The sequence below is a fragment of the Adiantum capillus-veneris genome, chromosome 14 (genome assembly GCF_014529385.1).
Source record: "Adiantum capillus-veneris isolate H3 chromosome 14, ASM1452938v2, whole genome shotgun sequence".
NCBI classification, from domain to species: domain Eukaryota; kingdom Viridiplantae; phylum Streptophyta; class Polypodiopsida; order Polypodiales; family Pteridaceae; genus Adiantum; species Adiantum capillus-veneris.
Window position 1 is genome coordinate 11,507,908 of NC_140944.1, and position 66,402 is coordinate 11,574,309.

Here is a 66,402-nt window from a genome sequence, read left to right on the forward strand (position 1 = left end):
GAACACCGAGCTTTGCCTTGTTAATGGCCTCTTGCAAAATCTGCGGCTGGCCACTTAAGCTAAGACTTGAACATGTGAACCCAAATGAAAAAATGGTGATGGGTAGCGAGTTGCAGAGGCAAGGGAGATGATGAAGCCCACAATAGATGATGGAGGCAAAAAAAGGGGCCACGACAAAAGCAAGAGTTGGCCAGCAAGTGGAGTGCTCCTATTGAGCTCAAAAAAATGAAGTTTCATATAGGTTCGCCTCAAGGGCGTGTGTGTGTGTTAGCAGGCATTCCTGCACCACAAGCCAACTTCTCTCCCCTTCCATGCACAATTCTCCCCCCTTGTTCTCCACAACTTGAGATAATTTTTTGCAAAATTTAGTCTTTCATGCAAAGCATGCATGACCTGGATAGAGAGACAGTGTGCTAGAGCCTTGCTCTTTACAACTACGGAAGAGAGATATCACACTAGCTCTGAAACTAATGTGAGAGCACGAGAGAATCAAGCATACCATTAAACCAACCATCGTCTTATGTAACCCTTGGCCCAAGAGACCCCTAGACTGCATGCTTGCCAACCTTCTCTAGGGTTCGTGCCTACGTAGCCAATATGTTGAACCTTGTCCTAAGCATCCGTAGGATCCGTGTCCTGATCGTGTGTGTGTGTTTCTGGGGGGTGGATAGCCTTTGCCCTTTTCTGGTGTGGTTCTTCTCTCCTCTCTCTCTCTCTCTCTCTCTCTCTCTTGTGTGCATGCATATCCTTGTGCATAACGCTCCAGTCTAGGAGACGTGCATGCCACTCTCTTCTCGTCACTCGTTCTTGTCCTCTTGCATCATATGATCTTTGTTGGAGGCATGCATGTTTGGTTATGTTGTTGTACGCATGTTATTTTTGGTATTTTGTAGGCTTGTTATGCTGCAATTATAGCAATGGTATCAGAGCTACAATATGCAGTATGTGTATGACTCAAGGCATGAGCAAAAATTGTATTTTGTAGGCTTGATATGCTTCCGATTGTAGCAATGGTATTAGAGCTACAATATGTAGTATGTGGATAACTCAAGGCATGAGTAAGATTTTGTTTTCATACAATATGTTCATGAGATGTAATTTTAACCTCTATGTTTGACAAGTTATGATGTACAAATTAATAACATAGCAATTGAGGGCATTTTCTTTCTTAATGGAGAAGTATGTAAGTAGTATATATCTATCGTACATTGACGTGTAGTTATCGTATGGTTGAAAATAAAAATTAATCTTTATTGTTATATTGTCTCTCAAGATGTAATGGTGGTTGTCAAATGCTTATGAATAAGGCTCTATTGCTGATCATAGATACCTCTCTGTTTACAATCTCCCCCCCCCTCCCTCCCTCTCTCTCTCTCTCTCTCTCTCTCTCGTTGGAACATTTATTAATCTATTTACATTTTTAACAGCATGTCACATTACATTTTAGCCAGGATGAGCATTGCTCTATCTTGAAATTTTTTATCCTCTAACACCCATATGTCCTCCATCATCTTGGTTCTGATGAAATGGGTGGGAAAAGAGGAACCAAAGAAGTGTTTCCCCTCAAACAAGGTGTGGTTCCTCCTTTCTCAAATAAACCATCTAATCCAATGAATGAAGGAGGGAAAGTAGTAACTCAGAGACTCATTAATTCCATACAAAGTTCCAAAAGTAGCATTGACTCTAGTCGTTTTCATTGCCCAAGATTTCCACCACCATAGTTTGCTTTATCTCCACCATTCTGCAACAGTTTTACAATACCCAAAACTATCGCCAAGGGTCTCTTGTTTCCCACATCTTGCACATTTTCGGTCCCCTATCTTCTTTTTAAGCATGAGCTCTTCAGTCGGAAATGATCCACAAATCACTCTCCAATGGAAAACCTTGTCTTTGAAGGAAGTTCTACTATTCCAGATGCCCTAGTGTTAGCCAAAATTCCATGCTTAGATAGCATCAACCTTTATATCACAAAATTATAAGTATTCTAGCAGTTTAAAGTGTGAGCAAGTAGCACGTAGGTAGTCCCCAAATGTCTTCCAAGATCAAATTGATGGGAATGTTCAGGTTATAGACACAAACATGTAAAATCCCCCAAGCTACCCTCATTCTAAAGTGAAGGGAGTATTGACTCATGCTACAATAAAAGATTTCAAATCCCCATTAGAGTCCATCGCATTACGTATACATCTCACTCCCTTTTTGAAGAAATACAATGCTTTCTTCTTCAATAGCAATGTTGGAGGATTATTAAACATAAAAGACCAAAAAATAGTTTCAGCAACAAAGGAGTTCCCTATTTATCTGATTCTACCCTTCTAAGCGAGTTGGCCACAAACATGTTTCCACGAAGCAACCCGCATTTGGGAGATTGCATAACCAATTTTAATCAGAGCATGGGAGAGTAGCTTATCCCAAGAAAGAAGATCTTAATTGAAGAATCAATCAAAATCCAGAAACATTCAGCCCACAAGGTGTCAGGTTTGATCACAAGGTGTCAGTATACCTCATCATGCTCACATTTGCCTTGAAGAGATTCGAGAACTCACTTTTAATTTTTGTAAACAAAAGAGAGTTAATCTCGGGCATTCAACTACGAGCATCTTGTACAATATTATATCGACCCCTGCAATACCATAACTGAGAACCATACTCTCATCCCACCTAGCCTGCCTTTCGACCCTTCAAATCTATTTGTTGAGGAAGCCACTTAATACTTTCTTGGTCAAATAGGATTTCTAATTGAGCTCCATATAAATAATGTTGCCATGGCTTAAGGGCATACACTATAGCATATAATTCTCATTCATAGGCATAATAATTTTGATGTAGCTTGTGGCTTTCAAAAGAAATAGGTCTTCCATCTTGAATTAAAACTACTCCAATAGCCCTAGCACTGGCATCTGTTTCAACTACAAATGGTTTTGTAGGATTGACAATATCCAAAATAGAAGCTACAACAAGAGTTGTTTTAAGTTTTTCAAAACTGCATTGTTGCTCATCACCCCAATGGAAAGACTTACCTTGGCCTTTCAATTGATCTATCATGGGGACAACAATCTTTGCATAGTCTTTGACAAACTTACAGTAAAAAATTGCTAAATCCAAGAAAATTTGGAGCTCTTCCAAATTAGTCGGATGTGGCCACTTAAGGATAGAGTCCACCTTAGATGTATCCATTTGTATACCCTGAGAGGATATAGTATGGCCAAGATATTTGTTTTTTGTCTTAAGAAAATCACATTTGCTCATCTTAGCATAGAGCTTTTATTCTCAGAGTAAATCAAATACTAATTGAAGGTGTTCAGTAGCATTGTAAATAAGGATCTCATCAAGAAATACAATGACAAATTTACCCAAATAGGGATGTAAGACACTACCATCAATGTCATAAAAGTAGTTGGAGAATTGGTTAATCCAAATGACATGACCAAAAACTCAAAATGCCTAAACTGTGTTCAAAAAGCAGTTTTGGGAATGTCACCAAGTCAAATAAAACTTGCTGATATCCAGAGCGTAGATTTATTTTTGTAAAATAGTGCGCTTCCTTGAGTTGATCAAACAACTTGTCTACACATGGCAATGGGCACTTATTCTTAATAGTAACCAAATTGGGACCACGGTAGTCAATGAACATGTGCATTGAACCATCTGTTTTCTTGACCAAGCAAATCTTCAGGAAATACATCTTTGTATTCCTGTAATAACTCCTAAATATTTAAACGGATATTGTTACTTGATTTAGACTCATTTAGAGTAGGAAGGTAACTAACATTCAGTATATGAGTAAGCAAATGTTCAAAAACTAAGTCTGGATCATCTTTTGAGTATGGTAATTGTGGTATTACGCTAACAATATTCTCACTTTCTTCTTAGCATTGAATGTGCTCGTAGCATTATCACATATACTCTTAGTATTTAATCATGAACAAGCCATAGCAAAAGAAGAGAGAGAAGAATATGGCGTTGAGGAAGTTAATTTGTTGAGAAATATCTTTACACTCATCAAAGCTTGAATTAGACAACAAATGACACAAGGAATAACAAAGAAATACTTCTTCTATTTCATCTTCATGAGAGAGCTGGGAAAGCTTACCAATACATATGAGTGGAGATGGTGGTACATTCTTTTCTCCTAAGAGCAACACATGTGTACCATGGCCATCAAACATGAAAGAATTATTCTCATACCTTCTTTTCAAAGAAATTTCTAACCCATGCAACCACTCCCGACTTAGAACCACATTAGCTGAGTCCATATTTATTAGGTGGAAATTTAATTGCATCATATGCCCGTGTATTTCCAACGAAATGTCATGAACAAAAGTGTCCCAGACTTTGGAATCCTTATCCCGAATCATCTCTACCTTGATGTTGCTATGAGTGCTAGGATATTGTGGGAACTTCAGCTTCTTAACCAACTTGAAAGTTATGGGAGGTGCAATCATCAACCAAGATACGCACATTATGCCCTTAATAGAACCATGCATCCTCACCAATTTGTGTGGATCAAAAGTTGGCTGCCACATATAAGTAGTAAGACAACACTCATGAATCGCCTCAATATGAAAAACATGCACACTAGCATATTGTGAGGACGAGTCGATTGAAAGGAGTTGCACCATGTTTCATTGCCTTGTTCTTTCCCATCCCTAATTGTTTGAGTGTAGGAAAATCGTTCTTAGGATGATTCCCCAAATATTTAAAACAAAGGTTTTTTTTTTTTTTGCACGCTCAAACTCTTCATTTGAGAGTGGTTTCCTTCATTTGAGAGTGGTCCTTGAGGCCCCTTGGGTCTCTTAGATGGTTCATTGTTGCCATTATTAGTATGCACAAGTTTCCTCTTGTTTTGTGATGTGTGTGCTGGAAAAGAAGGTGATCGTTTTTAATGCAAAAGGATGTGAACAATTGGATTGGTTTAGTGTCTTATCATCATCAGCGTCTTTTGGAATTTCAAGATTAAGACCTCGTAGAAAACCATGTAGTTGCAAAAGATCATATAGGCCATCAAGCTTGAGGATTATATCCTGATAGAAATAGAGATATTGGTTTAATGTGCGATGTCTCTACTTACACTTATCCTAGGCTTTCAAATTTCTCTGCTTCTCAATAGAAGGATGAAAAAGCAGCCTCAAACTTTGCCCAATTTTTCGATCAAGTAGGTGTCTTATACGCCATCCACCACTTGTAGGCCTTTGCCTTCAAGGGATAAATTGGTTTGTAAAGCTCTGACTTCATCCTTAACTTGACACATGCAATGAATATCAGCCCAATTACTAAGAAAAGTATTTACCATTACGATCTTTCTCTTTGCCTCAAAAATTTGGCGGTTTCATGCTCTTAAGCTATTCCACAACCTCATTCGACTTGTGAGGACCCGAGACAGGTGTTACCAACCATGGATTAGTTCTAACTATCTCATCAGATGGATCGGCCCTTGGCACAACCTCACCGATAGTAGGTGGTATCCGTGCTACATGCGTATTCATGAAATTCACAAGCAAATCTACGAGTTTAGTCATATTTTCATTTAATTCCTTGTGCTTAATATCTAATGCATCGAAGCGTGGCTTTAGGATATTAAAATTGTACGCATCCACAAAGTCATGATTTTCTACTAACCCTTCATCTCTTGTAACATCCACCATGCGAACATCAATAGTAGGGGCAGGATTGACTGATGGGTTGTAGACAAAAGAACCTTCTTTAAAATCAAAGCAATGATTGACTGATGGGTTGTAGACAAAAGAACCTTCTTTAAAATCAAAGCAATGATTGACTGATGGGTTGTAGACAAAAGAACCTTCTTTAAAATCCCAAGCAATGATTGCTTGGGATTTTTTATGCCATGGTAATAGTGTATGCACTTAAGAAAAAAAATCCATGGGTGTTCATAGGGCAAGTCGACAACAATCCATTTGAGAGAACTGAGATGAACTATAATGAATTGGAGTTGACTTCACTTTTGTGAGAGAAACTTGATTGAGAAGTAAAAAGAGTCACTTTGATTTCGTAAAATTCATCGCCTTCTTAAAAAATTCTAATGAAACCTTAAAGTGCGCTATGAAAATGTTGTAATCCACTGTTTTAGGTGAGCCTTGCTCCCAATCTACAAGTTATTTGACTAATTATGCATTACTCTGGCATGAGAATACCAAGCTATGTGCCTTGAGAACACCGAGCTTTGCCTTGTTAATGGCCTCTTGCAAAATCTGCGGCTGGCCACTTAAGCTAAGACTTGAACATGTGAACCCAAATGAAAAAATGGTGATGGGCAGCGAGTTGCAGAGGCAAGGGAGATGATGAAGCCCACAATAGATGATGGAGGCAAAAAAAGGGGCCACGACAAAAGCAGGAGTTGGCCAGCAAGTGGAGTGCTCCTATTGAGCTCAAAAAAATGAAGTTTCATATAGGTTCGCCTCAAGGGCGTGTGTGTGTGTTAGCAGGCGTTCCTGCACCACAAGCCAACTTCTCTCCCCTTCCATGCACAATTTCCCCCCCTTGTTCTCCACAGCTTGAGATAATTTTTTGCAAAATTTAGTCTTTCATGCAAAGCATGCATGACCTGGATAGAGAGACAGTGTGCTAGAGCCTTGCTCTTTACAACTACGGAAGAGAGATATCACACTAGCTCTGAAACTAATGTGAGAGCACGCGAGAATCAAGCATACCATTAAACCAACCATCGTCTTATGTAACCCTTGGCCCAAGAGACCCCTAGACTGCATGCTTGCCAACCTTCTCTAGGGTTCGTGCCTACGTAGCCAATATGTTGAACCTTGTCCTAAGCATCCGTAGGATCCGTGTCCTGATCGTGTGTGTGTGTTTCTGGGGGGTGGATAGCCTTTGCCCTTTTCTGGTGTGGTTCTTCTCTCCTCTCTCTCTCTCTCTCTCTCTCTTGTGTGCATGCATATCCTTGTGCATAACGCTCCAGTCTAGGAGACGTGCATGCCACTCTCTTCTCGTCACTCGTTCTTGTCCTCTTGCATCATATGATCTTTGTTGGAGGCATGCATGTTTGGTTATGTTGTTGTACGCATGTTATTTTTGGTATTTTGTAGGCTTGTTATGCTGCAATTATAGCAATGGTATCAGAGCTACAATATGCAGTATGTGTATGACTCAAGGCATGAGCAAAAATTGTATTTTGTAGGCTTGATATGCTTCCGATTGTAGCAATGGTATTAGAGCTACAATATGTAGTATGTGGATAACTCAAGGCATGAGTAAGATTTTGTTTTCATACAATATGTTCATGAGATGTAATTTTAACCTCTATGTTTGACAAGTTATGATGTACAAATTAATAACATAGCAATTGAGGGCATTTTCTTTCTTAATGGAGAAGTATGTAAGCAGTATATATCTATCGTACATTGACGTGTAGTTATCGTATGGTTGAAAATAAAAAGTAATCTTTATTGTTATATTGTCTCTCAAGATGTAATGGTGGTTGTCAAATGCTTATGAATAAGGCTCTATTGCTGATCATAGATACCTCTCTGTTTACAATCTCCCCCCCCCTCCCTCCCTCTCTCTCTCTCTCTCTCTCTCTCTCTCTCTCTCTTTCTCTCTCTCGTTGGAACATTTATTTATCTATTTACATTTTTAACAGCATGTCACATTACATTTTAGCCAGGATGAGCATTGCTCTATCTTGAAATTTTTTATCCTCTAACACCCATATGTCCTCCATCATCTTGGTTCTGATGAAATGGGTGGGAAAAGAGGAACCAAAGAAGTGTTTCCCCTCAAACAAGGTGTGGTTCCTCCTTTCTCAAATAAACCATCTAATCCAATGAATGAAGGAGGGAAAGTAGTAACTCAGAGACTCATTAATTCCATACAAAGTTCCAAAAGTAGCATTGACTCTAGTCGTTTTCATTGCCCAAGATTTCCACCACCATAGTTTGCTTTATCTCCACCATTCTGCAACAGTTTTACAATACCCAAAACTATCGCCAAGGGTCTCTTGTTTCCCACATCTTGCGCATTTTCCGTCCCCTATCTTCTTTTTAAGCATGAGCTCTTCAGTCGGAAATGATCCACAAATCACTCTCCAATGGAAAACCTTGTCTTTGAAGGAAGTTCTACTATTCCAGATGCCCTAGTGTTAGCCAAAATTCGATGCTTAGATAGCATCAACCTTTATATCACAAAATTATAAGTATTCTAGCAGTTTAAAGTGTGAGCAAGTAGCACGTAGGTAGTCCCCAATTGTCTTCCAAGATCAAATTGATGGGAATGTTCAGGTTATAGACACAAACATGTAAAATCCCCCAAGCTACCCTCATTCTAAAGTGAAGGGAGTATTGACTCATGCTACAATAAAAGATTTCAAATCCCCATTAGAGTCCATCGCATTACGTATACATCTCACTCCCTTTTTGAAAAAATACAATGCTTTCTTCTTCAATAGCAATAATGGAGGATTATTAAACATAAAAGACCAAAAAATAGTTTCAGCAACAAAGGAGTTCCCTATTTATCTGATTCTACCCTTCTAAGCGAGTTGCCCACAAACATGTTTCCACGAAGCAACCCGCATTTGGGAGATTGCATAACCAATTTTAATCAGAGCATGGGAGAGTAGCTTATCCCAAGAAAGAAGATCTTAATTGAAGAATCAATCAAAATCCAGAAACATTCAGCCCACAAGGTGTCAGGTTTGATCACAAGGTGTCAGTATACCTCATCATGCTCACATTTGTCTTTAAGAGATTCGAGAACTCACTTTTAATTTTTGTAAACAAAAGAGAGTTAATCTCGGGCATTCAACTACGAGCATCTTGTACAATATTATATCGACCCCTGCAATACCATAACTGAGAACCATACTCTCATCCCACCTAGCCTGCCTTTCGACCCTTCAAATCTATTTGTTGAGGAAGCCACTTAATACTTTCTTGGTCAAATAGGATTTCTAATTGAGCTCCATATAAATAATGTTGCCATGGCTTAAGGGCATACACTATAGCATATAATTCTCATTCATAGGCATAATAATTTTGATGTAGCTTGTTGCTTTCAAAAGAAATAGGTCTTCCATCTTGAATTAAAACTACTCCAATAGCCCTAGCACTGGCATCTGTTTCAACTACAAATGGTTTTGTAGGATTGACAATATCCAAAATAGAAGCTACAACAAGAGTTGTTTTAAGTTTTTCAAAACTGCATTGTTGCTCATCACCCCAATGGAAAGACTTACCTTGGCCTTTCAATTGATCTATCATGGGGACAACAATCTTTGCATAGTCTTTGACAAACTTACAGTAAAAAATTGCTGAATCCAAGAAAATTTGGAGCTCTTCCAAATTAGTCGGATGTGGCCACTTAAGGATAGAGTCCACCTTAGATGTATCCATTTGTATACCCTGAGAGGATATAGTATGGCCAAGATATTTGTTTTTTGTCTTAAGAAAATCACATTTGCTCATCTTAGCATAGAGCTTTTATTCTCAGAGTAAATCAAATACGAATTGAAGGTGTTCAGTAGCATTGTAAATAAGGATCTCATCAAGAAATACAATGACAAATTTACCCAAATAGGGATGTAAGACACTATCCATCAATGTCATAAAAGTAGTTGGAGAATTGGTTAATCCAAATGACATGACCAAAAACTCAAAATGCCTAAACTGTGTTCAAAAAGCAGTTTTGGGAATGTCACCAAGTCAAATAAAACTTGCTGATATCCAGAGCGTAGATTTATTTTTGTAAAATAGTGCGCTTCCTTGAGTTGATCAAACAACTTGTCTACACATGGCAATGGGCACTTATTCTTAATAGTAACCAAATTGGGACCACGGTAGTCAATGAACATGTGCATTGAACCATCTGTTTTCTTGACCAAGCAAATCTTCAGGAAATACATCTTTGTATTCCTGTAATAACTCCTAAATATTTAAACGGATATTGTTACTTGATTTAGACTCATTTAGAGTAGGAAGGTAACTAACATTCAGTATATGAGTAAGCAAATGTTCAAAAACTAAGTCTGGATCATCTTTTGAGTATGGTAATTGTGGTATTACGCTAACAATATTCTCACTTTCTTCTTAGCATTGAATGTGCTCGTAGCATTATCACATATACTCTTATTATTTAATCATGAACAAGCCATAGCAAAAGAAGAGAGAGAAGAATATGGCGTTGAGGAAGTTAATTTGTTGAGAAATATCTTTACACTCATCAAAGCTTGAATTAGACAACAAATGACACAAGGAATAACAAAGAAATACTTCTTCTATTTCATCTTCATGAGAGAGCTGGGAAAGCTTACCAATACATATGAGTGGAGATGGTGGTACATTCTTTTCTCCTAAGAGCAACACATGTGTACCATGGCCATCAAACATGAAAGAATTATTCTCATACCTTCTTTTCAAAGAAATTTCTAACCCATGCAACCACTCCCGACTTAGAACCACATCAGCTGAGTCCATATTTATTAGGTGGAAATTTAATTGCATCATATGCCCGTGTATTTCCAATGAAATGTCATGAACAGAAGTGTCCCATACTTTGGAATCCTTATCCCAAATCATCTCTACCTTGATGTTGCTATGAGTGCTAGGATATTGTGGGAACTTCAGCTTCTTAACCAACTTGAAAGTTATGGGAGGTGCAATCATCAACCAAGATATGCACATTATGCCCTTAATAGAACCATGCATCCTCACCAATTTGTGTGGATCAAAAGTTGGCTGCCACATATAAGTAGTATGACAACACTCATGAATCGCCTCAATATGAAAAACATGCACACTAGCATATTGTGAGGACGAGTCGATTGAAAGGAGTTGCACCATGTTTCATTGCCTTGTTCTTTCCCATCCCTAATTGTTTGAGTGTAGGAAAATCGTTCTTAGGATGATTCCCGAAATATTTAAAACAAAGGTTTTTTTTTTTTGCACGCTCAAACTCTTCATTTGAGAGTGGTTTCCTTCATTTGAGAGTGGTCCTTGAGGCCCCTTGGGTCTCTTAGATGGTTCATTGTTGCCATTATTAGTATGCACAAGTTTCCTCTTGTTTTGTGATGTGTGTGCTGGAAAAGAAGGTGATCGTTTTTAATGCAAAAGGATGTGAACAATTGGATTGGTTTAGTGTCTTATCATCATCAGCGTCTTTTGGAATTTCAAGATTAAGACCTCGTAGAAAACCATGTAGTTGCAAAAGATCATATAGGCCATCAAGCTTGAGGATTATATCCTGATAGAAATAGAGATATTGGTTTAATGTGCGATGTCTCTACTTACACTTATCCTAGGCTTTCAAATTTCTCTGCTTCCCAATAGAAGGATGAAAAAGCAGCCTCAAACTTTGCCCAGTTTTTCGATCAAGTAGGTGTCTTATACGCCATCCACCACTTGTAGGCCTTTGCCTTCAAGGGATAAATTGGTTTGTAAAGCTCTGACTTCATCCTTAACTTGACACATGCAATGAATATCAGCCGTAGCCAATATGTTGAACCTTGTCCTAAGCATCCGTAGGATCCGTGTCCTGATCGTGTGTGTGTGTGTGTGTGTGTGTGTTTCTGGGGGGTGGATAGCCTTTGCCCTTTTCTGGTGTGGTTCTTCTCTCCTCTCTCTCTCTCTCTCTCTCTCTCTCTCTCTCTCTCTCTCTCTCTCTCTCTCTCTTGTGTGCATGCATATCCTTGTGCATAACGCTCCAGTCTAGGAGACGTGCATGCCACTCTCTTCTCGTCACTCGTTCTTGTCCTCTTGCATCATATGATCTTTGTTGGAGGCATGCATGTTTGGTTATGTTGTTGTACGCATGTTATTTTTGGTATTTTGTAGGCTTGTTATGCTGCAATTATAGCAATGGTATCAGAGCTACAATATGCAGTATGTGTATGACTCAAGGCATGAGCAAAAATTGTATTTTGTAGGCTTGATATGCTTCCGATTGTAGCAATGGTATTAGAGCTACAATATGTAGTATGTGGATAACTCAAGGCATGAGTAAGATTTTGTTTTCATACAATATGTTCATGAGATGTAATTTTAACCTCTATGTTTGACAAGTTATGATGTACAAATTAATAACATAGCAATTGAGGGCATTTTCTTTCTTAATGGAGAAGTATGTAAGTAGTATATATCTATCGTACATTGACGTGTAGTTATCGTATGGTTGAAAATAAAAAGTAATCTTTATTGTTATATTGTCTCTCAAGATGTAATGGTGGTTGTCAAATGCTTATGAATAAGGCTCTATTGCTGATCATAGATACCTCTCTGTTTACAATCTCCCCCCCCCCCCCTCCCTCTCTCTCTCTCTCTCTCTCTCTCTCTCTCTCTCTCTCTCTCTCTCTCTCTCTCTCTCTCTCTCTCTCTCGCTCGTTGGAACATTTATTAATCTATTTACATTTTTAACAGCATGTCACATTACATTTTAGCCAGGATGAGCATTGCTCTGTCTTGAAATTTTTTATCCTCTAACACCCATATGTCCTCCATCATCTTGGTTCTGATGAAATGGGTGGGAAAAGAGGAACCAAAGAAGTGTTTCCCCTCAAACAAGGTGTGGTTCCTCCTTTCTCAAATAAACCATCTAATCCAATGAATGAAGGAGGGAAAGTAGTAACTCAGAGACTCATTAATTCCATACAAAGTTCCAAAAGTAGCATTGACTCTAGTCGTTTTCATTGCCCAAGATTTCCACCACCATAGTTTGCTTTATCTCCACCATTCTGCAACAGTTTTACAATACCCAAAACTATCGCCAAGGGTCTCTTGTTTCCCACATCTTGCACATTTTCCGTCCCCTATCTTCTTTTTAAGCATGAGCTCTCCAGTCGGAAATGATCCACAAATCACTCTCCAATGGAAAACCTTGTCTTTGAAGGAAGTTCTACTATTCCAGATGCCCTAGTGTTAGCCAAAATTCCATGCTTAGATAGCATCAACCTTTATATCACAAAATTATAAGTATTCCAGCAGTTTAAAGTGTGATCAAGTAGCACGTAGGTAGTCCCCAATTGTCTTCCAAGATCAAATTGATGGGAATGTTCAGGTTATAGACACAAACATGTAAAATCCCCCAAGCTACCCTCATTCTAAAGTGAAGGGAGTATTGACTCATGCTACAATAAAAGATTTCAAATCCCCATTAGAGTCCATCGCATTACGTATACATCTCACTCCCTTTTTGAAAAAATACAATGCTTTCTTCTTCAATAGCAATGTTGGAGGATTATTAAACATAAAAGACCAAAAAATAGTTTCAGCAACAAAGGAGTTCCCTATTTATCTGATTCTACCCTTCTAAGCGAGTTGCCCACAAACATGTTTCCACGAAGCAACCCGCATTTGGGAGATTGCATAACCAATTTTAATCAGAGCATGGGAGAGTAGCTTATCCCAAGAAAGAAGATCTTAATTGAAGAATCAATCAAAATCCAGAAACATTCAGCCCACAAGGTGTCAGGTTTGATCATATGTTTAATAAGAGTTGCCCTTGTAGCATAAGCATGCTTAGCCAAATGAGCACTCCCATCCCACCCTCATCTATGGGTCTTTCCGAAAAATTCCATGCTATTAGCCAATATTCCTCCCCCATAATAATTTAAGCATGGCAGGCCTGAAGGCCTTTAAATTTTTCTCAAACCAATCCAACAGAGGCAACAAAAATTGCAGGTATAGTACAATGATGGCTTGCAAGATCCTAACCCTTACATGGAAAGATTGTCCATTACAATTCCATTTAGCGATATTTTGGTGAACTTTGTCAAGAACCCTTAATTGCAACTGGTTTTGGGAGACCATTACCCCATGATGATATCCTAGGTGTCTGAAGATATGTCGCACAGGTGGGTTTTTCCCTTGCCAGATGAGGGCTTCAAATTTCCCAATAAAGACATCAATAAGTTGGGACTTCATAACATTAATGCTCATTCTAGGAACAAGGTGTAGTCACTTGCCATGGCTAACAACAACACAGATGTGCTCAAGCTAAGGATAAATTGGATGGGGATACAGGTTGTGTTGAGGATGCTGCAAGTTTTGGTGGCAAGACTGTTCCTACTAGAGCTGTTTTGCCTATGACTGAGCGATCTCATTGGGATGTTAGAGATGCACATGCTCATGCATTAATTGAATTATCTGTGAAGCACACTATTACTCCTCACATTCGCTCAGCTAAATCAACAAAATAGGCTTGGGATATTTTCGTTGGTCTTTATGCAAGTCGTAATGAGGCTAAAATGGCGTAAAGAGTTGGAATCAAAGATTATGCATGAGGAAGATTACATGGACACTTTTCTTGTTGGTATCAAGGATATTAATGAGTAACTCATTTCTACAGGCAACATCATTTACAGTTCGCTTGTGCAAACTGTCCTTGATGCACTGCCAGATTCTTACAAGACTTTTGCTAGTACTTGGGGACTTATGACCCAAGGAAGTCCCGATGTTGTCAAGTTTGATGCATTATTGCAACTTGTGCATAGCGATGTTTGTGGGCCTATTAGCTATACTTCGTGACTTTCATTGATGAATACTCCAGGCTTGCATGGGTGTATCCGCTTAAAGCTAAGTCCGAAGTATTCATGTACTTCAAGAACTTTTTGGCTATGGCTGAAAAGTCTCTAATTGTACTATGGGCACCTCTCGTTCATATCGGGGGGAGTATATGTCTCATGGATTTAATGCATTTTTGGCTAGTCGTGGGATACAATGCCAATGTACAGTGCCGTATACACCTTAGTAAAATGGTGTTGTTGGAAAAAAAAACAAGTTGCGTACGGAGATGGCATGATGGATGGTCAAGAGTCAAGCTTTGCCACATCCTTTTGGCTTAAGGCTATCATGTGTGCTACTTATGTACTTAATAGGTGTCCTACAAAATCTCTGTAGTCTTTGACTCTTTAAGAAGCATGGCATGATGAGAAGCCATCTATTTATCACGTGCGTTTTTGGTTGTTTGGCTTATGCTTTGGTGCCACAAACGCAGCGTAAAAAATTGGATGATAAGGCTATTAAATTCATTTTGTTGGTTACAGTATTGAAAGCAAAGGTTTGAAGTTGTACCATCCACAAACAAAACGTATCTTGGTGTTCATGAGATGTTGTGTTTGTGAAGATTCTGTTCAGCCTTTGTTGTCATGTACTAGAGACAATAATGTAAGCTCACATGACATTTTTGAAATTTTGTTGCCTCTATTTGATGGTGGAAACTTGAATGTAAATTTCAATGAGGCAAATGTATAGCCTATGGGGGTTTCTGAAAATGCTACGGATTTGCCTATTACTGATGCAGATATACATGATGTACTTGATGTGGAAAGGGTTGAGAAGGAGTTGGATAGAGGTATGCCAAAATGGCTGGTGTATACTTTGCATGATAATAAATTGAATACACCTATGTTTAGGCATACTCGTTCAAGTTCTTGCCATGCATACTATGCATTAGATTGTTATGCTTTGACTGTTTCTAGTTTATATGATGATGTGGAGGAACCTCTGTCTTTTGATGAAGCATATAATTTAAAAAAATTGGATGGCTTCCATGCAATCAGAATATGATGCACTTATAGAAAATGACACGTGGAATTCATGTGATTTGCCTCCTCAAAAAAAGGCCATTGGTACAAAGTGGGTTTACAAGTTGAAACATAAGCCGGATGGTGAGATTGATCGCTAAAGGCTTGACTTGTTGCAAAAGGTTACACACAATAGAAAGGCATAGATTATGAAGAGATTTTTGCTCACACTTATCGTATGACTACTATGCATTTTCTATGTACATTGACAGCTCATTTTGGATGGGATGTACATCAATCAAACATTGTTACTGCTTTCTTGAATGGTGATACATTTGAGGAAGTTTATGTAATGCAGCCTCATGGTTTTGCCATAAAAGGACAAGAAGATAAAGTGTGAAAATGTAAGAAAGCTTGTATGGGTTGAAGTAGTCTCCTCGTGCTTGGTATGAGAAAGTTGACACTCATTTGGTTAAATGAGGTTTTTATAACAATCTAATAGAAAGCACTTTGTATGTAAAGCATGAGGGTGATGTGCTTCTCATTGAAGTTCTTCATGTTGACGATTTGCTGACCATTGGACCAAATGAGACACATATTGCTAATTTTAAGACTGATTTGAATGCTACTTTCAAGATGAAAGATTTGGGGTTATTGCATCATTATTTGGGCATACAGTTCAAGCAGCATGATGTTGTATTTCCTTGTGTCAAACAAGTGATATAGAGACATAACTATGTAATTTTGAATTGAGGACTGCAAACCTATTGCTACTCCTATGGAAAGGTTTGAAATTGAGTCTTCATGATGTTGGTAATCCTGCCAATGTCACTCTTTATTATGCAATACGAGGCCTGATATTTAGTTTGCAGCCTCATAGGTCAGTAGATTTATGAATAGCCTAGGGTCTAAGCATTGGTAGGCTATCGAGAGGATTTTTTGCTACTTGAGTGGTACTTTACATCTTGGCTTGTTTTATCCCAAGGGGGGATCATTTCCACTAGATTTACATGCTTTTTTGGACTTAGGTTTGACTCATTGTTGTGACATGCAAGTGTCCACAAGAGTTTTTTGTTTCACGCTCAGGAGTTCATGCATATTATGGGTGAGCAAGAAGCAACCTACTCTGACCACTTCCAATTTTGAGGCTGAGTACAAGGCAGTCTTCACAGGCTACGATTGAGTGTGTATGGCTCAAACGCCTTACGGTTGATTTGGGTGTTGGATAGGAAACTTCCAATAGCATCTACACTGACAGTCGGAGCGCATTGGTAGTTGCAAGAAACACAATTTTTCATGCTCGCACAAAGCACATTGAGGTGCATTATCACTATGTCAGAGAGAGAATCTCAACGGAAGACATCAGTCTGGCTTATGTGCTGACACAGGACAACCTTGCAGGTCTGTTCAGAAAGGCATTGCCTCGTGAGAAGTTTGAACCTTTTTGCAAAGCTTTGGGAATGTATCCCTTTGTGGATTGATCATGCACTCAAGGCATGGAACTTCCTTATACACTATGTGTCAGCTCTTGTTCATTGCATCACTCCCAGGGGGATTTATTACCATCTATAAAGTAGTGATGTGTGTGAACACACTTAGGATTGGCCAAGCATTTTTTCCCTCACAGAGAGGGTTTTCCCCCCGTGTGTTGTTGGAATTGGAGTTAATCTCTTCAGACAGCTAATTCCGATGTTAGAATTTAAAGCTACTGGGTATGCTGTCAGTTCAGATAGTGAGACTGGAACAAAGCATTGACTGAACTAAAATAGATAAATAAACTGGAATATGATACTGGAACGAGAGATATAATTGGAAGACTAGAAAGAGTATTTGCCGATTTAGGTTAATAGCTCAAGGTCAACCAGTATAGTGTATAACGGTCCAAGCTTAGATGATTACAGAGTTGATGATTACAAAGTGAAGCTAGAGGCGAAGAGCTCAAAAGTGCTAAGAAAGCTAAAGCCAAATACAACCAATTCTGAACCCGATTACAATGTAGCAGGTCCTATTTATAGCTATCCGAAGTTACCACAATAACTTCTTGTGGTAATTACTGCTAGTCTAATTGCCTCTTGCTGCTCGGTCTGCTAAGAGGCAGTTCTCGCCTGCTAGAACTGTCTTTGCCTTGTACATCCTTTCCTCCTTTCTTGAATTTTGGTATAACTCCAATTTTTTTGAAAAATCCACCGCTTGATTATGATATTGTGTTGCTGAGTTGGCCTATGTTCCTCATGATAGTACTCTTTCGGTATGGATTTATACCATACTTCATGCTTGTTGAGTGCCTGACACCCTTATAATTGTAATTCCAAGAGTGCCCAGCCAAGGAGATCCCAGTGCCTTACTGGAAAAATCCACCGTTTGATTCTGAGATGGAACTACGCAGTATCCTTCCACTAAACCCGCTTCCTCTTGCCCTTCTTTGGTGTTGTAGAACTCCCAGTGCCAACATTGACCTTCTGGATAAGTCTATAAATGGCCTCCTGCTCAAGCTGATCCCGCCTTTCAGTGGACATCTCAAATTCATAAGGCGTGAGAGGATTGTAAGTTTTGGTATCGAGATCATACATAGTGCTCTTCCCCTTTGTCAGACGGGTTCTGGCCAATTTGTGACAGTGCAAGGCAGTGTGGATCCATCCCTATGGAAGAGGCTGATTTGTCTTGATTCTAGCTTCGAAGAGAATCTCAACCATTTCTCTGTATTGTGGTCCCAACCCTGGTTTAGCAGTGATATCCTTTTCAGGGATTTTGGAAGCTTCCACAGTCAGTTGAAGCAATTGATTTGTGATCTTTGTTAAACCTTGGAGATGGATCTTCCACTGTCCCATACAAAGTTTGACCCTCTGCATTTTTCCCTGCAACTCCATGACATCATCCAATTTGAGGGCATCATTGATCAGTGTTTGCCAGGTTTTCCATTCCACAGTGGCCCGCTCATACCAATCTTGAAGGTCATTAGTGATACCAAAGTAGGTGAGCTGGTCCACTGGTTCAGAATGCTGGGGATACAAGGTCGGAAAGAATCTGGGCAATTCAGCTTCTTTAGCAGGTAATGCATACAGGAGTGTGCGCGTATGTCGCACGTGTCAATGCAAGGAACTTGCCGATACACCGTGTGCGAGCCACAAATGGCTCCAAGCACACAACAAGCCTAAACTAGTAAGCTCAAAGAAGGCGATGGTGTGTCACTCACCGCTCTACGCTTGCTTCGTGGAGGATTCCTCGCCGCGAAGAAGAAGGAGACGCCGCTACGCCGTGCTCAACCGCTTCACCGCCGTCGTGCCTTCGTAATGCTCGATCGCCCACACACTCCCTCTCTCTCCCTCTCTCACTCTCTCTCTCACACACAAAGAGATGATGAAGAAGAAGAAGGAGATGGAGCAAGAGCACTCTTCAATTGCACATATGAGAGAATGAGTGAATTTTAGGTTTAGTTGACTTTTATATGAGCTCGCCCCATTCACACTTGGGTGCCCATGCTTAGCCAACTAATCCCTTGAATGTTCCAGTTAGAGTGCGCCTCTCATCGACGATCACTCTTACCCTTTTCCTATTGGACCGACAAGCCCGGTACCTGACTCTACAAGTAAATAATACAATGTCCGCCGTAGGTTACAACGTCCGTCGTAGGTGATAGGGTGTCCGTGAGCCATGAGGGTTAACATGCCCCCCTTCCTGATATAGATTCCTTCCTCGGAAGCTATTGAGTTGAAGCTCGTTGGTGGAAGAGCATTTGAGATGAATGTCCTTAGCCTTCTTCAGTCACTGCAAAATCAAACAACATTGGCCTAGTAATTGCATTCTCATAAGCAATTAAAAAGCATATGCAGTTTGAGGCAGACAAATTGATTGGTAACAGAATTTTAAACAATTTGTCAGCAATAAACATTAAATTGCAATATAATCAAATGCATAAACAGATGTAAAGGTAAAAAATTAAACAAGTCTGGGATCGCTAATTTAACGGTCGAAAGGCACTAGAGATCGACTATTAATACCATGGGTAAGCTTCTTAATTTTCTCTGGTCAATTAAGTTGTTTAATCGCGAGAGCCAAGTATTTCATGTTCGAGGGCTGACTAGAGGCTATACCTAGAAGACCTTGTAATTAAGCTACGATAAAAGGACTTTCTCATGAAATCATCGCCTGACAGATTAACTTTTCTTTGACCCCCCAAAGTCTTTTCACAGTGATTCAATTTTGATGTGTGTGCTTATTTTGTATGCCTTGGGTTTTTTGCTTTTCAAGGAAAAGCGCCCACACTGGGAACCTCTAGGGCTCTAGTACCATAGGCGATACATGTGAGTGAAGTACCCAATCAAGCTGAGATTTCTCTTCTAGCTTAAGATTTTACAATGTGGCACTTTGACTTTTTGTTTGTTCATTTTCAACATTTTAATTTTGTAACTTTGGGGGGTCATATAACACTGATACACCTCCCCAGGCTCATCACACAAGTAAACTCCCTTTATAATACTTAAGCGAAAGGTCAATAGGGTCAAGCCCACTAGAAAGCCCTAGTACATTTCACACAATGCTGCCTAAATCGGATTAAGAACCTAAGTAACCATTTATTATTAGGAAGGCATTTCCCATGGTATTAAGAGAAGATCTCTAACACCTAACTTGGTCAAACTAGCTTAGTCGGACTGCTTGATTTTTAAATCTAGACAAGTGATTATGACAAAAAATTCATTGAATTAAATGTTTGATACTAAGTATATGTGATGGATATTATGCTACCAATCACAATAAAAGCAGACAAACATGGATGCAAAAAAGATAAGAGGCAATGCTAATGGACAAGAAACACCTGTTTGTGTCGATGGTCACGCTTGATTTGAAGAGTGAGTCGAGATAAAGATTCCATGAAGGTCCAAATCCTAACAACAACAACACGCTCCTGTACACACTAGGAAACACAAGGAATACCTCTAGGAGGCACATCAGTGGGAAAAAAGAACTTTGCTAATCACTCAACTCTAAAACAGAAACACTCCTATTGTATTAATCCTACCTACCCTCCATCACTCGAGTGATGGGGATCAAAGGTATTTTATGACATAGGTTTCTGTTTCAATGTACCGGATGTGAATGTGTAGGTCTAAGTCAATGTTTTGACTTTTATTGTGCATACTCGTTTGCTAATTGCTCTTGCTCTTTATTTTTTTTGTGAGTATAAGGCTTTATATATATACATTCCCTAAGATTGGTGATTGAGAGGTCAAGGAAACAAGGTTGAGAGGGGAGTGAGTGAATGATGACTGTCAGCAAACATTCCCCCCTTCCTTGGGTAGATCATATCGTTTGAAATGTGCTCGTCACCCTTTGAAACCAATTGTTCCAGTCGATAATAGGTGAGGATTTTTGCCAGTAGTTTTCTCTTACCTTAGGTGCCTCATCAAGTTGCAAGGGTGGTAAGGTACTCTCCCAGGATCGAACTTGAAGTGGTTCATCAGGTGATTCTTGAACACTGGGAAGTGTGGATTCCTTTGTAGCTTTATGGAGGTCCACTATTGTAGGTGGAGGCTCTGGAGAAGCTTTTACCTCTATGGATGCATTACATAAGGATCTAGAAGCTTCATGGGACTCCCCCCTTCCTGAGCTAGGTGGAACAAATCGTCCTTTCTTTGGTACCCAAACTAGCTCTGGAGCAGGTGTGTAGCATTCCATGATTTTTTTCTTTTTGAGATTGTCAATTTGTTTTGGAGCTACGGGATTGAGCTCACATGGGCCAGGTGATAGGTAAGAACACAATCTACGTTTTGGCACCCAGATTTGATCATTTCCTTCATAGTAGCCTTGGGCTTTCAATAGTTGTTTAGGAATCCAACGCCACGTTTCCTTACATTTCTTGGAGCGAGTGGGACATTTCTTACAAGCCTTCTGTTTTTTAGCACTAGCTATGGTCGCTAAAGAAGCTTTAGGGACCCACTTGTATGTTTTCTTCGTTATATTAGAATGAGTTTTGTCAGAAGCTATATGCATTGCTTGTAGCATATTTAAGGGTACAAGTGGTGGTATTTCATCCCCCTCAGGTGTTACCCAGGTCGTCCCTCTATTTCCCCAAGTGTCTATGGTTGCTGCTAGGTGGACCCAATCCACATTGTCTGACTCAGTCATCCCAGACAGTACATCCATATAAGGAGAATCTTTCCCAACATCAGTGTCCTCTTTACACGTGTAACAATACTGCAATGGGGCCGAGTGAACTGTGGTGTCAGATCGATGATCAATTATAAAATTGTTTCCTAAGGGATGTGCTCGACTAGTAACAAGATCCACTCGAATGACAGAATCTTGGAACTGTAGGTAGACATGGTTTTTGGACCATTCATGCACCATTTTTGCTTCCCTCATGAAAGGATGTCCTAAGATCATCTCCGATGCCATAGTGTGTTTGGAGAAATCCATAACAATGAAGGTAACTCGTATTTTATGTCCAAAGACCTTGATCTTGAGATCTTCTAACATCCCAATAGGTTTAACAATAGACCCATTGGCCATCTTCACTACTATGGTTGTGGTCGCAAGGTGAGGTCTTCCCATAGTTTCCCAGCAATTTTTAGTCACAATGCTAACCCCAGCGCCACCATCAAGGATTCCCTTCACAGTTAATCCCTTAGTAGTGATTGGTATAATTGCATTGGATTCATCACCTTCAAAGTATTGCCCCAACTTGTTAACAGGTATTTCTATAACAAGGTTCTCATCTAGGTTGGGTTGTGGATCTATGTATTCCTCCTCTATTGGCATCTCCCCAGCTCCATCCATCTGCGCAAATTGTGGTAGCCCAAACTTCAGTTCTCCATTGAGGAAGGCTCGAAGAGCTGAGACTAGCTCGGGGTCTTTATATAATTTTGGACATGATGGTGGTTCTAACTTCTGAAGACATGAAATCCATCAATTTGGCAATGTTTAACGTCACCTTTTGGCCTTGAGTCCCTTGACGTGGGGAAGATGGGATCTCCATTTCTTTGATAGGATCAGGTAGTCCCTCTGTAAATATTCTTTCCATCAAGAAGTGAGTACGCCCACTTTCCCATGACTTTAAGTCACTTTCTTCTTGGATGACACTAGGTATGTCCAAGGGTCTATGGACTTGGTGAGTTTGTTGTTGCGTAGGGAACACGGTGTCTGTAATCTGGATCTTCCTAGGTGCTGGTTCTAGATCCCTTTGGGTATCTTCTACCAAACTCCTTAATTGCTTGACTCGCTCAATCTCCTCTGTAGGGTTTGGGTAAGTTCCTATCTTCTTTTTGGATCCTGGCCATTGTGGCTCATGAAGATCTTCCTTGTTGGTTTCTATGTTAGTGGTCGTTTTGGTCTCCATGGTTTCACCTGAATCAGAATCTTCTTCAGCGTCGTTCATATATACGGGGTCGTCACCAGTCCCTATGTTGGTCTTTGAACCGGGGTCTGACTTCGCTACTTTTTGCGATCTCTTTCTTTGTGTTTTCTTCTTTTTTTGAGATTGGGCAATTGATGCCGTGTCTCTTTCCTCAAGAATATAATTTTGTTTTTGGAGCATCGATCGTGTGAGTACGTTCACTGGTACCACGGGTGTACTTGGTGATGGCTCCTCGGTAACTTCAATCAAGTTTAATGGCGTGCTCTTCGGTGCATTTGGATTATTTGGACATTGGGCAATCAAATGATCTATGCCACATCGATTACACATGAGTATCGGAATTGTAGACGTGCTCGCTTGATTGGTTTGCATCCGTGTGGCGTTCTTTTGTAGCCTAATAGGACACTCAGCTACACGATGTGGACCTCCACACTCATAGCATTGAAGAGGTGGTCTCTTAGCGGTGTAATTGATATTTTGGCCTCTTGCCGCAAGAGCAGCTACTTGATATACAGGTTTGACTTGTCCCCAATAGTCCTCCATGTAGTATTGTGGACTTTCTTCAAGCACATCCATCCCATAGGAGATATTAGGATCTATATCTTCCTCATAGCCTTCCAAACAAGAAATAGATGACTCACAACCCACTTGATTCACAGAAGTGATTCTCGGATGTGGTGGTTGCGGTCCTAGCACTGGAGGTGGTAAGGGTGTTGTTTGAACAACATTTTGGGCCCTAGGGACCATGTGTTGTGCTGTTTGTTCAAGAGGTGGGGCCGGCATCAAGGCAGGCACTCGAGGTGTGTCTGTCCATGCTAAGGTTGGTCTATTGGCCATCGCACGCTTAAATACTATGCAATCCTTAGCTTGATGACCATACCTCCCACATGCATTGCAGTTCCCATTGAATTTTACTCTAAAAGTAGGGCATTCACTGGTACTATGCGGTCCATAGCATACTGAGCACCATTGCTGCTCCCTTCTTGGATACATATGATTGTTTTGCGGAGCACGATTGTCTCTAAGACTCTCTTGAATAGCCTTGGTGAGATCTGCTAAAGTCATCTCAGATATCTTTGGCTCCTTAGCAATAGGCTTTAGGGTCATTGGCTGATGCCCCGATGCTTGTGAGCTAATAGATTTAGACTCAACAGACACTCTTTCTCCTTGAATCATTAAATTATCCTCCAATTGGATCGCATTGGTGGTGACTGCTTCCCAAGTGGTGATACCTCTAATGACTAAGCCATTGTAGATATCCTCATGTCGTAATCCCCTAATGAATCTATCAAGAAATTGGTTATTGTTGAAGCGCTCATTTGGATTACAACGAGAATTCAAATGCTTCAAGCAACTTATAAAGTATCTCACCGACTCTCCTTCCTCTCGTTGGGCTTTTGGGAGCTGAGAGGCTACACCCCAAAGCACTCCCTCTCGTATATATTCTTTTAAGAACAATCTCCTAAGAGTAGTGTAAATCGTTTTTTCTTCCACCCTTAGGGTTCTATACCAATCCCCAGCCTTTCCACTTAAGGTTAGGCTTAAAGCATTGCTCTTATGTAGGTCATTGTGTTCTCCTAGAGAATCACATATTTGTTCAAACACTTCGATATGCTTTCTCACATCCCCGTCTCCACTAAATTTTTGTGTGAGCTTGGCTATTTGTACTGCCTTACTTCTAGGCTCTCTATTAGGAGCGTTGCGCATATTCTCAGCAATAGATCGACCTATAGCTTGAGCAAATGTTGCCAAGTCACCTAAGTGAGCAGGTACCGTGGGTGAAGGTGCTCCAGAGACTACATGTGGAGTAGGTATTGGCATTGGGCTTGGTGCATAGGAAGCCCTTGGGTTCCACGTTGGGTATGATGTTGTGCCATGTGGTGGTCCATAGTTCATATGAGTGGCCCTAGGCATAGCAGACATCGGATATGACATGCTAATGCTAGCCGGTATAGTCCCATGGAAATAAGAACTTGTGTATTGTGGTTGTGGAGCATAGGTAGTTGAAACAATGGGAGGGGTAGGGACTACATGAGTACGTGGACCCATAGGTGCATACGATTGGTTCGCACTTGTAGGTACTATTGCAAGCATTGAGCTACCATGTAGCGATGCTTTACTAACAAACGAGGTCCATGGTGTGTTTCTTGGCATGCCTATCATTGGGGTAGGCATGGTATCCGTGGTGTCATCCAGGGAAAGATGAGCTAGACTTGGAAAAGTAAAGCTATCACTTGTGGGCTCAGATTGCATTGAGACCCCTGGTGAAACAACATATGGGGGATCGATGGGACTCACTGGGGGAGTCTCCATTTGTAATAGAGTGGGTTGTTTCCCTTTGCCCGTGTCTAAAAATCGCATAGGACCCGTTGAAGGTATGTTTATTCCTCGATTTTGCCTCTCGGACTGGATAATCCTACGGATGACATTGCACATCATGTGTTGTTGTTCCTCTAGACTAGTGGCACTAGATGTGGATTGTACAACTTCTAACCAACCCACATGATATGTGTAGCCCATGTATAGGTCGGTCAAAGTCTCCGTGTGTAGGTCATATTCCCAATTTTCATTGAGAAATACCCCGTCCAAACTTGGTGTACTAGAGGGTTGCTGTGAGGTGGATGCAATGTTGCTTCCCGTGTTTTGACTTTTAGTCACCGCTACCTTAGAGGCGACTTTGGAAGGTGGTAGCTCCGTAAGGCCCTCATTAAATGAGGTAGGTAGAATGTCCACGTGGACACTCTGAGGGACTGTGGGGTCTACAGGAAATGTGAATGGTGATTCTACTTCCCCACCCCCTTCGTTTACTTCACTAGCCGTAGGTTCAGAGCGCGTAGCTCTACTAAAAGTTTCCATCAAACGGCTAAAAACACTAGTTCCAGGTTGTTGGGCCCAGCTAGGTACGGTTTCATTTGTTCCCCCGGGGCTTTGTGTAAGATGCTCTTCCATAATATCGTAGTCAGAGGAAGAGTCGCTAGCCGCTATATTTGGGTCTTGGGTTGCACTACCTTGGGTCCCCGCCGAGGGCGTAGACCCTAGAGTGGAAGGATAGCGAGTACCCCCGTAAATCGAAGCACTAGCTAGTTGTTCGGACTCTAGCACACGACCAGAGCGTAGATACATGTGCTTTGGGTGCCCTACAAGTGTCGGCAAGTACCCTCAAAGGTTACTTGCTTTGTTTTGTGGGTGTTTTGCACCCCATTTTCTACTTGATTTTTTCTTATTTTTGATGTTTTTTGAATGTTTGATTTTTTTGATTGAAGTGTGTGATAGCTCGAAACGAGCATATCACTTAAAGGGTCGCTGTGTGCTTTACAACACAATTTTCGAGCATCTGACGTTCCGTTGGTCCTCAAAAAATCAATTTTTAGCTACGTGTGAAGCTAATTTTTTTTTTTTTTAAAGGCAACTGAGGCCGAGGCCTGAGCGTGAGCTTGGGCTTAGGTCTGGACTTGGATCTGGGAGATATTCCCGATCCCGGTCCTACCTTTAATTTAATTTTTTAATTTTTTTAATTTTTAATTTTTAAAGGATAAGGCCGCCGCGGCCTGCGCGAGAGCACACACACACTTTCTCTACCTACTTCTAACTAATACACCTACTCTTACACACTAACACACTCTATTAAATCTCACTAATCTACTTCCTACTTACTATACACAGAAAACTAACTACCTTAATACACAGAGAATAAACACAGAACCTTTGAAATCTCTATTAACAAAGAAAACTAACTACCTTAATACACACAGAATAAACACAATACCTTTGAAAACTCCATTAACAAAAAAAACACACAGTATAACACCAAATCCCTCTTCTCAACACACACACACACTCCTTCCTTACCTTTCCTACAATAGAAATTACACCACGGAGAAGCACAGAGTGCTACTCGAGCTTCATGTATGGCATTCCCCGGCAGCGGCGCCAAAAATGTGCGCGTATGTCGCACGTGTCAATGCAAGGAACTTGCCGATACACCGTGTGCGAGCCACAAATGGCTCCAAGCACACAACAAGCCTAAACTAGTAAGCTCAAAGAAGGCGATGGTGTGTCACTCACCGCTCTACGCTTGCTTCGTGGAGGATTCCTTGCCGCGAAGAAGAAGGAGACGCCGCTACGCCGCGCTCAACCGCTTCACCGCCGTCGTGCCTTCGTAATGCTCGATCGCCCACACACTCCCTCTCTCTCCCTCTCTCACTCTCTCTCACACACACAAAGAGATGATGAAGAAGAAGAAGGAGATGGAGCAAGAGCACTCTTCAATTGCACAAAGGAGAGAATGAGCGAATTTTAGGTTTAGTTGACTTTTATATGAGCTCACCCCATTCACACTTGGGCGCCCATGCTTAGCCAACTAATCCCTTGAATGTTCCAGTTAGAGTGCGCCTCTCATCGACGATCACTCTTACCCTTTTCCTATTGGACCGACAAGCCTAGTACCTGACTCTACAAGTAAATAATACAATGTCCGCCGTAGGTTACAACGTCCGTCGTAGGTGATAGGGTGTCCGTGAGCCGTGAGGGTTAACAAGGAGAACTGGAGATCAGACACAAACTCAAAAAATTTAAAATAGTTTGGTTCTCTTGCTGCATCATCTTCCTGGTAACCCGGACAAGCTGAAAGAGTCTTCGAAGAGTAGTTGCATGTTCTCCTACTGTCATTTGAGTCCGAGGTCCTTTGCTACTAGAAGACTGGTCCTCAATGATGGCCTGCACACCCTCTAGTCCAAAACTCCTTTGGCAACTTGCATCTAAAATAAAACTTCTTTTAGTTGAGTTCTGACTTCCTTCATACACTTGTATGTAGGCCTGTTTCCAAATAGCAAGTCTAACTCAAGGGCTAGGGAGTGTCGGTCTGTAGTGGATTGTTGTTGCCAATGTGGATTGACTATCCTCTCATCAGAAGTTGGCGCCCACTCAAGTACCCTTTCCAACAGCTGAATTTTGTTAGGATGTACAGGCAATTGGCACACTTCTTGATCATGGAAGGAAGCCGATTTCCAGTGATGTACCATTTCTCTGGCTCCCACATATAGCATTTGAAAGCGTGCCAAATCAAAGATCAGAGTATCATCCTCCAAATACATCCTTGTAATAGGAGCGTGTTTATGTCTCAATCTCTTATTCAGTGTGATGAGCTGTAATGAATGTTGCTCATCACCCTTTGGGGACTCAATCACAGCTTTGGATTTTCTTTTGCTATCAGCAAGGTGTTGTGACTGGTGTACTAGAGAATCTCCAGTGTTGCCCTTCTTCTGCCCACTGCCTGGCTGCTGATCAGACCATTGGTCTGGCTTGTCTTTCTGCTGGTTTGGCTGGTCTCTATTGGGCTGACCGCCCCCTGTGGCAACAGATCCACCAGCTCCAAATCTTGAAGGTGGGGAAGGAGGAAAGTTATCATATTCACCGTCTGGCTTGTCGGCCTGGTTGTCGTCTCCTTCCTCATCCTTCTCTTCTTCCCTCTCAGAATCCTCATCAGGATTATTCTATTTTTCAATGTAATCCAGGATGGCTTGATTTGCCAATGCTGTGTTGTATTCTGAGAGCTTATCTTGCAGATCACTTTGAATAGTCTCCATCAGGGCCTTCAGATTGTCCATATTCAGAGTGACATTGCCTTCTGGACTCAGAATATCAGCAAGATTGTTATAAACATATCGCTCTGTTAGAGAAGCCTTTATCGCAGTGTGCACTGTCATCAATTCTTTGTAATCGGTCTATAGTTGTTTATATGGCCGCCACTCTAGGGCTAAGTTATCTTTCCATTGTGCATTAAGCAATATGCTCTCCGTTGTGTGCCTTGAGTTTCGTCATCTTCTCCAAGCTTTGTGTGTTTCCTTGCAACCGTATTTACAACAACTATATCAATGGACTTCATTGTTTCTGGAGAGGGCATATCCATCAAAACATCAAAGAGAATGGGTGATGTATATCCAGCTGATAGATTTCTAGGTTTAAAGTTTAATCTTGCATGTATAAATCCATCCTTTTGACCTACATGTCTCTTTCCCTTTTCAGAGGCCTTATTGGTATTCTTACCAGAGTTCAAATTTGTTGTGTGGCTCCTTGTTACTGGTCTAGAAGTCCCTGGGAGTCTTGCATACAAGGGTGTTTTAGGAGTTAATATGGCAGGTTGAGGGGTTTGAAGACCATCAGAGGCAACATTTTGGCCTCCCAGTGCATTCCTTGATGGTTTCCCAAATATCTGTTCTTTAGGTACCATCATTATACTACCAGGATAGGATGGAATCATTTCCACTTGGGTATTAACAATAGTAGGATAGTTTTTGGAGAAGTGTCCCAACCGTCCACGTTTTAAATGGTTGCAGGAAATTTTTGGTTTGTCTGCCACATTATGCATGCCTTGTTTCTATATGGGCAAGTGAGGGTGGGACAAAACAAGACTTTATCAAAGGAGGCATCAACACCCGCTATAGATGGCCACATGAAGGAAGGCAAATCCACAAATTCCACCCAAATGGGGCATTTAGATAGTAGCTCTTCCTTGATTTTCCTAATTGGTTTCCAAGGAAGCACATGAGCTATTTGATCACAAATAATGATTGTAAGGGTAGACAAGAAAGCCTTACGATCCTCTTTCGTGAAGAAGGTTATCTTGAATAGCCCTGCTCTAGAGTAGAAGATCCCTTCTACGCCCATCTTGCTGAATCCTAGGTCAATATAGCGTGCAACATCATTCACATCACGCAGATCCCCTATGAAATATAAGACCACCACCTGCTCTTGCATGACATTGACATGACCCCAAATCTGCTCAGAAGCCATAACAACCTTATGTTGCCCTTTCACATTAGGGCTCATCGTTAAGCTATCCTTCAAAGATGCAACCATATGAGTGGGGTTAAACATAGAACTAGAAGTAGAAGCTTGCTGTGAGCTTTCACTCCATCATGGGGGTTCAACTTGAAGGAGTCAGGGAGGTTCATTTTAGGGAGTGAGTTGGAAGAGTAAAAGGGTGGTATCATGGGATCAAACTTCTATGAATGCATTTCTTAATCCTTTGTTCTATAAGGCAGCATGCCTTTTTGAGTAGGCCGATAAGAAAAGGGAAGTCTAGCCATGTAATGATAAGAATAATAAATGATGTGAATGTCCATGAAAAGGTGGATCCAAGAAACAATTGAAGTGGCAAATATCCGCTAACTCTCTTCTCTTCTAAGCCCAAAAAGGCATACAAAAAGTTGCATTATAAAAAAAACGAGTAAATTATAACATAAAATGGCATGTTTTTCTTTCTTAATATAAAAAGTAGGCCATTTTTTTAAAAAAAACTTGTCGTTGTGGACAAGCTCTCTCTCTCTCTCTCTCTCTCTCTCTCTCTCACACACACACACACACACACACACACACACACACACACACACACACACCTATATACGCATACACACAACATAATAAAGGCAACTCATGAACGAATTTGAGCTTTTTCTTAAATAATCTATCTCAAAAGAAATCAAAAAAGATTTTGAAAGAAATGTCACTATCTTTCTTTCCAAAAGATAGTAAACGATTATATGGCCACCTAAACCCAATCATTAATTTGAGCTAAGAGTACAACTTGTTAAAGTGCTTCTTTTCAAAGATTCTGGAGAAAATGAGACCCCAGATGAGAGGGGATCCGTACTTTTCAATGACCTCCCTCAAGGCTTGTCCGAAAGAAATGACTCTCCAAAGCCATCTATGCCTCACAACCACACCTTGAAGGGAAACAAGGTAAAGTTTTCATGGTGGCCTCAAGAAGGCAAATTTTTTAGTTGTAATAAATTGTGTGTGTGTGTGTGTATGAAAAGAGAGAGAGAGAGAGAGAGAGAGAGAGAGGGAGGGAGGGAGGTAGCGTTAGAAAAAAACCCGAGGTCCAATGTATTTAACTAACTAAAATTGTGAAATCCTTGTAAGATTTTGAGCTTGCCTTTAAGAAAACCAAGAGATTTATACAAGTTTTAGTGTTATAATGGGCAAAAGCTTCATATTTTGAACTAAAAATTGAAAGAATCTCAAGTTTACCCTTATTTTCACAGGTTAGGGAGAATCTATTTTTTTTAGCTGTAGAGGGAGGGAGAGGGAGAGGATCTTCTTTATACATCTTCAATGCCTTACACTAGCACCAATTTAGAGACCCCTTTTAAAAACATAAAGTGGAAAAACAAAGTGAACCTTCACTTTGGCATTCTAAAATAATAATAGAATGCAAGAAAGGTCAAGCCATATCAAGTTGTGAAATGAAAGGTGAAATAACAAGGTGATTAGATTCACTAAGGATGTTGAGTTAAGAGGGGATGAGATTTATGGAGAGTATATTAAAATCAACGCTTACAATCACATGCTATTTTCGTTGTGTTTTATATAAAATCATATTGTCTATTATATACATATAAATCACAAATTTTTTATATATTACAAAAGGTCTCACTTATACAACAAGAAATGTGCACATTGGCATTATAAAGCAAAATAAAATAAAAAGGAAATCACATTAAAACATTAAAATAAAAAGACCCATTGATAAACTAAAGTAAAAAAACATTTAATTAAGTGTATAAGAAAACTTAAGTTTACAAGAATAGAAAATAATAAAACACTTTAATGGAATAGTTTATGAGGCCCTTGAATAAAAGCACTCTTTTACAAATAACAAGTTAAAAAGTCACGACGGCTTTCAAAAACAATAAGAAAGTGATAAAATTGTTAGGTTGAATTAAACTAGTATCAGTGTTTGAAAAAGGATTGTCTCATCTTAGTCTTGAGCCGATTGAAAATTGAGACTAGCTAGCTGCAAACCATGGTAAATGGAAGGAAAATCGATGAAATATGTCAGAAAGTCATCTAAAAATTTTGCAAATATGAAAATTTTGCTAGTATTTCCAATTTTCTTCTTTGTGAGAAGGAAACTCGACCAGCGGCTGCTTAATAAAAGCGGCTTTCTCGAACGTTGACATTGATTAGAATCAAGCTATAGAATGCAAAAAATGTAAAGCCATGTGAAGTTGTGAAATGAAAGGTGAAATAAAAAGAACTAATTAATATGTGTGTGTGTATATAGAATTTATTAAAATTATGCAAGGTGAAGTTTTAATTTAGCATTTTAAAACAATAGAATGCAAAAAAAACATGTGTGTGTGTGTGTGAGAGAGAGAGAGAGAGAGAGAGAGAGAGAGAGAGAAATTTACTAAAGTTATTCAAGGTGAAGCTTCACTTTAGCATTCTAAAACAATAGAATGTAAGAAAAGTAAAGACATGTAGGATGTGAAATGAAAGGTAAGTCTCCATCATGCACTTAAAATTATGAAAGTCTCTCTAACCCAACACAACATTAAGGTTTCTTTTAGAAAGCCAAAAATATTAAAAGAAATTTCATTGAATCAATACTTCACATTGAGATTCAAAAGGATCAAACTCCTATGAATGCACTCCTTGATTTCTTGTTTTTTAAGGCCTTTTTGAACCGGCAAATGGACCCATTTAATATAGTAAATCCAAAAGGACATTTAAAATTCATTAAAACATTGAAAGTATGTCTAACACAACTCTCCTCTAACCCTTAAGGCTTCTTTTAGAAAGCCAAAAATCATATTGTATCTAATGAGATGGTGATAAAAAGATTAAAGTGCAAACAAAGGTTATATTACATATAATGTGACAATGAAACTTTTGATGGTGAGAGATTTTCACTATTTCTCACTCCTCTATAAAATGTAATGTTAAGCTTTTAAAGTAAGAGAGTGAAAGAGAAATGGTCCTCAAAAGATGTGCCTCATAAGATTTGACTAATTAAACAAGGTGAGACACAAAGGCCTGCTAAGTAAAGGGGAGATAAGAGAGAGTAAGTTAAAATACATGCGTACAATCACATGGAATTTATGTTGTGTTTTAATATAAAATTGTATTATCTATTATATATATATAATCACAAATAATTTATATATTACGAAGGGTCTCACTTAAACAATGTGAAAGGCATTCCACATCAACATTTTGCAACATAATAAAATGAGAAGGAAGTAAAATAAAAAGAATAAAATTAAAAATTTTAAAAAACTTTATTCATAAGAAAAGATAAATTTAATCAACATAAAAAATAATAAAACAAATTAGTGAAGAGTGGATGCATGAATAGGGTGGTACACTAGCTACCCATTTTTGGGGGTGGTAGCAAGGGGGTGGGCTGGTTGGTAGCTAGGTGAGTAAACATTGAGAATCTTTTATAAGGTTTTATTTGAAAATTGTTCATCAAAAGGCTTGAGCAACGAGCTGGATTTGAAAACTTTAAAAATTATCTTTTCAGTTTCAACTGTGTGTGTGAAAGTAGTGCGGGGGGGCCACCTTACTCCACAATCATGAAGCCTCCTGCTCGTCGACGGTTGTAGAGGGGGGGCAACTCAGGTGGCCAAGCAGCTCCTGCAGTCAGCTGAAGCAAAATCAGCCACAATTACTGGGAGGTGGAAGAGGGCCCGTCATTCATCTCCCTCACCTGATCCACCCTCGGACTCCCCTGCTGGAAAGAGGAAGAAGAAGGTGACTCCTTCACCAAAGCCCTGCACTCCTATAGCAAAGAAACATTCAAAAATGGCAAATGTTGTAACCCCCAACACTGAGGTACTACTGCATCTTAGTGTTGCTCGCTGTCTCTGCACAATTTATTGTTGTAACTTGTTTCCAAGGTCCATGTAAACTCTCTTAAGCTTACTTTGAAGCAAACCTAAGTTAGAGGCTAGATGTTTGTAGATGCAATCAACCTGCATAAGCTAATGTGCATGCATTCAAGCTTGCATTGAAAACCCGTGTAGAGGCATGCATGCATGCATTCAAGCTTGCATTGAAAACCTGTGTAGAGGCATGCATGCATGCATTCAAGCAGATATATTTGTGCACATTGCATTTTTGAATGAACTTCAATTGGCTGGCTGCACATGCATTCATGTCTTGTGCATAGTTGGGACTGTACTCGTATGGATTGCAAATCATAGTGCTATGAAGAAGCATGAATCAGTGATACTCTATCAGTGTGGTAGCTACCACCTGCAACACTCATTTAATATAGGGAAAGTGCATCAGAGATCATCAAGATTGTAGCATTCAGCATTCTGCAAAAAACATAACAAGTTGGTAGCATTATGTTAACCAGCTACCAATCAAAAAGTTCATTGAGCAAAGAAATACCAAGGTGGTAGTTACATGGTAACTATCTGTCTGGGACACAAGTAGTTGTACCACCTATTCATGCACATGCCCAGCCTGCTTCTGCTCCTGCTCAATGCAACAATTGATGTTTAATGTGAAAACTTCTGTAAAATTGTGATATTATAAATGCTCACCATGCATAAGTTATCTTAGTTTTCAGTAAATTTATGGCCGTGTATGTTTCAAGCTTAAGTGTTGCACCATACTCCAATCGTACTTCCATACTCGTATGCGTTTGCCGTATGGAAACAACTATGGTCTTATGTTTTTCCCTGTATTTTACAGGGCAAAGGCTGTTGGTGCACTCCATATGTGCCATTTGGAAGGAAGACAGTTTTTTGCATGACAAAGCCTCAAGCACATGAAGTATACGACCTCCCCAACTCTGGAGTGGATGCTTGACTGCTGACTGAGGCAGATTTCACCAATAAAGATTGGTTGAAATGCTTTAAGGAGGTGCCAAAGAGGGGCAATAAAGTAAAATGTAGAGATGTGAAGCCAGAGCTCTGGAACAGGTTTTATGTATTGTTCACATCCATGTATCAAGAACCTCCTGGCAATTATGGTATGGAGGTGACTAAAGGATTTGCTAGAGGATTTCAATATGAGCAGTTGAAGGGACAGGTTGACTGGGCCTTGTTTTCAAAAAGTATTGTCACAAATATGGATCCAGGAAAATTACATGCAAAGAAGCAGCGATGGGAAGCTTTCCATTCCTCCTCTGCCCCTAACAGTTTGCGGCGAATGACGAGGACTCCAGATGATTTGGAGGCACCCCAGGAAACTCTGATCGATACAGTGGATGATGTGCAGAAAAAGAATTTATTTGGTCCATTGTCTCTTACAGAGTTAGATACTATTTATAACATGGTTGTAAGCAAGCATTCTTTTGCATTGTCAGAGTATAATGAAGCTTTTAAGAAGCTCAAATTGCTTCAGGCTGATGTGCACCGAAATGAAGGTGCCAACCTCCTAGTGGAAAAGCTCAGAGGCCAGTTGAAAGATGCAGAGGCTGCATTACTAAAGGCAGAAGGTAGCGTCGATGCAATGAAGGTGGAGCAGCTTAAAAATACTGTTGGCAGGTTGTCGCTAACACTCCAAACATTGCAAGTGGTAATTGAGGAGAAGGCACCACTTGATGCTATGGATAGTGCTCTAAAGGAGAGAGATTTTACACAGGAAGTGGAGGAGTGTGCACAGGTGCGGATGGATTTTGTGAAGACCATGCAGGTCAAAAGAAGTATAGTTTTGTTGTCTGCACCTCCGCCGAAAGTTCCACATGTGGATATGGGCACCTTGCCTTTGGACAAAGTTTGCAGTGCTTGTGGGTTGACGATGTACGACGATGTGCTTGTGGGTTGACGATGTACGACGATGATGCACTTGGCATGTTTTTGCTGCCCTGCAATCATGCCTTTCACATGTACTGTTTTGGCCATCTTGTTGCAAGCAAAGAAACATGCATGGAGATGGGATGCATGCAGCCGATTTCGCATACCATGCGGTCTTTGGTGATCCTCGGCAGTACGAATGCCAATTTCCAAGGAGTGCAATCAAACACCAAACCCTCATCAGTGCCCTTAAGCATGGACCATGGTATACACCCTACTACATTTTGTAGCATTGAGCTTAAATTTATCTATTTTTTTGTGTTTCTGTTATCAAGGGAACCCTGCTAACTGTAGCTACTAATACAAGACTGGTAGCTACTAGTACAATACTGGTAGCTACCACTCTCATAGTGGTAGATGTCATGCTAATCCTGGTACAGCTAGCTACCAGTATGGCTGTGGCTACCATTCTTCCATGAGCTATTCTCCCATGGAAGTCTTGCTAGTGGCAAGGTAGCTACCATTCTTCCATTAGCTACTGTTTTACCATGGAACTCCTGCTGGTGACAAGGAAGTTCTCACTGTCAACCCTGGTAGCTACCAGTATAATAGTGGTAGATACCATTCTGCCATGAGCTGCCATTCTGCCAAGGAAGTCCTGCAATTGACAAGGTGGCTACCAGGATTGCATTGGTAGCTACCATGAGCTGCCATTCTGCCAAGCAAAGGGAAAGAAAGAGAAAGATGACAGGTGTTATTTCTGGTTTTGTTTTTTCCTAAAGGTAGATAATATTGCTTAAGGTTCATTCTTGTTGATTGTTTCTTCTCTCTTGCAGATGGAGCTGCCAAAAAGCCTACAGAGGATGCAGAAGGGCAAACAAAGACATCAAAGGACCAATTATCCATAGAGACTGGAGAAAATAGTAACATGGAATCTGGAAGAAAAGGTGCTACAACAACCAGAGTCAGAAAAACACTCCAAACATAGTCTCGATATTTTTGCTTTGTAGCCTATCCCCATTTTTGGCTCTTTTCCTAAATCCTGTCGCCGTTTTTGCCTTTGTAACAATTCTCCATTTCCTATGAATTAAGAAAGCCAAAATCAATTTTTTTTTTGTCCTGTCCATCATTGTTGTTTATCTCATTAATGTTTTTATGTTCAGATGCTGCCACTAGCAACATTGACAATCTTGATCACATAATAAGTATGATAGCACAATCTACTATGAAAGACCCTCCTGATGTAGATGGTTCATTTAGAGTTGAGGGCCAAGTCCCATGTGCTAGCAGCATTGATGACCAAGAGGATAAAAACACGGAGTTTTTTGTCCGCGTTACAGGTGAGGACACGGAGATTATCATGAAAAAGTCTGAACCAGGAAGGGAAAATGGTGATGCATTTGTGGATGCTGGTGGTGATGCAAGTTGTGCAATTGGTGCAGGTGATGACATGGAGATTATAATTGATAAGTCTGAACCACCTCGGGAAGATGGTGACGCATCTGTGGATGCAGGTGGTGCAATTGGTGCAGGCAGTGTAGGTGAAGACACAGACATTATCATTGAAAAGTCTGAATCACCTTGGGAAGATGGTGATGCATCTGTGGATGCAGGTGGTGAAGCAAGTTGTGCAGGTGGGGCAGTTGGTGCAGGTGAGGACACAGACATTACCAATGAAAAGTCTGAACCACCTCAGGAAGATGGTGATGCATCTGTGGATGCAGGTGGTGATGCAGGTTGTGCAGCTGATGCAGTTGGTACAAAATATGTAAGGCACGATGATGGGACGTTGTCTCGGTAAAGGGAGGATGGAGGAGGTGCAGGTGGTGTTGTAGATTATGTTAGGAACGATGATGGGACGGTGTCTCGTCCATGGGAGGATCCTGGGAACATATTGTTTGAGAGTAAGCCATCTCTAATCCTTGATATTAATGGTGTCTTGCTGACTTCATTAGACAAGAGGTACCGTTCACGGAAGCCTGCCTACTGGAATGATCTAGAAATTGTAGACATAGCAGGGGTGTTTGTTGGGTATAAAAGGGATGCACCTGCATTCTTGGACTGGTGCCTTGTGCACTTTGATGTATTTGTGTGGACCTGCTGCATGAAGACTAAAGCAGAAAACCTGTTGAGTGCCTGCTTTCCTGATCAGTTTCCCCAATTCAAGGAAATTCTTGCACAGCAGGATTGTGTAAGAGATGCTAGATTCAAGAACTGGTTGAAAGCCTGTATTTTACAAGAAGCTAAGTGACTTCTGGGAGAAAAGAGGTCAGTACACTGCTACGTCCACAATTCTAGTGGATGACACACAATACAAGCAGCTGTGGAATCCTCCAAGCACTTTCTGCATTGTGAAGAATATGGAAAATCAAAATCCCACTGAGATTCAAGGATATCTTACAACAATTGTAAGATCTTGGCTCACGGCTTGGCTTTGTGCGGAAGATCGCCTCAAGTATGCCGAGGACTGTGCACTGCCGAGACCGATTGATAACCTGAGCATTAGGATCTCAAAGCGTCTAGAGTATAATGGCTAGATATATTATCCTGACATGTAACCATGATAAGCGATGTAAACAGTCAACCATTTACTGACTTATGGAGTATTTTGCTCACTTGTAATGATGACACAATGTAGTAAAGCAGCTTCCAATGCTCAATGTAGTAAAGTAGCTTTTGTTAACTTGTACACTTGTTTATGTTTTCGCATTGTTCATCACTGCACCTCCACAGTTGCACAATTACAAGTACTTAACACAGCTTCCGATACTAGGAAATGTTAAGGACAGCTACCAGTCTGCATAGTAGCTACCCTTGGAGCTACTTAGCTACACTTGTTTAATTGTTCTATGTCTGTTGTGGAGATGATTTATTTCTTATGGCTTAATGTACATGTGGGAGTACTGGTGGGCACTTGGGTTGGTTCTAGTGGTCATGATCATTCATGCATCAGATGTATTCAGCATTTACCAGAGTCACATGTCCATTGTCTCTTAGGACTCGCACATGCAGCCTCGAATGTTCGAAAAGTGCTGCCACGTTTGCACACCCCTACGCTTACTTTGAACGGCTCCTTATCACCCCCAACGTGATGACCCCCCCCCCCCCCCCCCCCCCCCCACACACACACACACACACACACGACGTTCAGCTATAACGGTGCCGATGGCGAAGGCGGGAGAGAAGTAGGAGCCTGCAAAAAACTGCTAACACCTGCTGCTGCAGGCCTGCAAAAGCTGACCTTATCCTCTGTCAACACAATCGTTGAGAAACCGCCTGCTGTGCATGTGCGAGATCCATCATTGGTTGGTTGTCCGGTCAGGGGCATCGAACCTTGAATGGCCGGCTGCATGTGCGAGTCTCATCTGGAGTTGCCCTCATCTCTTTTTTTAGGGAAAGGCTTTCGACAGAGTGTTCATGCTATCTGCCTCAGGATATCACATAGGCATTTTAGACACAATTCAAGCAATTGCAAAACAGGGTGATGCTCAGCACAGAGATTACGGAGATTCTCCCAAAGAAAAAAAAAAGAAAAGATGTTGAAGGGCCATCGAGAGCACCTTAGATTAGAACTAGGAATGCTATACATCAAAAGGAGTGCTATTGTAAATAGCCTCATATGTTTCTAAGGAAAGTAAGAATTTTCTTGTACGTCCCACTTTTTGCATTGGGAACTTAATAGCTCGTACAAGGTGGGATTGCCAGGTGGCTTCAGGCTCAGAATTTAATAGCTTGAACTCATAGGGATTTTCTTTTGCTTGTTTGTACCAAACTCCTTTGACAACAAATGAGCCGGCATTGCAAACATTCCCCCATGCATCTCTTAGCAAAGCTTTAGTTTGCGTCTTTTCTGTTGTACATTTCAAGACATAGAAATCCACAAGCTCCTTATTGTCATGAGGAGCTATAACAACAAAATTGTCACCAACATGAAGTGCATCACTCAACGCATCATGGTGTCCTTCATATGCAAACTCTTCAATCTCATCATCATCTTCGACATCATCTGTAGGTTCAAGGGTAACATAATTCCATGCAGAAACGTGTGATTTGTTCGAACACCTCCTCCAGCTGCCTTGCAAACAAGCACTACAAAAGCATGAGAATTGCCTATACCTAAGAAGTTTACCATTTGTTAAGGAGTAGCCACTGACACAATGTAACCCACGTGCATTAGGCACAGATTTACAATCCCGACGTTGGCTTCTATCCACATCACCTACTTTGACCTCCCAGAACAGTCAAGTAATTGGTCGTACCTGCGAAGAATACGTGGCTGTAGCACCATTGGACATGGTTTCTCTCAAAAATGGCACCACATCTGCTGCACATTGTAATTTCACACAGTCTGGCTTTAGCTGCTCGTGAGTGAGATGCCTCTTAATAACATCACCTGCACCATCATGTTCGCCCTTCCCATGACCTGAACCTGGAAAGTGATATGTCATTTTCAAACTTGTCAGAGTTCCATATCGAGCAACAAAATAAAAAGGCCTCTTTGCTTTGAACTGCAAGGCTGCTCCATCTGACCAGACCCAATGTTCTTTGAGCGATATGCCTAGCTCTTTCAACCAACCATAATGGAGCATAAAGAAATGTTGGACAAAAAGAGTATCATGGCTTTTATCATCAGATATATAGAAATGATAGTATTTTTGGACACTACCTGCAATCCTCACATATGTAATGTGAACGAAGATTGTCACCTGGCTAGAAAACCAATGCATCAATTGGATGTCGTTTTGTTCTTTGAAAGTGTAATTTTCAGCGAAATCCACCACTGACACTACCACATCTTCAGGGAAGATACGTAGACAATCTTTAAACTTCTCGGCCTGCCATCTGTAAACAAAATTGTGCTTTATAAACTTACTCAGATGATCCTTGAACGGTATGAAAGCTGCCTGCACTGCATCTCCTTGTGAGAAAGAACTTTTCTTTTCTTCTTTTTCCCTGAATCTGTTTCGCCAACTTCAAGGTCTTCAAAAATCTTAATTGTTACCATGCGTGCACCATTTAACTCTTCAATCAGGCAAGTTGGTAGCTTCTTTGAAGGCCCACACGAAGAGCATTCGCCAATCAAACACTTCAGTGCAAAAAAATTTGACTCGCTAGCCTTCGAGCATAAAACTGATTCCCAAAGCTTTGTAAGGCTAGGGCACTGATTTGTCTGAGCACTACATTTCAAATCTGCATCACAAATATCACATTGACAACTACACTCTTTCCCATGCACACCATAAGAAATCTACCTTATATGGTTTACAGCATCCCTCAAGAATGACATTTGAATATGAGTGATGCAACAGCAGTTGTAGCGATCTTGAAGCTTGCGTACAAAATAAGGTTTCAGCTTTTCAAATGTCCTTTGGTGAATTTGTACCTCTGGGTGACTCTATGGCAAGAAAGAATTCTACGTACATTAAATAATGATATTCAGTACACTTATTGGCAAAATCATAACTTATTGTTGACATGCAAAACTGAGATCAATCTAGTGGGAGCTACTATAAGAATGGTAACTAATACTATTGTGATCAGTGGAAGGAGAAAAGTTACAAGAGCCTGAGTCTAATAGTAGAAAGCACTCTAAGACCTGGTTGTTATCAGACTACCTAAGGGTAGCTGTCAGGTTAACAGTGGTAGCTACCAGGTTGACAAAGATAGCTACCAATCCACTAGGATTGCCATGGCAAACTGGTAGCTTCCACCAAGATTTCCATGGCAGACTGGTAGCTTCCACCAGGATTGCATGGCAAAGTGGAAGCTATTACTCTCAGAATGGTAACTAATATTTTGTGATGAGTGGAAGGAGAAAAGTTACAAGAGCTTGAGTCTAATAGTAGGAAGCACTCAAAGACTTGTGGCTACCTTTACCATGAGTAGCACTGTAAGGCTGGTTGTTATCAGACTACCTAAGGGTAGCTACCAGGTCGACATTGATAGCTACCATGTTGAAAGTGATAGCTACCAATCCACCAGGATTGCCATGGCAAACTGGTAGCTTCCACCAAGATTGCCATTGCAGACTGGTAGCTTCCACCAGGATTGCATGGCAGACTGGAAGAGTGATAGCTCCAGCTAGCACTAGGATACTGATAGCTACCAAGTTGATAATAACAGCTACCAGTACACCAATACTACCATGGAAATCTGGTAGAAAGCACTATCAGACTGGTGGCTACCTTATCATGACTATGAGACTGTAAACTAGCAGGTTGAACGTGGCAACCAAGAACACCATGGCAGATTGGTAGCAACCCCTATCAGACTAGTAGCTACCTTTATCGAGGACAACATGGATGCTACCAAAGTCTGACAGTGGTAATTATAAGGATCACAGTGGTAGCTACCAGTCATGTATAGTAAGCTACCTATTTGGCAGTGGTAGTTACTAGGTCTAAAGCAATGTGCAACAATAAGCAAACTGTACAACAGTCAACTAAAGTACAACCAAACGAGTGCCATAATTGTCAATGAAAATAAGCTTGTAGTTACTCAAGAAGTCAAAACAAACTGGGGTTGCTCAAGCAGATGCACTGGGTGTTTATCAAATACTTTGTGTGCAATACGCTTTCGACACACATCCTTTTTGTTGGGTGATACGCGAGTATTGTGAGTCCAGAAGCTCACCACTGTGGCCTTTACTTCCTCTGTAATTACACTATTTGTGTATGGTTGTTGCCCACACAAATGCAATGGCAGTTCTGTATGATTATGTTTCAATCGAGATCTAGCTGCATAGAAGTTCCTTCGATGGATACCAAGAAGCCTCGATGCAGCTGCTATATTCGGTTTTATGCTTGTGGAATTCATAACCATCATGATACTCGCCCGTTTAATAAACAACTCTGTCGAGCTTTTTGGTCTCTTGATTACCTTGAGAGTACCCTCTGCTCATCATTGGAAACCTCACCTCCTGTAGATTGAATTTTTAGGTCTCTCAATGCTCGATGCTTGAGAATGCTCCTGATGATTTCCTCTTTTGCCTTGTTGTCAAGACCCTCTGTGCACTGCTTGAAAAACTTGATCACCTGTGCAGTAATTTTGTGGTGCTGAAATTCATTAATATCGACCTTTTTAATTCTAGCTTCCCTTTCTTTGATTCTCTCGTGATATGCGCGCTTTCGGTTTGCTTGATAATCCTTGATTGCACTCTGTTTGCATGAGCTGCACTTGACTGAGTCACAACAAAGGCATGTGCTACTTGTTACACTCACAACATCCTCAACTGGAATGATTTCCACCATCTTGTGAGTCTTTGAGAGGTGGAAAGAGGATGCCAAAGTGGGTACCCTGTCCAAAGCTAAGTCCTAAACACCAATTAGGGATTCGCATGCAATGTGTGTGTGTGTGTGTGTGTGTGTGAGAGAGAGAGAGAGAGAGAGAGAGAGAGAGAGAGAGAGAGAGAGCAGTAATCGAGGAAGGCAAGCTACTCTGAGAGAGAGTGCGTGCTAAGCTATGGAGATGGGAAGTGTAGAGAGAGAGAGAGAGAGAGAGAGAGAGAGAGAGAGAGAGAGAGAGAGAGTAACGAAAAAGTGTAACAACCTTCGATTGTGGTCTCTGTCACGTTTTTTAAAATATCATTATTAAATTCACTCAAAAGTTTTCCTCCACCTTTAGATTTGGGAGGTAGCTACCAGCGTGCTAGTGTGTCCGGGACGCAGGTAGTAAGTCCACCTATTCATGCATCCACCCTGAAATAAATCTTTATGAAGTCCTTAAATGAAAGGATCCATTATGAATACCTTAAATCATGGGATCAAACTCTTATGAATACACTTTTTAATCCAAAAATTGGAATGCAACTTTAGAAAATAGCATTTGAAAGACCATGATATCTTTTCATTACAAGACTTTTAAGTTTCCTTGGGGACACTTGTCTAACAATGAAAATTAAATGACCTTCACCCATAGTGCACTAAGGTTCTTTAGCAGGCCAAAAAGACCTCTTCATACAAGAAACACCTTCTAAGTGATAAAATCACTAGGCCTACCCATAAGTTCTCAAATAATTTTCCATAAAGAGAGAGAGAGAGAGAGAGAGAGAGAGAGAGAGAGAGGGGGTCCACATCCATAAGCTCTAGACCCTGCTTTTAAAGCTCTACATAAGTTGGAAGGATTTTTTGAAACATGTTGAAAGATTCTTATGGAGGAACAACACTGAAGCCTCATCACCGTGGCAATGGGCAAAGTGGGAAGGTATCGCTCGACCATTGGTCCAAGGTGTCTTGGGAATTCTCAACCCCGTTGTTCATGTTGAGGCCTTGTGTGCCAAGTTTGTGGTCTCAATCGCAAAACAAGACCAATCTTCGACTATCATGACCAAGGATATGATAGATAAGGAAAAATTTTGCTCTGAAGGTGGTCAGTGGAAAGGGATCGAGGTGCACAACAAACTATTAGCCTTGAGGTGGTCTAGCCTGAGACTGGGTGGCATCTCAGAAGAGCTTGTGCAAAAGTGCAATAGAGTAATAGGGGTACTGGAAATACATGAGGTTGATTGGTTTGCCCCTTTGAACATGCAATGTAAGAAACAATGGACGGTAATTATTGTGCCACTGTGAAGGCTTAGACCTTCACAAAATGGAGAATTAAAAGTTGTATTTGCTTGATATTCTTCTATGTAGTAGATATAGAGATCTTTGTGTTCCTTAAATAATTTTCCACGTCATAGTGGACAGTCCTTGAGATTTTGACATTCTCTTGCCTATTTCTCCATGTCACCAGGGACTTTTTTGACATTTTTAGGTTGTTTTGTTCCTGAAGAAATCCATAAGATCCCCTCTAACCAAATCTTAGTGGTTTGTGAATGTTATATTGCTTCTTTATTATTTAGCCCTGGAATTATTATTCTCTCTTACTCCCCTTAAATTATTTTAAGTTAGATACTCTCTCTCTCTCCTCTAGCTTTCTTATGCATGCCTTTCTGTTGTTTTTGTTTAAAATTCCACACAAAGGACTATGTGGTGGGGATGAATTCTTTTGCCCTCCCAAAGACCCAAGATATGTGGGTTTGGCTTTGGAAGTGTTTTTTTAATGAGGGATATGCCTCCTTGAGAATGGGAAAGGAAAAGGATGAAGTGCTGGTGAGGCCGACATGTGTCCTTAACTTTGAAATAACTAAAAATGGAGAATGGGGGATGCTCACCATTTCTAAAAAGGGAGAATCTTTGTAGATTCTCTCTCTCTCTCTCTCTCTCTCACACACACACACACACACAGTACTTCAAGTTTGCTAGGAAATCCACATGTCACCAAGGCCCCACATATTTTCTCATATTATGTGTTGGATGAATATCCCTTAAAAAAAAAAGCAAAACTCACAATTTTGAGTGAACAATATTAATCAACCCAAATAATTACAAGGTCTTCTCATGCTTGTGTTGAGCCATGACATCATCCAGGGATCAAAATTACGTCGACTATCAGGGCAACCATCCCTACCAAGTTGCCCCCTTATCCTTGATACATAAGGTCCATTATCATGTTCTTCTGAGATCTTTTAATTACTAATGGCCAAAATTTTCCCCCGTCCTAGGCTTGCCCTCTGCTGACAACAAGGTACAAGTAGTCCTAGACCAATCCTTCGAGTGTTGCTTGCGTCCGAGCGTCCATATTAGCACTTTGCTTTCTTGTATAATTTCTGCAAAGCTTGCCACCTCAAGACCTCCTTCAAACACACGGCGGTTCTTTGTCTGCCATACATTATGTAAGAAGAAGTACCTGACAATTTGAGTGCTGACGAGGAGGGCAGGACCACCTGAATTTTTCCCTCCAAGGAATAGATCAGTCTTGTAAAAACCAATTTTCCATGTTCTTTGGACCCACTTGTATATTTTCCCTGCGAGGCCTTTGATAGTTGGGCAATCCATGAAGAGGTGGGCCAGAAATTCACTAGCCAACTTGCACCCTAAGCATCGATCTGACCCAATCCCTCTTTCTTGAATCTTCACCCCCGTCGGTAGAGCACCCCAAATTACCTTCCATAAAAATACCTTCATGTGCTGCGGAACCTTTGGCTTCCAGATGTTCTCCATTACTTGCTCCCACCTTTCCTCCGACCATTGTTTTTTTCATATCTTGTTAAGGGGGTTAGATCAATTCTTCATATGCATCATTGTATGATAAATGTCTTTAGGATGGGGTTTCCATAAGAGTCTGCTTTCGGGCCATTTCGAGGCATTCCAGTCAAACTCTAAATCATAGATAGACATCACTATATTGTCAAGATCTTTCATCACTTTGTGGACCAGCAAGACCTCCAAGCTATTCAATTGGTATTGGGTAACCAGAAGGTCAATGGTTTTCAAACTCTTGTTGTCACTGTCCAGAAGTTCTTATAATCATCACTATGCTTTCTGTCCACAAAGTGGCTGCTGAAGCTTAGATATGCAAGGAAGGCTATTTAGAGCAAAAGCTTAGGCTGGGTTCACATCGGCCGAGCGGAAGGCATGAGCAAAAGATGCGAGCCAATCAAAAGCTCTCTCCCCCCCCCCCCGCCCGCCCGCCATGTTCACATAAGACCGCAGAAGGTAATGACATGGCAACCACGTCAAGGAAGAAAAAACATTTTTCTCTTCCAAACCCCCCTATTCCTCTTCTGACTACGCCACCCCCCTCCCCCCCTTGCCTGCCCGTGATCACTTCCACTGTGACACCTTTTTCTTCCAACCAATGGAGCATTGCCACACACTCATGAAGCTTGTGCAACTTCCGCCTTGTGTGAACTCTTGGAAGGCGAAAGAGATGGAGCTGCTTGTGTTCGCATTCTCTCTCTCTCTCTCTCTCTCTCTCTCTCTCTCTCTCTCTCTCTCCCCGGTGTGATGGAGCTCACCGTAGCCTGGTAGGTGGTGGCAGAGTTTGGGATCCTAGTGTTGCTCCCCCATTTGCTTTTTGAGAGCTTGGAGCCTTAGAGTTTGCTAAGGGAATCTCAAAAATAAATTAGTCGTTTTGTTGAAATGGAGCAAAAGTAGGTAGTGCAAATGGGCTCATTAGTGGAAATCTTCGGAGATACTCCCATCCATGTGTAGGGAAAAAGGGGAGAAAGTGGCACGTGAAGGGGAGAGAGAGAGAGAGAGAGAGAGAGAGAGAGGGCATATTTTTGGCATTTCTAAGGGTATGAGAGAATCCACAGTCCTTGTGTTGGAAAGGAGAGCAAGTAGGTGGGGCAAGGTAGGGCAGTGCCTTTGCACGCCAAGTTGGGCATGGCATTGGAGGCCGACTCGGAGGCAGAGGGAAGCACATGGGTAGGTAACGGGAAGAGGCGAAGCCAGGGTGTTCTCCCTCTCTCTCTCTCTCTCTCTCTCTCTCGTTCGTTTGCATGCAGATACCTCTCCTGTGATGTTGGAGCTGATGGCCATAACGCATGCAGGGGGCTAACAACATGTGTGTGCAGTAGGAGCAGGCTAGGATTTTTTTTCGTCTCTCTCTCTCTCCCTCTTTCCATGTGTCTACACGACACAAAACAGACTACATATATTTCATGCTCTCTCTCTCTCTCTCTCTCACTCTCTCACGCTACAAGTGACACTCTCTCTTGGTGTTGGAGCTCCGAAGTAGGCAACATATATTTCTCCCCCTTGCTGGTTTGCATGATGTGCAATACGTAGGTTCGTGCATCATTGGGGTGTCCCTGCGCTAAGTGATGTGTTGTAGCAAGTCTGCACATCATGCAATTGTGTCTCTGATGCCTTTTATGCAACAGATTCTGCACACTAGCTAGGCATGGAGCAAGGAAATGCTGTGCGTGGTCAGTGACACAGACGATGGACTGGCTTGAATTTCATATGAGAGCATTGGAGACGAGGAGAGCGCACACAAATAAGTTTTGTTGAAATACAACAAGTAGGGGGAACCGACTGGGGAAAAATAAAAAAAAAAAACAGAATCCTAGGTGATACCTGCAAAGGTAAACAGAAATCTCCAAAAAATAAAAATCTTTTTGAAACATCTCAACTGTATAAGTAGAGGGTGAGTTTAGGAAAGGAAAAGTTCCACGGACAATGGACAGTCAAAAGGCTTTTCGTGTCGATATAAATATAAAGAAGCAATGGAGTGTGCATTGATACATTTGTAATTTTATTCGTGGCCTTTTTCTATCGTTTTCTTCTTTTTGGAGTTTCTCCTTCCTTGCATTGCATGGCGTGAGTTTTTTTTTTTTTCAAAACTCACAATTGTAAGTGGATAGTATTAAGAACAAAAATATACACCAATCTTCGAGCTCAGACCGAGCCTTGAGGGTTAAAGGATTACAAGTTATATGCTTGGCAGAGAAACCATTCCTACTTCTCGGCTTTACTCATTACAATATGTTATGTATTGTTCTAAACCAATCCTCTGAGGCTTTTTTACATTCGATCATGTGGATCATCAATCTGCTCTCTTGCGTGATTTCACAAAAGCTTGCCACAGCAAGATCCCTCTCAAACATGCGGTGGTTTCTTACTTGCCAAATATAGTGGAAGAAGTAGTACCTGATTATTTGAGTGCATACGAGAAGAGCAGGACTTCCCATCCTGTTACTACCAAAGAACATATCATTCTTGAAGAACTTAATTTTCCATGTCCTTTGAATCCACTTGCATATTTTCCCAGCCATGCCCTAATTGCCTGGCATCCCATGAACAGGTGGGCTAGGTCTTCACTGGCTATTGTGCACCCCGAGCACCGATCGGATCCGATGCCTCTTTCTTGTATCTTTACGAGCGTCGGCAGAGCACCCCACATCACTTTCCTCAGAAAAATCTTCATATACTGAGGCCATCTTGGCTTCCAGATGTTCTCCATGACTCCCTCCCATCGTTTTTCCGTCTAGTGTCTCTTTCATAATTTGTTTAGGGGGCTACACCAATCAGCCTCGTACATTAATGCATGGTAGATGCCTTTAGAGTGTGGTTTCCAAAAGAGGCTACTCCCGGGCCATCTCCAAGCGTCCCATTCAAAGTTGGATTCACAAATTGGCATCACCACCTTATCGAGCTCTTTAATCACCCTATAGACTAGTAAGATCTCAAGGCCATCCAGTTGAAATTGGATGGCTAAAGAGTCAACAATTTTCCAACACTTCTTGTTGCCATCCTAGAATTGCTCTAGTCGAATGAGCCCCTTATTATAGTGGGGCCGCCGCAAAGCCCCTACTGCATGGCGTGAGTTTTATAGAGGTAGTGAATTTATTTTTTCTGAATCCATTCGAAACAATAGGAGCTTGAGACTGAGATTGGCAAAAAAAATCAAAACTATTCATTGCTTACGAAGCTTGCAAGTTGTCGTAATTCTTCAAGCGCTCTCTCTCTCTCTCTCTCTCTCTCTCTCTCTCTTTTTCTTCAAGTAGTTTTTTCTTTTTATAGCAAAACTCACAATTGTGAGTGAATTAAAAAATTGAGAGGTGTTTCCTTCCTTCCCTTTGTTGAGCATATGTTCAAAGTTTTTTTTTTTCAAAACTCACAATTGTGAGTGGATAGTGTTAAGAACATCAGAAATATACACCAACCTCGAGCTCAGACCGGAGCCTTGAGGGTCAAGGATTACAAGTTTTTTGCTTGACAGAGAAACCACTCCTAGGCTTTACTTATCATAAGATGTCATCATGACATGTTTTGTTCTAAACCACTCCTCTGAGGCTTGTTTGCCTCCGATCTTGTGGACCGTCACTCTGCTCTCTTGTATGATTTCACAAAAGCTTGCCACAGCCAGATCCCCCTCAAACACGCGGCGGTTCCTTGCTTGCCAAATATGGTGAAAGAAGTAGTACATGATTATTTGAGTGCAGACAAGAAGAGCAGGATTTCCTAATCTGTTTTACTACCAAAGAACAGATCAGTCTTGAAGAACTTAATTTGCCATGTCCTTTGAATCCACTTGCATATTTTCCTAGCTATGCCATTGATTGCTTGGCATCCCATGAAAAGGTGGGCTAGGTCTTCACTAGCTATTCTGCACCCCGAGCAACGATCGGACCCGATTCCTCTTTCTTGTATCTTTACGCCTGTTGACAGAGATCTCCACATCACTTTCCACATAAATATCTTCATATAGTGAGGCCACCTTGGCTTCCAGATGTTCTCCATGACTCCCTCCCACCGTTTTTCTGTCCAGTGCCTCTTCCATAATTTGTTGAGTGAGCTACACCAATTAGCCTCGTGCATTAATGCATGGTAAATTCCTTTAGAATGTGGTTTCCAAAAGAGGCTACTCTCGGGCCATCTCCAAGCGTCCCATTCAAAGTTGGATTCACAAATTGGCATCACCACCTTATCAAGCTCTTTCATCACCCTGTAGACTAGTAAGATCTTAAAGCCATTCAATTGAAATTGGATGGCTAAAGAGTCAGTAGTTTTCTAGCACTTCCTGTTGCCATCCCACAATTGCTCTAGTCGAACGAGCCCCTTATTATTCACATTCCTGGCCATTTCTATCCAATAGGGGCTTTGCGGCGGGCCCAATATTTTAGAGAGCCAAGGGGACCAATGAAAAATGGAGTTCTTAAGGTATCTGGTTGCTTCCCCCCATCCCAAAACCTCAACTGCTCTTTTGCACCTCCTCATTAGCTCCCTTGAGAGTCCACCAAATCTAAAATAGGACACTTCGGGGCAAGAAGGTTGTCGTGCATCACAACCCCCTTCCACTTTCCCCCTTTCGATCCTAGTTTTACTGCATCAAGCATTTCCTTGGTCATGATAGCCCAAGCTTGGTCCTGTTTAGCCAATGAGACCATAACAAAGGGCCTTAGCATGGGATACAAGGTTAAGAATGCCGAGCCCTCCTTAGTCTACCGGGCGAGCAACTACCTCCCATCTACCCCACTACCATGGCCGGGAGGTTTTCGTGTTGTTCTTCCAAAGAGCATATGTTCAAACGTTTAAACATACACGTTGGCCTTCTGGGGGATTCACTCTATATACGAAACAGGATGCCACCTGCGAGAGCGGAAAAATTTAATAAAACCCCTGTATACGACTCATATTAGGGAATACGACCCCCCTTTCTACGCTTATAAGACAATCAATGTAGAAAACTATTATATCCCTATCTTACATATAAAATTTAGGTCTCACATGATCTAATTGAGTAAAACTAGTCAAAGAGCGTGTAGCATACTAACTGGCAATGTACTAAGGAACCACTTCTGTTGATAACTAGATGTACCAGTAATATGTCTTAGTTTGACTTTCAAACTATGTGGCCGTTCAACCTGCACTCTAGCTACTCGTCCAATGTGGATCCATTTAAATTACTCAAAAAACATGGTTATAAAGTTGTGCTAGGTTCTTTGTGTAGATTTGCATCTATACAGACTCTTTATAGCTTTCATCCCTCAACAAATGAGCTATAATCACAAAACAAGCAGTTGATACAAAGCAGCGTTAGTTCTTGCATGTATCTTTGTAGCTATTGACTCACAAATTCAAGGGCAGACTCTTTCGGGAAGCCATAATTTTGAAACACAAAAACTTCCTCTCATTTTCCCCTTTTCTCACTTCTCCCCCCCATAAATATGATACCTCCTCCCTCATTTTTAAGCTTGGGAGATAAATGATTGGAGGCTTGTCCCTAACCGTTATACGCTTATGTAACTTGTAAAAAACTCCCCTCCCCTACACTTATGTGGTGCGGTAAGTTTTCCATGGTGAATCCCCCGGGGTTGGCCTACTCTCAATATTGTGAGTTTTGGAAAAAAAGAACATACACGTCACACATTAATTAGCTCAAAGAATATCTGAACTTATATTAACCTTTTATTCCCAATACCTCTTGTTTTCAAGATTTAAGATCACTAATGTCAACTCACTTTGCTCGTCTCGCTTCTTTAGCTTTTTTTATTATATTTTACTTCTATATTTCTATACTATATATAATTGAGCTTAAAATTTTCAGAGAAGGAGAGGGCATCCATGCGAACATTTGGTTTGAAATATAAACTAGTATGTGACCCACTCGTTGCTGCGGCCAAGAAAGAGTATCATTCAATTTTGTGTAACCCCCCCTCCCCCCTTCTTATAAAGAATAACATGTGTAAGTATTCTTTATGCATCCAATTCAAAGTAGTGAGAACCATATCTTAAATGCTTTATTATGTGCAATATGCTTTGTGCACATTGACTTTGTGCAGTAATGCTTTAAATCACATTGACTTTGTGCGACAATAGAAAGTGCATAGAGAATTAAATGAACATAACAACTATAGAGCATAAATTTAAAAGACTACACATGAGAGAGAGAGAGAGAGAGAGAGAGAGAGAGAGAGTAAAAGAAAAAAACAATCCACTTCCATTAGTATAAGTAGTCGTTGTAAGCATAACCTAATATTCGTCTCTAAAGAAGAAGTTTTTTGAAAGCCACTAAATCTTAACTAACAAAACAACTACAACTTCAAAATGACAGTCTTTGGGATGTTGCATTTGGTACTCGTAGAACCCATGGACCCACACAACAAAGGCTCCTACCAAAACGACGACGCCCCTCACAGATGGTGTATAATACAATCCTTCAATTCTCATTTCTATCTCTATAAGAGTATTCTGCATTGACCAACAAGCAATCTCCGAGCTCGCAAACCTGTATGCGAGCTGAACCTGCATTACGATTCAAAGCCACACTGATATGAAACTATCCTTGGAGTCCTCCGCAAAACTCATGCACTTCCATTGAAATGTTATCACGATAATAGTGATTCCTGCAAGCCAACTGGTTAATTACAATAAGTTCAATAACCAAAAAATATATAAAAAAGCATTGTGCTTCATTGATGTTCCTTACCTAACAACTTCAAAGCTTTCAATAATGTGTGCTACATATGCGTACTAAGTGGACCTCTCCAACCAGGTGGATCCAAATGAGGAAATTGTTAGTTTGAACACCAAGCTAAAATTTTTACAAAGGATATACTTAGATCCTACCATAGATAAGAAACGGCCGATGATGAAGCATCCAGCTAAATGTAGATATCGTCCAATGCCTTCTTTGAGGTGGCATCTATAAATACAATATTTTAGCCCCATTCAAGAAACATCATAACATCAGCTTTTCATGATAATCGAAGTGTATAGAGAATTGAATCAACATAGCAACTATAATATGTGATCCATATATTGGTGCAAACCAAAAGAGTACACTATTAATACCATTGAAACTCTTAAATCTGTAACAAAATCTTAGTTCTCAATCACTCATAGACATGCATAAAGAGCCGCACAAATCTACTCATTTATGTGTACATAAGCCACAAAATTTCAACATTTTCCACATAATGAGATGAAAAAACATGAAAAATATCGTACATATGCAACAACTTAAAACAGAGACAACACTTAGTTTTGAGATTTTGATGCCTTTTTTGAAAAGAAATAACTCCAAATGCAATACCAATAAACCTTCAAACACCGAAAGATTTTATTTATGATTTACATTTTCCACTCCATGAAAAATGTCAAAACTCTTAGGAAACAAACAAAACAGTTAGTGGCAAAGGATGCCTTGATGGAGTTTCAATTGGTAATATATAATAATTATAATAATAACATCCAGATTTCCCACACTATCATACATCGATGACCCTTTGTAAAAACAATCCCACAAACTCTATCGTCTTGTTTGAACCTTCCATAGTCAGGATACATTATACATACTTTGTGGATACACATCACAACAGGGTCTCAATGATCCTAATTGCAACCTTGAAGCTCCCATAGCTAAGAATAGTTGTAATGATGGAAGCCTCTTGTCTAACAACATGCTACCTTATGTCCCCAAGCCACAAAGGTAGTACCTCATATTGTTTTGACAAAGATATCATCTCAACCAAGGACTCAAAACTTAATTTTACTCTATGGCTTCATGCCATGTAGATCAAGCAACAAAAGTATAAAACCAAACAAAACAACATGTTCACTAATTTATCCTACCAACGTAGTTCAAAGCAAGGTATGCTTTAGTACATCAAGACAGTGAATCAAATTAATACACAAAAGTACGTGCTTCAACTATTTCTAATAGCCAAGGTTGAACGTTGCTATATGGCACGGCCATCAGAAGACCGAGCCATCTTTTTCATCAACGCATTCAATCGATTCAGGTGGACCTTGAGCCGGGTTACCTCTCCTTCTAGAGCAAGGACCTGGTCCTTCAGTGTATCAATTTGGATCTGGATTTCCCTATTGGGCATGTGTGAGCTTTGCATTGATTCAAATTGTTGCTCCATGTACACCAAAATGTTGAATTGGTTCTCCTCAACCTGGGTGATTCCTCCATTGAAGTGTTGTGCACATAAACGCACCTCATTGCGAAGGTCTGCAATTTGTTGGCCATTCGCTTTGCTGAGTCACGTCCAAAACTGCTTCCAAGTGTCGTTCAAACTCCAACTGTCTAGACTCACTACGGGTAAAGAAGTCCCATAATGCAGCCATGAGTTTATGATTCCAATCATTTACCATAGGATTAACATAAGAGGATCCCACACATCGAGCACTTCTCTTTGCCGCTCAAACATTGGCAAACCTTGGAGGAGTAGACTCAATACCATCAGACTCAATCTCAATAATGGAATTGTTATTAGTGTTTTCCATAGCTGTACCATTAAAAAGTACATCACAATGCATATAAAGCTGAATTATGTGTCAACTACCATGAAGGAAGCAATCCCTTGCACAATATTATGAACATAACATCTTATCATACAAAAAAAAACATAATCTACACAAAGCAAAAGAGGTGCAAGTTCAGGAAAAGACATAAAGAGACTTTAGAGTTTTCTTCATGCAACATGCATGATTCTCTCTCTTCCCTTATTGCACACCTCACTCTCTCTCTCTCTCTCTCTCACTCACACACACACACATACACACACACACACACACACACACACACACACACACACTCAACATAGCAACCTATATATCCTCTCACAAATGTGAGGATCAATGCATCGAATTGTTATGCTTAAACAAAGATCTCTCAGATATGAACCTAATATATTGGATCCCTCAAACTCAAATAGCAAGTGGAAAACTCTATTGCATAGAATTACAAAGTCATAATAAACACCAAGACATTTAGAAATGTATCCATATCTTCAAAGAAAATTGCCTAAAATGGATTACAAACATGGCAAAGTTGTTGATATGTTTGTCATAGAAACAAACACAATCAAGGACAGTATTGTGCCACAAATGATCTAAGAGGCAATATTAATGTAGCTTGCTTCATCATGCAATTAGCAATCAGCTTGGAGTTTCTCCATTCCTAAATTAAGGACCGTTTTTCCATCCCAAGGTTGATTATCTCCTGGATTAACAAACAAAAGTAGTAAAAAGGGAGACTTTTTTTGGAATAATACAATCGAAGCTCCAAACATAACAATTTACACGTACTAGTTATTGTAGCTATGTATGGTATTGCCAAACATGCAAGTTGTTTAGGCAAGTAGATTTGGTAGATCAACTCAGCAAACCTAGAACTCTGGAGGTACTCTCAATCATTGGGAATAGAGTATCCTTCATATCTAGCAAACCATTGAGCATCATCTTCATCTTGGAAAGACACACACTCCTTCCTTACCGAGTAGACACCGTACTCAATGTCGGAGGAGTATGCCAAAATACGCAATGTAAAAATATCGATAGATGGCAACTTCCTAAGGTTCATAACACATAACGAAACAAAAAAACCACGAGTCTTACTTTATGCCAAGGGAATTCCTAATCTCAAGCACACACACCTAGTCTTGTAGTGCTTGCGGATGGTCCTAACAATTTTTTTGTGTGGCAAAGGTGCACACCAAAAATGTGGCTCTGCTTAAAATAATGGAAAAACAAATCAAGGTCCCAAAGATAACACAATAAGTCTCCACATAATGTCTTAATGGTGGTCAAAAACATACCCGGATGTGGATGATCTTCCACATTTAATAGAAAGGACACCTTGGAGATGTAAGAAAATTGATCCATGATCTATATACCCAAATGGAAACCAAAAATTAGACAATGTTATGGAGAGAGGTAGAAAATTAATCATGAAATATTATATGATTTGAAACATATACAAAGAATAAGACAATGATGAGAAGGATTGGAGCCTTCATATGGCATTGATTAATATCTCATGGTATTGTCACTACAATTGTTTTGTAAATTACATCAACGTCATGTAGGAGAATTTTCACTCCAAAAATTGAACGTGCACATGATAATGCAACATACAATTGTCCATGAGTGAAGACCGGTGTCACCAGGTATAGACCAAACATGGTAATGGTTTGGCCCTATGACTTATTTATCATCATATAGAAAGAAGGATTGGAACCTTCATATAACATTGTTTAATATCTCATGGTACACAATGTTTGTTGTTAGTGCAGTTGTTTTGTTTACATCAACATCACGTAGGAGAATCTTCACTCTAGCGATTGAACATGCACGTGATAATGCAACATACAATTGTCCATGAGTGAAGACCGATGTCACCAGGTATAGGTCCAACATGGCAATGCTTTGGCCGTGTGACTTATTTATCATCATACAAAAAGCCAATCTAACTAGAAATTGTCTCCGTCTAAGAACAAATGGCAACTTTGTATAAGAATGCATAAAACATATTCGAGGGATGAAAACCCGAGTGCCAACCCGTGTACCTGTAATAACTTCTGCCTCCAAAACTCTTGCATGAAATGCCTTGCACACCAAGCGTGTCCCATTACATAGACCTCAATTTGGATCAATGTTCCGCAGTAGAATTATTGGGGCATTCATCTTCAACTCCAAGCAATGTGTTGGAAATCCACCACCCAAGGTGAGACTATTTAAAAACTCCACAGAGTATAAGAAAGGATCTTGCATCAAGTTTTCCACCACAGAGTTAGCACTAAAGTATTGCACAACATCACCTTTCACTGTGTACAGGGCCTTAGCATTGAGAATATCAACTTTAGAGTTTTTTGGAGCAACGATGGCCCAGTCTTTGAAGTATTCTGCATGGACCACATCTTTATCAATTTTTGAATAGATGCAACCTATCAAATCATCCAATGAAGATGCAGAAAGCACCATGTGACGGGGGATTTCTATCATTTGTTCATCACCGATTGTCAAAGTCCCATTTCCTACATCCATAAGCCATTCTCTGTAGGTAGAATTTGCAATATTACCACCTCCCAAACGCATGTTATGTGCCAATTTAAGGATCTTCACATGATTCCATAAGTGCGATCGACAAAGTGTAGCATCAACAATGTCAGCATGCGCTCCCTAGAACACCGCTGGTAAGATCTGTCTGAAATATCCCCCAAGAAGCAACACTTTTCCACCAAATGGATTTCTTGAGCACATGATATCTTGCAAAGACCTGTCCAAAGCTTCGAAGGCATATCGATGCATCATAGGAGCCTCATTCCACACAATCAACTTGCACATTCTAAGCAATTCAACAAGTTGATCCTGAACAGGGATATTGCATGTGCTGCAACTATTAAGGTCCAAGGGTATCTTGAATCTAGAATGTGTAGTGCGTCCATTTCGCAATAGCAATGCTGAAATACCAGAAGATGCTATGGCCAATGCAACTTCTCCTTCTCCACGCACGCATCACAACAAACAATTATACAAATAAGTTTTCCCACTCCCTCCAGGGCCATCTAGGAAAAAAATAGCCCCACCATCAATAGTCAATCCATGCAAGACTGCCTCAAAAGCAATTCTTTGGTCTTCATTTAGATTCTGCTCCATTTCACGTGACACAGATAGTTCTTGTATCATGTCAAGGCATTGCTCTTGGAAAAGCAAGCTATTTTCATCACGTGTCACAAAGCGCTCATCAGGCATTGGAATTCCAGGAAATTCAGTTAGACTTCGTCTAGAAGTACCAAGAATGTTATGCAAATCTCTCAATGCATACCCTTCAGCAACTTGTGTACATCCATCTAACGACTCATATCTCATCTCCAACATGTGTTGGTAGTCCTCAGACAAAAAACATCGAAATCTTTCCCACAAGAGGTGAGGGGAGGAGGGTTCACAAAACAATAGAATGGTCACAAACAAATGTCTCAATTGCAAGCCTGTATGTGTACTGCAAGCTTTCTCCATGCATCCGAACCATTCCCCATCATCTTCCAAGATACCCCTTGCAATGCATGCTGCCTTGAATGTTGGAAACAATACACCATTTGTGGAGCGTAGATCCTCAAATGATTTACATCCTTTACAAATATTTAAAAGCAAACCAACATAATATGGTTCACCTGCAGAGGGCTGCACAAAATACATCCACCCAATAGTGTCCCCACGACGTCTCTTTGTCCATTTTTTGGAACCCGAATTCCACATCCACTTTTGAGGAAAACCAATGTACAAAGTATCATTTGCATCAGGATTCTCCAAGTTGCATGTGAACCACTCTGTCAAAGTGGTCTTCTCTGCATTGTCCCTTTGCAAGACATCATTAAGTCTATCATTATCTCGAAAAGTCACCATTTGACCAGCCAGAACATGCACACTCAATCTGTGAACAACTGGTGCGTCATTGTGCAAAGGATATTAAAAAATTCTCCAACAAGCCTTAGATGCAGATACATAGCGGCCATCTGTGTACATGTCTATCTCATCAATGTTCTCCCTTTGTGTATCACATATCGATGTATGGAATCTTGCAGTTGCCCTATCACGCCCCTTGTAGATGTACTTATAGACATACTTGACAACTGAAATTGTAGAGTATACCTCAACATTGATATGCACATGAAATAGTGTTGACAAAATAGGATTATATGGCACAACCCATCGGTTATCAATAGTAGAACCCCTAATCTTGGCGGTGAAGCCATTGTTTCATCGCACATAAATAAGGTAGTCATTATTATCCATGCTTGTTTGCTCACAAAATGAACGTGGATATTTTCTAATACATTGGCCATCAACCATGCAAGGAGATGAACTATTGAACTCACCACATGGTCCATGAATGTTACAACTAACAATGATATCATGAAGCACTGGAAATTGATTTTTATCTGGAAGCTTTGCACAAACCATCTTGTCATAGTCAAATGTTGATTGAGGCTTACATCGAGGATCTAAAATCAATAATGTATGAGAATGTGGCAAGCCTCTCTTTTGGAACTCCACGACAGACATGTAAGCCACCACTTTCCCAAAAATATCTTTCATTAAGATATACTCCATCATGCTCGAGTGTTTCAAGAAGAAAACCCCGGTGGTTATGTCTGGTCGATCTGAGGAAACCTGTCCTGGAAGTAGTGCCTCATTTATTTTTGGCCATTTAGGGTTACATGTGAATGTGATAAATAGGTCTGGCTTTCCCTTTGCACGCACAATTGACATTGAATCTTGATACAATTGCATTAGGAAAGTTTTGAACTCATTTTTGGGCCTTTTAAGAGTGCCACATCATCAAAGTTGTACAAAAGAAAGCAGCCCGGTAGACCCCTCTAAATATTTCTCAGAACCCCATGATATGACCTATCATTAGAAAGCTTTTAAAAAATGGATTCTAAAGAGATAAGGTTCGAAAAGTTCGGATGACTTCTATAAAAGTTATGCCATTTTTTTTCAATCAACCAATTTTTGCTACCATTACGGTAATCTAAAATTACCTTTTTCTAGATCTATATGAAGGCAATGTCCGATACATGCATGCTATGTATCAATAAATAGCAGTTGAAGAGTAGATTCTAAATATCCAACCTCCGACAAGTTTGGATCTTATTTACAAAAAATTTACCGATCCCCACTTTTTGAAAGCTATGCCACATCAACAATTCTTACAAGGCCCAAAAATGAGCTCAAAATTTTCCTAATGGGTACATGTGCCAAGAGCCACCTATAAAAGATGAGGGTAAGACAATCCTTCGACCTGCAGATCGTCCAAGTACATCATCACTCCCAGACAAATGCATCATATCAACCAACCCTACATACAATTCTGCCCTCAACATCTTCTGATTTGTACGGACCCATGCAAGATGACATTCTTCAATGGCACAATATGCATCAACCATAAACTGTTGAAGTAAACGACCCCCACAAAGCAAGCATGACTCTGTATCAGTATGAACCTGTAGTTGATATGCATAGTACTCTCTTTGAGTGACACATTGTCGACCAGCCAAGGCATCCAAAGGTCCATGCACATGAGCATAAGGAAGCTTGAATATTTTTTTCTAATCGAAGAAATGTTAAAATAAAAAATTGCACAATGAATTTTAGGTTGAAATTTGAAGAATTGATAGTAGTAACACAAACTTGAAAAGTTTTGTCAATTTTCATTATTGGAAAGCTTAATCTAGCCAAAAATTTAAAATTTTAGTGGCAAAAATACACTAAACCTGGCTTATTGCAAACATTGAGAATCTCAAATAGCCCCAAAATAGAATTGCATGATAGACATAGAGAAGTTGAATGCCCAATACATCCATGATCACTCTCTCGCCACTCTAAGCACACCTATTGAAAATTTGCTACACCCTTGCATGGGGCACTGGTGTGTGTGTGTCTTAGAGAGAGAGAGAGAGAGAGAGAGAGAGAGAGAGAGAGAGAGAGAGAGAGAGAGAGAGAGAGAGAGAGATAATCCCTAGAGGCATCCATGTGTCACTTAAAGGGTTACTCTATTTTTCCTTTTGAAGGCCATAAAGAAACTCGAGTCCTCAAATTTAATACTTTGATATCTCTACTACTTCTTTATTGAGCTTCAGAAATCCTTGAGCACTGAAACCTTCCACACATCAAATAGTGCTCTCTCTCTCTCTCTCTCTCTCTCTCTCTCTCTCTCTCTCTCTCTCTCTCTCTCGTGGGTGAAGAACCACTTTTTTCAGGAATGTAGAACCTCACACGCATCAATAATCGAGACGACTGTCTCCATTATTCCCATGGCACTATTGGTTAGGGAGAATGAGGTTGGCAAATTGGCTTGCAAAACTACATTGCCACAAGTCTAGGGCTCTTGGTTCCAACTCGATGGCCACAACTCTCGTGTGTGTGTGTGTGTGTGTGTGAGTGAGAGAGAGAGAGAGAGAGAGAGAGAGAGAGAGAGAGAGAGAGAGAGAGAGAGAGAGAGAGAGAGAGAGAGAGAGAGAGAGCACTCATGTCCAACCTCCATGGCAGCTGTGTTAGTTCCCTCTCAGTGCTTCTCCTCTGCATGCGACAAAATTGGCCTTGCGACTATGCTTTTCAACCTTTCATTTCTTAACTCCCTGCCACACAAGTGGTGTTATTGGTGGCTGCTCTTCTTGCACCTTACTGAGCTACACGATGGATGTTAGGAGCGGAAGAGGTCCTTCCTACACACTCACAACATGTCTTCCATTGGTATGTGTAAGGTCAAGGTTTTGAAATATAGAAATTTTTTGGGAACTATTTAGTTCGCAAGGAAAAATATAACCAATTATGTTACCTTTCCAAGCAAATAGACACCTGCCTTGAAGTGGAAGCAAGATAGGCAAGTGTCTATGTGTTACCACGATAGAAAGATCAAGCCTTGTTGGTATAGAAAACCCTAAAAGGAAAAACTCATGTAATGAAAAGCGAGTTTAGACTCTGTTGGGATTTGAGGTGTGTTTTGAAGAACTTGGAATTGTTTACAAACTAAGGACTATGAGCTCAATATTTAAGTGAAAAACCAAGTTTGGTGCCTACATGTAGGTACTATCTGAAGAAAGGGGAAGATAACTCAAAGATAATAGTTAGCTCGTGTATGTATAAAAGGGAACTGAGTAAAAGGGATAGGGGATTGGGTAAGGTAGGGAGCTAACCAAAAAGATACCTCATATGACACTTTGTAAGAATGTGAAAGAACAAGAAGGATGTCTCTATCGGTTATGACAATATGTAAGGGGTCGATGTGAGGAATGGTGACATATTCAAGCCAATAGTGAGGCCAATGCATTTTGATGTAGGCATAAGAGGGAAAACCTATGGCAAAGTATGTTTGCGATAGTTTAATTTATAATCAAAATTAACTAAATTGTAGCAAAGCATGGATGTGCATATCCATATAGTCATAAAGATTTACAATTCATCAAATGGATGGTGGCAAAGACAAATTCACAAAGGAGAAATGGTGGCAAGCTGATAAAGTTTGTGTTTGTTGCTTATCAAAGCTACTATATTGAGATCAAGATGTACATAGTGTAAGGTTTATAATATTCTTGGCATTGCAATAACATGCGTAAATTATATAAGCTGGTGGGAATCTGGGATCTAGATGTTTTATTGCATGCCCGAAAAAGAGTAGAACATTAAGCTTTACCATTGAGATATGAATCATATAAAATAATGTGCTATTTATAGATATTGACAATATAGTAAGAGCATGCAACCCTCTAAAAATACCCTTTTCTCTTGCATATCTTCTTTCTTTACTATTAAACAACATAGTTGACAAGTTTCATAGTGGTTCTCATAAAAACACGGAGAGATGTTTTTCTTTTTTGCATTACCCAGTGCATTGAACTTATTGCAACGGTGTAAAGTGAGAGCATAGGGAAATAGCATGCATTAGCCCCTTGGCATTGACATGATACACACCATCAAAAGATTACTTGAATACCAAAACATGGCCCCTTTATCACAAATGTGGTGAGAGCCCATGCCAAGCAAGGTACTCATATTTAGCAATCATTGAAACACTTTTGGGTGTGTGTGTGTGTGTGTGTGTGTGTGTGTGTGTGTGTGAGAGAGAGAGAGAGAGAGAGAGAGAGAGAGGGATTTGTTATTCTCTCTCTCAAAGAGATTTAAACTAATGCTCATAATTTGTTATTTCTATTCTCTCTCTCAAAGAGATTTAAACTAATTTTCATAAATTTTTATTTGCTATTCTTTTTCTCATAGAGACCTAAACTCTCATAATCTGTTATTTGCTATTCTCTCTCTCTCTCTCTCTCTCTCTCTCTCTCTCTCACACACACACACACACACACACACACACACACACACACACACACACACACACACAGAATGTGGTCAACATACAAAACACTCTTGGCTTGCCCAACCTCATTGTACACACTACATAAGCAACATTACATAGAGCAAGCCACACCTTTAAAGTGGTGGTAACATGCAACACAATTATCAATAATTGATAATTGTGTCTACTATGCTTTATTTTGAGAAATTCAATGAATACTGAGCCTAATCCATAGTCGTGCAAAAAGACTGAGCCAAAATTGAACCTGTGCTGTTACCACCTAGCGGTTGAGTTCTAACCACAAACTGGTAGTGGGACTTGGATACGTCTCGCGGCAAAACGTCTGTTATACATGTGCTGCAGCTGCCATGGCCATGTAACTGACTCTCTCTCTCTCTCTCTCTCTCTCTCTCTCTCTCTCTCTCTCTTACTTAAAGAAGTACAAACAACGTCGTCAACATGTACAAGCTTAAAAAAAGAAAAAACAAGGTACAAGCGATAGGTCTTTGCAACTATGCCGATTTTGGCATACTTACAGAGCCTTGGCATAGTAGAATTGAGCTGCTTCCTCAGGAGGCTCAATTTTCCACTCAACTTATTTATAACTAAGCCTCATGTGACCATGTCCTAAAGTCGGATTTCTATAGTTGTTGCTAACCCACGATGTTAGGGACACCTGGGCCATGGGGCCTTGCCTTTGCTTTTAGAACCACAAAGCCCTTGGAGAACCCATGGTTTTGCGGCTCCTCTTTTAAAATTTTATGACCACAACAACGCGCGGGTCACATACTAGTAAAACCAACACTATCAATCTTTTTGGCTTTATAAAAGAAGCCTTAGAGCAGAGTTGAGTTAGACATACTTTCAATGTTTTCATTGATGATTGAGACTTACCTTAAATGTTATTTCGGTTTTAAAATATAAAATGGATATGTTTATTTCACCTTTCATTTCACATCCTCACATGGCTTGACTTCTCTTTTATTCGATTCTTTAATAATGCTAAAGTGAAGCTTCACCTTGCATAATTTGTGTGTGTGTATACGCACACACACACACACATATATATATATATATATATATATATGAGCAAACCATGTTAAAGGGAAGAAAAATCCATGAAATATGTGAGAATTTAGGTCAAAAATCTTGCAAATTTCAAAATTTTAGCTAATATTTTTGGTTTGCTTTTTTGCGAGGAAAAAACTCCATCGCTTAATGAAAGAGACATTCTTGAAGAATACTGCAACTTATATAATTTAGTTAAACTCAACCTAATGATTTTTATCACGTTCTTATTGTTTTAGAAAGCCACCGTGACTCTTTCACTTGTTTCTTTTAAAACTCATAGTGTATATAAATATTACGAAAGCAAAAAAGTTACATCGTAAGTCATGCTCCTTCTGAGCCATTACATCAACAAGTAACTAAGACACAAAGTCCAAAGAAATTATTACATCAGCTGATAAAGGGAGCCAGCCTGAGATCACACACTACCAAGGGACTTAGATTGGCTTGTATTATCACCAAGGAGAGGGCCCTTGACCGCCAAGCCAAAACCCAAGGCTAAAAGTCAAACCCTCAATCTTATTGCAATCATAAAATCTTTGGCGGTCTTAAGGTAGGCTCTAAAAGAAAAGGCAATGCCCATGGCCTAGGTGTCCCTAACATCCTGGATTAGCACAATTATAAAAAATCGACTGTAGGGCGTGGTCACAGGAGGCTCAATTATAAGTAAGTTGGGCGGATAACTGAACCTCCTAAGTGAAGCAGCTCAGTTCTATGCCAAGGCTCTCGTAATTATGACAAAATCAGCATAGTTGCAAAGACCTATCATTCGTACCATTTTTTTTGCTTTTTTAAAGCTTGCACATGTTGACGACGTTGTTTGCACGTCTTTAAGAGAGAGAAAAAGAGAGAGAGAGCCAGTTACACGGCCCTGGTAGCTGCAACACATGCAATGCATAGGTTTTGTCGTGAGGGGCATCCAAGGTCAACTACTGGCTAGTGGTTGGAGCTCAATCGCTAGGTGCCAGCAATGCAAGGTCAGTTTTGGTTCAGTCTTTTTGCGCGACCATGGAGTAGGCTCAATAATCATTGAATTTCTCAAAATAAAGCATAGTAGGCACAATTATCAATTATTGATAAGTGTGCCTCACGTAACCACCACCCTAAAGGTGTGGCTTGCTCTATGTAATATTGCTTATGTAGTTTGTACAATGAGCTTGGGCCAACCAAGGAGTGTTTTGTATGTTGATCACATTCTCTCTCTATGTGTATGTGTGTGTGTGTGTGTGTGTGTGAGAGAGAGAGAGAGAGAGAGAGAGAGAGAGAGAGAGAGAGAGAGAGAGATTATTTTTGACATCCCCTCTTATAGAACCATATATTGACACTTGACCTAGAATAGACAAGACCTAAATTACAATAGACAATATATGAAGACAAAATCGACACAATCCAAATTTATATAAATGAAGCCGGTACATCCGATCCTGGTAGGAGACTAATTGAGTCCCATAATCCATGAGAGAATAGACCTATACCTGCCAGCATCCAACATAAGCAGCCAATTAGAACATGGGCAACCTTGACGGGAAGACAGGTATCCAAACAACCTATTATGCTTGTTATTGCTGTCACATATCCCTAAACCCCTTCACTCTCCTTATATGCATTTTGAGGGAGTTTTTTCTTTGCTTCTCTAGCAGGCATGATTCGACTTTTAACGATATTTTCCACCATAATTTTGTCTGGCAGACTTTCCTCTACCATAATTTCAACTAGTACACTGGTTGTTTCAGGTTTGATGATGAAGGCTGATTTGCATCCTTCCAAAAAATCACGCATGGCGGAGGGACGTGGCTTTCCATTGGGTAGGTAGCATCTCTTGCAAGTTTTTGGGCTTGCGTTCTCAAAGGATGGTATATCCCCCATAGTTTGGCTTCCAATAGATAGCATCCTGCCCTGTAGTACATTTATATAAACCAAATCTTGTCTATCAGTGGTCTATTCTAGATGCTAGTTTCTAAGAATAATTGGAAAAACCTCGGCTATACAACAACACTTTTATATTAACTATCTGTGAGGTTTGGACATCCTATCCTCTAAATGGATAGAATTATAGCCTGAGAGGATAAAGAGAGAGATATTAAGAATTTTTTTAAAGAAAATGTAGGGATGGATACCCATTTTTGGGTTTGTATAACGGATAAGATATATTTTCCCAAAATTTTGGCAGAGTTTTGTTTGTATGTGGATGCATTTTTCAAAAAGTATACCAGCCCTTCTTTTGTAGGAGTCTCACATGAGGATTTATGCTTGAAGAGAATAAAAATACAACTATCTATCCAAATATGTACGTACTTTCTAAGATATGGTTATGTCACACTTTTTTAAAAAAAAGACAGTCTTTATCTTCTAGAAAAAAAAAAGGCCAGATATTTGTTTCTATTACATCCCACCTTCCTCTCTGCGGAGCCTTACATAAGGATCTTCTTCTGTGCACATATTAGGTAGCATTTCATTTCTAAACTAATTTATTTTACAAGTACCTCGTTCAAAAGATTACAGTAGATTTTTCATACAAGAAATATACACATTTTGCTAATAATTTCTTACTGCCTATATCAACTTAAAGAAAGGAAAACTTATGCCTAATTCTGGTAAAACACCTTCTCAGTAGACTGAAAGTCTACCTGAGAGCTCGGGGTCGTCATCTGTATGCTTCTTGCTGAAACCGTTTTGAATGCTTTCCGATATGATGCTGCCAAACAAACCACATACAATATGCTATTCATGAGTAGATGTTTACCATTATTCAATCAATCATTGTTCAAAAAAGACCTTTTTTCCTTTTCTACGCTTGTCTCAACCATTATCTTACTTTTTTTGGAATTTAATATCAGATAGAGTTAGCCCATGGTATATCCGATGTCGGTTTATGTATTTTCGACCCTAATAGTTACACCATGTATTTTTTTGCATATGAGATACCCCGTGTTCCAAAGCATGCAGATAAGATAGTGTTCTAGATTAAGTGAACAGAGTTTATATCAGATTGAAAACATGCATCTTTACACATTTATGTAGAGCAGTTATCCATTCCCTGTTTCTTCTTC

The 66,402-nt window shown here is 40.2% G+C and overlaps 2 protein-coding genes and 1 pseudogene across 2 annotated transcripts; 1 reads left to right on the forward strand and 2 right to left on the reverse strand.

The window, feature by feature from the left end:
- The first annotated feature begins 36,596 nt into the window (after positions 1-36,596).
- On the forward strand, positions 36,597-37,908 carry LOC147441901 (uncharacterized; annotated as a pseudogene).
- Positions 37,909-56,070: 18,162 nt separating this feature from the next.
- On the reverse strand, positions 56,071-56,526 carry LOC147441902 (uncharacterized). Its single transcript, XM_086529304.1, has one exon. It carries the CDS (start codon positions 56,524-56,526, stop codon positions 56,071-56,073), a length of 456 nt encoding a protein of 151 aa, XP_086385430.1.
- An 84-nt stretch (positions 56,527-56,610) lies between these two features.
- On the reverse strand, positions 56,611-57,834 carry LOC147441903 (uncharacterized). The gene is made up of 2 exons (XM_086529305.1): positions 57,018-57,834; positions 56,611-56,930 (listed from the first exon to the last, which is right to left on the reverse strand). Exons 1-2 carry the CDS (start codon positions 57,832-57,834, stop codon positions 56,611-56,613), a joined length of 1,137 nt encoding a protein of 378 aa, XP_086385431.1.
- Positions 57,835-66,402: the final 8,568 nt, after the last annotated feature.

Bases quoted from the DNA above. Each gene is read 5' to 3' on its own strand.
- LOC147441902 (XM_086529304.1), bottom strand. From the start codon at position 56,526: ATGCGTTTGGGAGGTGGTAATATTGCAAATTCTACCTACAGAGAATGG.
- LOC147441903 (XM_086529305.1), bottom strand. From the start codon at position 57,834: ATGGTGACTTTTCGAGATAATGATAGACTTAATGATGTCTTGCAAAGG. The intron at 56,931-57,017 runs GTGGGGCTATTT...TGCGTGGAGAAG, and splicing joins GCATGGATTGACTATTGATG to GAGAAGTTGCATTGGCCATA.